Source organism: Coptis chinensis, chromosome 2 (genome assembly GCF_015680905.1).
Source record: "Coptis chinensis isolate HL-2020 chromosome 2, ASM1568090v1, whole genome shotgun sequence".
NCBI classification, from domain to species: Eukaryota; Viridiplantae; Streptophyta; class Magnoliopsida; order Ranunculales; family Ranunculaceae; genus Coptis; species Coptis chinensis.
The window spans coordinates 105,691,250-105,763,338 of NC_141457.1; the positions used below are offsets into that span (position 1 = coordinate 105,691,250).

General features: G+C 39.2%; 1 protein-coding gene, 1 long non-coding RNA gene, 1 other non-coding gene and 3 pseudogenes across 3 annotated transcripts in view; 4 read left to right on the forward strand and 2 right to left on the reverse strand.

Moving 5' to 3' along the window:
- The first annotated feature begins 11,227 nt into the window (after window positions 1–11,227).
- LOC147520066 (translocase of chloroplast 120, chloroplastic-like) lies at window positions 11,228–15,465 on the forward strand. The gene is given in 3 exon segments (XM_086591527.1): window positions 11,228–11,392; window positions 11,550–12,575; window positions 12,577–15,465. Coding segments are annotated over 2 exon segments (3,735 nt in total). The 5' UTR covers window positions 11,228–11,392; window positions 11,550–11,564; the 3' UTR covers window positions 15,301–15,465.
- A 1,342-nt stretch (window positions 15,466–16,807) lies between these two features.
- On the forward strand, window positions 16,808–16,910 carry LOC147520067 (small nucleolar RNA Z279/snoR105/snoR108). The gene has a single exon (XR_015214651.1). It is a non-coding gene; the product is annotated as a small nucleolar RNA Z279/snoR105/snoR108 (small nucleolar RNA).
- Window positions 16,911–29,033: 12,123 nt separating this feature from the next.
- On the reverse strand, window positions 29,034–31,820 carry LOC147520068 (dirigent protein 23 pseudogene; annotated as a pseudogene).
- A 15,409-nt stretch (window positions 31,821–47,229) lies between these two features.
- LOC147520069 (cell division cycle 5-like protein pseudogene) lies at window positions 47,230–48,671 on the forward strand (annotated as a pseudogene).
- Window positions 48,672–51,501: 2,830 nt separating this feature from the next.
- On the reverse strand, window positions 51,502–52,087 carry LOC147520070 (putative amidase At4g34880 pseudogene; annotated as a pseudogene).
- A 15,974-nt stretch (window positions 52,088–68,061) lies between these two features.
- Window positions 68,062–72,089, forward strand: part of LOC147520071 (uncharacterized) — a 4,762-nt gene continuing 734 nt past the window's right edge. The window contains exon 1 of the long non-coding RNA XR_015214368.1: window positions 68,062–68,274. This is a non-coding gene — a long non-coding RNA (uncharacterized LOC147520071). The remainder of the gene's footprint in view (window positions 68,275–72,089) is intronic.

A 72,089-nucleotide genomic window follows, 5' to 3' on the forward strand; every position in this document is an offset into this window, starting at 1 on the left:
GGACTTTGATGCATAAAAAACACGTAATCGCTCACTTTATTATTCACATAATTGGTCTAACAAAGATGATTATTAAGGGGTTAAAACTTTTGGGCTCTTATCTTAGCCTCACCCACTCTTATCAAGGGTCGATACAAGGCAAGACAATTACAAAGAAGATAAGGAATGTCACATTCAAAGCATCGTGAAACCAAGCAAAAAGAAGAAACATACATTTAGCAAAAACAAAGGAACGAACTAACGGCCAAGCTCAAGCCCCAGCTTTGTCTATTAACCGAAATGCCGAAGTCTACTCGTGAAATCCAACCTATATGAAGTGTATAAATACACACTATAGTATTAGTGTATAAATATACTATAGTATTAGTATTATTAATATCCAAAACAGTTATGAACAAATATTGTTCATACCACTAAACCGTTTATGAACAATCATTGTTCATACCCCAAATAGGAATGAACACCTAATGTTCATAGTCCAATAAGAGTATGAACATTGATTGTTCATGGTCCAAATTTCAAACACTAATTGTTGATGAACTTTATCGTAATTGTTAATGTCGGCGTATAACAGATGATGAAATAGCATTGCCGCGAAACATATCCAAGTGGCATTGTACCCTCCTCGATTAAGAAATGATTGTCCAGCCTATGACTGAAGAAGATGATGAGGCCATGTCAATAAGATCGAGAACCAAATTTTGAGGGAGAAGGTCAACGACTCGAACAAGACCTTCACATGTGCAAAGAAGAAAATGAACAATTGAAGAAAGAGTTCGAGGGAGAAGGTCAACACACTTGAACAAGAACTTCTTTTGTGCAAAGAAGAAAATGAAAAGTTGAAGGAAGAGTTGGAAAAGAAGGTCAACACACTCTAACAAGACCTTCATTGTTGCAAAAAAAGAAAATGAAAAGTTGAAGGAAGAGTTGAGGGAGAAGGTCAACACACTCGAACAAGACCTTCTGTTGTGCAAAGAAGAAAATGAAAAGTTCAAGGAAGAGTTGAGGGAGAAGGTCAACACACTCGAACAAGAACTTCTGTTGTGCAAAGAAGAAAATGAAAAGTTCAAGGAAGAGTTGAAAAAGAAGGACCAGCAAGAGTAGGAAAAGCAAACCATTGACATCAAGAATGTAAGTCCTCCTCACATTGCTCCTACTATATAAGTTTTAATTAATACATTTAATTATAGAGCCCTAATTATATAGCTTAATTATATACCTATCTTTTTCACCTAATATTAACAGGCCAACAAGCTGATATTGTAATGGTTAAGGGAATGGATGTGGATGAAAAGGGTGATGATGCTGACAAGCATGAGGCTGATTGTGGAATTACCGAGAGACAATTTCTCACCAAAAAGAAAGAGCTCGAATCGGAGAATATGGAAGGCTTGCTCATTGAAAGACCAATCGATCAAGAAAAACAAAGCTTAAAACTTCTCATTCTTGATGTCAATGGTTTGCTTCTTCACATAGGTAACAAGTTTGACCTTCCTTCAAATTGTATTGTCGACAAGTTCATTTCTCGAAAGGCAATATGTAAGAGGTCATTCCGTGTTGATTTCCTGAAGTTTTGTTTTCAAAGGTTCAATGTTGGTGTTTGGTCATCAAGGACAAAACAAAATTTGGACGGTGTGCTCAATATTGCCATGGGCTGATATGAAGTCCCAATTGTTGTTTTGTTGGGACCAATCCCATTGCTCTACTACATCGGGTTTTACATCGCTGAGAACAATGAGAAGCCTTTGATGTTGAAAGAACTTGTCAAACTTTGGGATAAGGATGACCCAAATCTTCCTTGGGAGAAGAGAGAGTACAATGAATCGAATGTCTCCTCGTCGATGATTCTCCTTATAAAGCATTGCTTAATCCCGACACATCGCCATCTTCCCTACTTCATACGACATCCGTGATAAGAACGACAATTGCTTAGGACATGGGGTGATATTAGGATGTATTTGGATGGAGTAGCGACATCGAAGAATGTTCAAAAGTATATTCAACAACACCCTTTTTTTGGGCAGCCTGCAATTACAAAGAGCCATCCATGTTGGCAACATTATTTGCGGTCATCAATTCTTGTTCATAGGCTCCTTCAAGACGGGATTGTGAAAATTGTTCTTGATTTTGAGGAATGCTTAAACTTTAGAATACTTCTATGAGCAGTTTGTTTTCTAGTTTGATTATGGAATGTTTTGTAGTTTGTGTTGTACTACATGAAACATACCCCACAAACATTGTACTTTTCTCAGATGTCTATGAATTAAAATGAATAATTTGGTACATAAGGTGGACGATATTGAATTGAAACCTAAACCAACATATTGACCAGAAATTGATTGGGTCAAGAGCATAAAAACGTACTTCATTGATTAGGCTATTTCATTTAGGATCTGCTAAAAACAAAGAAATTGATTATGTTCTCGCTTTCATTGCAAAGATAACGACACTACATTGTCGTGATGATCCGATTTAAAGAACATGCATAAGAAACCGAATCCATAATAAATCTGTTATTTGAAAAACCTTTTCTATCACTCAACTTTTACATTAACAAAGGATGCATAAGTTCTTAAGCTTCTCTACCAAATGCCCAACCATCTCACTCTTCCCACAGTTCACATTTAAGCATGGTGAGCCCTTTTCCAGCCAAGTTTGGCAACATCTCGGTAAATTCCTCTCCCTTGACAACCACTTGGGCGGGGATGTCTTTGTAAGGACATACTATCCGGTTGATCTGTTTCACCACAATAACAAACATCCAATTCACCGGGTAGTTGTTGGAATACATTGCAGCGAGGGTTGGAGCATACCAAAACTTGTGCACTCCACCATATTCATAAACTCCATAACGTGGTATCATAAAACAATTGCAATGTTGTTTGTGGGTAACGGGTATTAAGGCATTTGCAATCAAATGCAGTATGTTTCCTTGATTCACGATCCGACATGTGATCATGTTAATTAATGTAATCAATGGTTATTTGAAAATTAAAAGGGAGCAGAAAAATAAAATGTGCTCTAAAGAATATTGTATTTGGCCATCACAAGAAATAGAAGGTAATAGAGGAATTAAATGAGGTTTTAGACCCTCTTACCACACCAACGTAAGAATCGATTGGGGAATTGCATGATCTTGAGCTTCACCATCTTCGTAGCTTTGAACGCCCAAGAAGCCATCGTAAAATATATGATGTTGTTGCTAATCGAGTGAGCGGAGCTTAACGATTTTGGCGGGGGGGGGGGCTATGCGAGACAAAAACCAACTTGGTTGGTTTCTCGTCCATCATTCCTCATCTCTTCCCTTCTCTTTCTCTTCGCTCTCTCTCTTTTTTTCCGGACACTCTAAATACCACTTTCCTTCTCTCCACCCATCTTCCTCTCCCACCTCCACCCCCATCGCTTAGCCTAGTCCGTGAGCGGAGCTCATTTTGGGAGAAGGGGGTTATGCGGACAAAACCAACTTGTCGAGCGAGCGGAGCTGATTTTGGGTAATTGTTTTTTTCTCGACCAATGGCACTTATTTTTTTTGCCCAAATAATTGTTTTTCTCTCTCCCCTTCCCCTCTCTCTCTCTCTCTCTCATATGGGCCAAAGATGATAGTAATTGTTTTTTTAGGGACCAATGACACACTTGTAATAATTGTTTTTTGGGGTCAACCCACAATATGGGGTCAAACTCAAAATGCATTACAACTCTTCTCAAACTCGAATTCCCTCGCCGACTTAACTTTCCAAGAACTCCTCCCTCAACTACTCTATCCCTAAACTATTCCAAGGTAACCCACAATTCTTTCTCGTTCTCCTCAATAATGATCCGCACACACACGGTTGAAGTGCATTTTGACAAAGACAACTACCTTATCTCCACACTTCACTCACTCTCTTCTTCTTCACCTCTCACTAGATAAAGGCGATTCTCTGTTGAAGAAGAGCCCGAGGTTCCTCCTCAAATGGTTGAATACCCCAGGATTGAAACTCCCCAAGGTATATATGCAATTTTAAAGTGAAAGTTTTAGTTTTTAGAATTTTTTGGTGATTTGAGATGATGGGTACAGATAATTTTGATTGTTAGCATTTCGACGGGTCATTTGTCTAGGATCGAAATTAGTAATCCGTTGGTCATCAAATGTGAAAGGTAAAGAAAACTTGAATGGATTAATTTTCCGAGCATGTCTTCAGTGCGCAGGTCGTATGGTGCGCAGGTCATATGGGCCGTTGGATCAGTACTTTTGCCATTAAATACACACCCACCCCTTTGTATGAGTGGTCGAGATGTCGTATGCACTTACATCATCTCAAGACCATAGATTTAGCCTAATTTTCCAACATATGGAAACAAGCATGTTTTGAATTTACGGACAAAAACCAACTTGAGCGGAGCGAACGTTCTGGGCCGACAGGGGTTATGTGGCCCAAAAAGTAATTTGGTTTCTTTCTGTCTGTCCTCATTCACGAGCAATTTCTCCTCTCCCTCTCCCTCTTTCCTTTTTCTTTCCTCAACCAAACCCAACTCTCTCTCTCTCTCTCTCCACCTCCTCCACACGCCCCATCGCTTGCGTTATCTAGTCTTGATTTAGTTTTTCATATAGTGTTTTACCAATTTTGTTCTTGTCTAGCGTGAGAGTTCTACTTAAGAATACTCTTTATGAATTGTTCTCCTTACTACCAATTTTGTCGTATTTTTGTTTGCTAATGAGGTTTAACTGTATACATATGGTGGACTAAATCTCTGGTTTATTGTAGATTGCCTAAATTTTTTATTCGTTGTTTATATTTGCTCTCTTCTAGGATGAAGAAAAAAGAGGCGCAAAAGTACATTAGCCCTAAGAAGAAGGGCCAGCACAAGGAGGATAAAAATACAGGGGAAGACGCAGGGAAAACTGTATTATTATGGGCACGTTGCAGTTTGTCAAAGTTGCAAAGGGATTTCTTTGATACATTAGAACCGCAAGAAGCAGCTGAATTGAGTTCGTCTCCTTTTAGGTTTTTGGTGAATGCGTATCCATTTGCGTTCCCTTGTCGGGGTTGGTTCTCAGATGAGGAACCAAGGATGTCCGAACTTGTTACCCATGAGAGACTGATTTTGGAAGTGTTGAAGAAGAGGGTTTCGAAGCTGACTTATAGAATTAAGGATGAATATTTGACTTTTAAGAAGTCTAATGTTGCACTTTTTACGGGGTTGTTTACCGATCACCTGACACATATACTACGTGATGTGTAAGAAGAAACCGACGGTTTAGGGAAAAGTATTTTGATGTTGCTCCTAGAAGTAAGCAGAAAAGTGCGATTTCTCTGGTTGAAATTTTAGAAGCTAGGGCGATGGCAAAGAAAAATGCCATCAATGATGCAGAGTGTTGGAATGATGTCTATAGACTAAACAAGTCAGTATGTTCTAGGCTCTTTTCTCGATACCCATGAGCCACCATGGGGTCGGGCCGCTCAAAATGTGGATGTTGGCTGATGATTTGGTAGCCTTTGATAGGTTTCCTTGGGGCTATTTTGTATTTGAAGTTATTAAGATAGTTTGGAGGCTCTTAACAAGAAAATGGAACTTCCTGACCAGCCCAATTTTTAGTTCACCCTCCATGGTCGTTTAATAATTTTAGTCTTTGGATTTTCCTCCATGTCACTTCTTTGGGTCCACATCGTTTGATGAAAATGTTTTCCCTTGGTTGTTAGGGTGGGTGGATATTCCAGGGAAAACAACAAGGGGTAGTACACAGGAAGGGAAATTGAAGAATCATAAGACTCTAGTGGTGAGGGAAGAGCTACGCTTTCCGTGATTGTGTGAAAGAAAAGTCGGTTGTGAAAAATGCATTTGAGGTGGTCAATCCTCTCCTCCGTCCCCAAGTAGTTTGATTTTTATTTTGTTTATTTTGTCATATTTTGTAATAGCGTTAATTTTGTTGCAGCTTGAAAGGAGTGTTAATACGCACTATATTAATCTTGACATACTCGCGGAAAGTCGGGGGTAAGTTAATTATTGTTATTCCCCGACTATGTTGACTTTCCAAGTTGTTGTTGGTCAGAATATTAAATATTAAACAAGATTTCGAATATGTACTTGATCATTTTGCGTGTCGATGATAGGGTAATATGAATTCATCGCGAACCGAAAACAAGTAATACTTGAAGTCGAAAAATCAGCAAATTGACCAAACTCGTATGCGTAGACAGTTGAAACGCCTTGTGAATCTTAATGGTCCACATGTGGGCTTCGGTACCAAGACTTCGATTATCTTCACCGAAACCGGAGGGGGAAAAATGCAGCTTGTTATGAGAAGAATGGGTTATCACGGAAAATATTGTGGAATCACCGCAGTTTGCTTCACTTTCGAAGCTTTTATCATTTAAAAAAAATTGTGTTTCTCAAGAGTATGTTTGTGTTGATGTTATTGAACAAGGTGCTTTGACTACAGTTGAAGAAGTGGTAGGTACTTCGGGTTAATGTTCTTGAAAAAGGTTGGTTCGATCTTCGACAATGTATTTTTAGTGCATCTACCAAAAGTCTCATGTTACAACCCAAACAACATTAACAAAAGCGAAAAGCTTCAATTAATTACAACAATTCCTTTCTTCAAAAGTAGATCTACAATTTTTTCCATTCCATTAAAGCTTGTTCCAAGCTCTAATCGACAACCCCCACACTCCACGCTTACACTACCCTATCATCATTAAACTCAAACAACAACAATATCAACAAAAAACGTTCAAATCGTGTTCTTTGCATTGTTTGGTTTGGGTAAGCCGCCATTAATGGAGCTTCGAAGCTTCAACAAAGACACTCTAATCTCCATCTCGACGCCCTCACACACTCAAACATAAACCCAATCATCCACAATCAATACCACAAGAGAAATTTAAAACACCCAAAAAGTATAAACGGACAGATCGATTTCTAAGAGGTCGGGCCTCCATCGACGACCCTCCAAGCTTCTACGAACCCACAAACATCAATTCTCATACCCACACTTTTACAATCACAACCAAACCTTATTCAATCACACCACAACCATCAAAGTTCAACTACAACAGAATAGTTCAACCAAAACAAAAAACAGACGACTATTTATTATCGCGTCTAATAAGCTTCGACAGTTAAATTCCACTTTCCGAGTTTAACCAGAGTTTAACCAGTTTTAATAACGACAGTTTAACAAGTTTTCACATCAACAAGACGAATAATAATGACAGAAAGAGCAGAAACCATGAGTGGAATCTTTGAACAGTAAAGTTAGACGTGAATAGAAAACTAATCTACTCACCTGTAGCGCTCTCCGATTATCAACCAGCTACTAGGAAAAACCTTCCTTTCCTTCCTTCAGTAAAACTCCCATTTTTTTCTAAAACCCTCGTTGTGTTTTTTTCCCAAAAACTCTACGTAAGAAAACTCCCCGAAAAACAAGGACAACACTTATCCATTTACCCGGGCTTTTATCCGGTCGTAGAATCGCTTGGATATTCTATATCTGTTTTATCTATTATCTATTTTCATTATTATCTTTATTATTATTATTATTAGGAAAACAAAGAATAAAAACACGGGGTGTTATACTTTCTCTATTTGGTACTCTGTGGTTCCAATATTTGTGTTGTCATAGCTTTCTACTTAGACAATTTACACTGGTTTAGTTTATCCGCATTACACTTTATTACTAGATTTCTGCTGGAAAGAAGTTTGGTCTATATATACCAAAAACCATCAATAAACCAATTGTTGAAGTAATTAAGAAAAGGGTTCCTTTTTATATAGTTTGGAGGTTTTGATGTTGTATAATTGATTTCTAATAAACAGTTCTTTTTATTATAGGCACTTGAGTGACAAATTTTATGGAAGAAGACCTAATGCACACATCTTGCCAATTCTCCCAACGATGATAACCTGATTTTTGGGTCATATATTGAGACAATAACTATATTTTTGTTATAATAGATATTGTGAACCATAGAAGATGTTGTATGTGTCAAAGGTACAATGTTTATATTGTATATGGAAAAATAAATCTGTCAGATGTGGTGCTATGGTGCTCGTGTTTTAATCAAAATGCTAACTCTATTTTTCCATGTTTTGTCTAAATGTCAAAAAAAAAAAAAAAAAATGAAAACTCTTATGAATTTTACCTTTATATAATTAAAGTTACCCATAGTGACTCGAGTTACACCATGGATTAGTTAAGGACTCGAGGGTATTATAATGACACGAACAAGTTCAATTTAAATGTCAGAAAACATTGGTAACTCTGTTGTAAAAGTTAGTGTAGATTATAAAATACTAAATTTTCGTGTCTTCATTTCATAATGACTCGAGTGGCGTAGCCACGGGTTAAATTCTAGTATAATATAAGCAATGTATATTATAATATAACTAGGGTGTGCCCGTGCTGTACGACACTATAACCCAGCACCTCTGACCAAATAACCCATCAGTGTGTGACCAAATAACCCATCAGTGTGTTGTCTCATCAAAAAGTAAATTGAATGTTGAATGGGATAGCAAACTGAATGCACCACTCTTCAAATACCTAGATCATGTCATGTCATATTTTGCTGAAAATGAATAACAACCATTGGATAGGGCCTTGAAGGCCCCCACACCATTTTTATTAAATAGATATAATATATATAGGAATAGATTATCGTATACTGACTATGTAATGTATGCAATTCAATTTGAGATATCCCTAATGTATAAGCAACCATATAGTCTTCCATTGCTATACATTACGTACTCAACGTGTTCAGTTGTTTTTATTTATTTATTTATTATTTTTTTTAACGACTCGCCCGTAGTTTGAGAAGTAGCATATAAGAAAGAGAGAAGCGGAGAACATTGCGAATTTAGGGTTTAGGGTTTAATACTAACCTTTTCCTTTTCACTGTCTGTGCCTAAACGTCTCCACCAATTCGAAACTTGATTTCCTCGCCCTTGTATATCTTTCTCTACTTAGGTTTTTTTTTTTTTTTTTTTTTGCTTTCAAAAGATATGGGAGTTAGCCAACACTTTTATAATATTTCTTCGATCTAGTTTTGCATTGCTGGTTGGACTCTTATCTAATCTGAACTCTTATCTAATTCGAATTCTTATTTAATTCGAATTCTTATTTAATCCAAACTCTTATCTAATCCGAATTCTTATCGAATCTACTGGCATGAGTAGTCAAAATCAATTTTATTATTATTACGTAATTATTTCGGTACAGTTTTTGCCATCAATTTCTTTTGAATTTTTTTTGTACCACCCATTTCAATTCTCACTTCAGCCATCTTTCATTTAATTACATTGCATTCTATATAAGTTAGTTTGATATTATTTCGTTCACAATAATTCACGATTTTTTCACACAACACTTTGTTATACATTCTGCTTACTATTTTCTTATTCCATTTTTTTATTGATTTTTCTTCTCTTCTTTGCCATATGAACTTTGTTCACATGCCAAAGAGGGGGGCGGTGTTTCGACCCCACCTACGTGGCAAACGTCCATTGGTGAGGGTCTCCACTTTATTCGTTTAATCGATAGGGCTAAAGCCCAATTTGCAATATCATGAATAATGTACCGACCCATTAACTCATGTCTCTAAGGTCAACCCAAGCCACATGGTTTTCATACTAACGCAATTTAATTTATGCCCAGATTCGTTTATTATCAAAGAGATAATTATCAGTTGAGGAGATATATTCAATTACAATTACTTGAGCTACAAGAAGTTTATACTCTATCTATATAAATACCAAACTATTTTTTATACATAACTACGTTCTTGAGAATTGATCCAATCAATAATTTGGATACATAGGCAACCGAAAGGTACAGTCTCATCATTCTCCCGATCACCATCACTTTTCTAACTACTTTTCTACGTTCTTCATCTCTTTCGTCACCACTTAGTGTTTTGATCATATTTGGTCGAAATAGTCGCATGCACGATCTGTTTGTAGTCTGGACACGTGGTTTGCCACAAGTGATTGAGAGTGGAGGGTACTAACAATCACCAAATTGCCAGTAATAGTGTGTTTAATTTATGTTCCTTATGACTGTTTTATACCAGGAAGCAAGCTCTCTTCCATATCTAACTGACGATTTCTAATATACATCACTAAGTAAGAGAATGTGGTGGTCAGGCCTGTAAGGTCCTTGAACATGGATACCAATGAAGTCATTCTTTTTGAGGTGTAAGCTTGATGATACCAATGACTTAAGGGTGAAGTGTCGTCCTACTATGGTTGGTAGTTTCCAATGTTGAGTTTAAGTTTTGCAATTCGAGATGTTCGGCTTGAAGATATCTTCAATGGAGATTTCTGGTTGTTTGGGAAGAAGCACAGACGAAGAAGGAAATATTTGATTAGTTTTGTTTCCTTTTCTGATTGATTATTAGGAAAGAAAATCGTGGCAAGATTCGACATTTTTGCAGGACGGTTCTACTTCTAAACTTAAGATTGTGGCGCTGATGTGGAGCTGCCACCTCTTTCAACACATCAGTAGGTGGAAATAATAGGTTAAATAAGTAGGTCCTTGTAACACAACCTTTTGGATATCCTTGTGTAGTTTTTTTTTGGTGGTTTATCCTTGTGTAGTTGAATAGATTCGCTATGTCTAACACGGTAGATTTGCAAACAACACTAAAAAGTCAATTTACATTGCCAACGTAAATTCTTCAATCAATCCAGTTATTTAGCATCAAATTATGAAAAAAGCAACTCTTATGAAAAATTATGAAACTCTCTATAGCTGAAAAGAATATATCCGACACTCTAAGTCTAGTTTTAAGCAACGAGCAGAAAGCCAGTTACTTAACTAATCAAAATGGACAACATCTTAAAGTATGTCATGTTCATAGTGATGGTTTGAAGTTTGAGCACATACATGAATCATCAATAATAATTTATGTGGACCATTTGTGCACTGTAATGTCCTCTCCGTATCTAGCATTCTAGAGTCTAGACGTTACATCGTCGTCAATACAACGTAGTGAACGTACAACTATACAACTCATACCCACACGTGCTCAACCAAGTCAATCCATCTAAACCGTTCAATCAAAATCAATACACCAACTTATTGCACCAGTATCTATGACCTCGTTTTTCACCACAAGATCCACCTAAAGATCCGGAATCATCTCGATCTCAATAAAAAACTACAAAAGTCACGCATTTTTTTATCGATGAAAATGATGGTAACGTTATCCACGTGATCATACCCAAAGAATCAATCTCAACCCTCGATTTCAACCTATACATAAAATCTCCTCTCTTAGGTTTTCCTAGATTGAGCAAAGAAGATCAGATTTCAAAGAGGAAAAAATAAATAAACAGTAAACACCTCCTTTTTCAACTCTCTCATTCATTCATTTAACTCTCTCTCTCTCTCTCTCTCACACCACAGCGGGTTAGTGAACTTTGTCTCAATTTTAATATCCATTTCCATTAGTTAATTGTTTAGTTTTAATTGTGATTTATTTAGATCTATGTAATGTTTTATTGTTATTGAAATTAAGTGAAAGTTGTTAATTGACTATTGTTAATTGGGATAATTCTTATGTTAGGGGTTTTGAAGAGTGATGGAAAATGGGGTGGAGAATTTCGAAACGAAAACAGCAGATGGTGCGGTTGTTTCGGAGGTTCAATTAGGAGATAACGTTGTTCAAGTGTTTCATGATGTTAATGATGATAAGAAAGAGGAGGAAGCTGTTTCTTCTTCTTTAGAAGAAGATTTGAAGTTGAAATTGGTGGATGATGTTGGTAAAGTGTTTCATGAGAAGAAGGATTCGGAAGTAGATGAGGTTTTCGAGGAGGCTAGTGACGAAGTTAGTAATATTGGGAATGGGGAAGTTAGTGGTGAAGAGGTAGAGAAGTTTGAAGAAGCTGTTGAGACAGACCTTGAGGATCAGAATTTGCCTGTCGAGGGAGTTGTGGATGTGAAGGAGGAGGTGGTGGTGCCAGAGGAATTGCCGGATGAGGTGGTGGTTTCTAATGGGGAAGAAGAAGAACAAGATGATGGAAATGAAGTATTTGTTATGACGGTGGATGGGGAGACAAAGTCGGTTACTGATGATGAAATAGTGTCAAGCGGGATTGGTGATGTTCATGGGGAGTCTGGAAATGGGATGGAGGTTGGGCTTGTTGATAATGACGATAGAAATGAAGTCCAGCTTGATGAGGAGGAGTCACCGGATGGTGTGGTATGTAATTTGGAAGGAGAGGAGAATGAAGCTTCTGTTTTGATTGTCGATGGAGAAACATTTCCATTGGTTAGTGCTGAAATAGAGTCGAATGGGAGATGTGATGCTGTTGTTCATGAGAAGTCTGATAATGGGGGTTTGAAAAAGTTGGAATTGGTAGAGAAAGTTGCTGTTATTGCTAAATCTTCTAATTTCAGCAAGACCCTTTCTGGTGAAGTTGCTTCTCCGGAAGAAGATGAATCTGGTGGACAGATCCTTTCTGAAGATGCCCTCAGTAGAAATGGTAGTTGTACGGCTGGTGTGCATGGAGAGACTGAAAATGGGGGTTCTAGGTTGGAATTAGAAGAGAAGCCAGCTATACTTGAATTCTTCAGATGCCGACAATGTTGGTTCTGATGATATTGTCTCTTTCGAAGGGATTGAGTCTAGAGAGAAGATCTCTGAAAGTGACCAGAGTTGTGAACTGAGACAGACTGCTGCTCATGTGGATACCTTTGTTAAGGAAGAGATTCAGACTCCAGAAACAGAAAATGTAACCAATGCTATCTCTTTTTCTGCTGATGAAGAGACAGAGAGAGAAATTAAGAATGGACAGCCTGATACTTCAGATGTAGCTGAATCGGAAGAAAAAGATTCTCGTAACTTACATGTTCCCGACGCCAGTGTGAACATTGATGAAGGCTCTAGTAGTCAGGATGTGGTCAAGGAGCCTGAAGTGCTGGAAATTCAGGATAAACAAAAGAAAGAAGAGTCTCCTTCAATTGGGGAATTGCGCGATTCTGGGTTAAATAGGGACCCTGAAATTCTACCTGTTGTAGAACCTGTTCAAGCTCCTCTTTCTCGTCGTCCGGCTGGCCTTGGTGGTGCTGCTCCATTGTTCGAACCTGCCACACGTGCTCCACAACAGCCTAGGGTGAATGGTGCTGCACCTGAGCGTCAAGCTCAGCTTGTGGAAGACCCAATTAATGGTGAGCCTGAGGAGACTGATGAGACCCGGGAAAAGCTCCAGATGATTCGGGTCAAATTCTTGCGTCTAGCTCATAGGCTTGGTCAGACTCCACATAATGTTGTAGTAGCTCAGGTCTTGTACAGGCTTGGTCTAGCTGAGCAGCTGCGTGGGAGGAATGCTAGTCGTGTAGGTGCCTTTAGTTTTGACCGAGCTAGTGCCATGGCTGAGCAGCTAGAGTCAGCTGGCCAGGAGCCCCTTGATTTTTCTTGCACAATCATGGTTCTTGGAAAATCGGGAGTTGGTAAAAGTGCTACTATTAATTCCATATTTGATGAAAACAAGTTCAGCACAGATGCATTTCAGATGGGTACAAAGAAGGTCCAGGATGTGGTGGGAACAGTTCAAGGGATTAAGGTACGGGTGATTGATACACCTGGCCTTTTACCATGCTGGTCGGATCAACGCCAAAATGAGAAGATTCTCCATTCTGTTAAGCGATTCATTAAGAAGACCCCTCCAGATATTGTTTTGTACCTTGATAGGTTGGATATGCAAAGCAGGGATTTGGGTGATTTGCCTTTGTTGCGTACAATTACTGAAATATTTGGACCATCTATTTGGTTCAATGCAATTGTGGTTTTGACACATGCAGCATCTGCTCCTCCGGAAGGTCCAAATGGTACGGCTACGAGTTATGAGATGTTTGTCACTCAACGATCTCACGTTGTCCAGCAAGCAATTCGCCAGGCAGCAGGAGATATGCGACTTATGAACCCTGTATCGTTAGTGGAAAACCACTCTGCATGTAGAACGAACAGGGCTGGGCAAAGGGTCTTGCCAAATGGGCAGGTTTGGAAACCTCATCTGTTATTACTTTCATTTGCGTCAAAGATTCTGGCTGAAGCGAACACACTTTTAAAGCTGCAAGATAATCCACCAGGAAAACCATTTGCAGCTCGTCCGAGGGTACCTCCATTACCTTTCTTGTTGTCCTCACTTCTGCAATCTAGACCCCAGCTGAAACTTCCGGAGGAGCAATTTGGAGATGAAGATGAGATGGATGAGGACTTGGATGAGTCGTCAGATTCTGATGAGGAGTCAGAGTATGATGAGTTACCACCATTTAAACGGTTGACTAAGGCCCAGCTAGCCAAATTGAGTAAAGCTCAGAAGAAAGCCTACTTTGATGAGCTAGAGTACAGGGAGAAGCTTTTCATGAAAAAACAGCTAAGAGAGGAAAAGCAACGGCGGCGGTTATTAAAGAAGATGGCAAGTTCTGCGAAAGAACTACCAAATGAATATACTGAGAGTGCTGAAGAAGAAAGTGGTGGGGCAGCATCTGTGCCAACTGCCATGCCAGATTTTGCGTTGCCTGCTTCATTTGATTCTGACAATCCTTCCCACCGCTATAGGTTTCTGGATAATTCCAACCAGTGGCTTGTGAGGCCAGTTCTTGAAATTCATGGTTGGGATCATGATGTTGGTTATGAGGGTATTAATGCTGAAAGACTGTTCGTGGTTAAAGACAAGATACCAGTGTCTTTCTCAGGTCAGGCGACAAAGGATAAGAAAGAGTCTAATCTGCAAATGGAATTAGCTAGTTCCATAAAGCACAGTGAAGGGAAATCAACTTCAGTGGGTTTTGACATGCAGACTGTTGGAAAGGACATGTCATATACTCTGCGCAGTGAGACAAGATTCAGCAACTTTAGAAACAATAAAACAGCTGCTGGTCTTTCAGTTACTCTTCTTGGTGATGCCTTAACAGCTGGAGTGAAGCTTGAAGACAAACTGATAGTTAACAAAAGGTTGCGGGTAGTCTTGACAGGTGGTGCCATGACTGGTCGTGGTGATGTTGCCTATGGTGGTAGTCTGGAGGCCACTTTGAGAGACAAGGATCATCCTCTTGGTCGCACGCTCTCAACTCTAGGGCTCTCTATCATGGATTGGCATGGGGATCTGGCTATTGGTTGCAATGTACAGTCCCAGATCCCTATTGGGCGGAGTACAAATCTGATTGCTCGAGCTAATTTGAACAATCGAGGAGCTGGACAAGTCAGTATTCGCTTGAATAGCTCAGAACAGCTTCAAATAGCTTTAATTGGTCTTTTACCCCTTGTCAGAAAAATACTTGGTCTATATCAACAAAAGCTGTATGGAGAATAAGAATGCTGTAGCTCATGAGACAACAAATATGCGGTATTAGGATATTGCTTCTACCAATGTGAGTGAGATAAGGTGCATTGGTAGTAGTCGTTGCATTGAATGTTTTCCCTTTATGTAATGTGGTAGTTTCATTTAATAGAAACTTTAATTTGATCTTTGCATCTACTTAAGCGTTCTTTTCAGACAATGTACTGAGCCATTTTTGATCAATTTTGTTGGATGGTTGATTGAAGCATAAAATATGTTTTTTTAGAAGTTTGCATTTGTTCTGACTATATTAATTCGTTTTCGCCATCTTTACCATTTTCTCTTCATGGTTTCGGTGCTACAAGTATCGCTACTCCTGTCAGTCTAGTACTCTAGTTGACAAGTGATAAAATTGTTGGTCAGTAGTAACTAAAAGGGAAGAGCGATCTGTTTGGCAATTTGTAGGATACACTCTACATCATTCGCTATATAGCTGTCGATCATCTGTTGTGAGGTTATATGCCTTAACTTTATAAAGCTGACAGTCTTGCACAGAGCTTCATATTCTTCTATTAGTTTTTACTCTATAAGCAGGGATTCCTCCCAACATCATTGAAGGCATAACCCACCTTTCTAACTGACAACACGTCTTGTTGGATCTGTCTGTGAAGAACTTTACTTCTTTTCTCTTATGTTTGGATGCACTCTTTCATATCTATTTTCTAGTGATAAAGCTCCATATATGATTAGTGTTTGGGGTCGTGGTGGCCGGTGGGTGGGTAAGTTTAATGGATGAATGGTACCAAGCTAAAGTGTTATCTGTTGACAAGTTTTGGACGCTGACAACCATATGAGGTCGAATTGATTTGTCTTTGGTGTAAACTTTGGTATTGCGACATGAAAAGCCCACGCACCATTGTAAATGCACCTGTGAACAAAACTGGTATAGACAGAGCAACAAAAGGCCTCGTCAACAAAACCCTATGCCACGATACGTGGTTACAAAAATGTATGTTGTCGTTAGATAACACATACAATCCAATGAAATAACATCAGGCATCATATATGAAGATTTTAAGAAACACTACAACAGATATAGCAGTTCATACATAGAGACTTGATGTTATTTAATTAGCTCGATTCATCTAAAGGTGCAAACAAGCTTCATGGCATATAAAAAAAAATTGTTCCAAACAAAACAAATTCTGAAAAATTGGAACAACATAGCCTGCTTTTGTGGCACAATGAACCTCGTTCAGTTACGCCTCTCAATCCAACTATGTAAAAATAACATTTTTCTAACAGTAAGATTGGCCATCGGTGTAAGGTACTGAAATCCTTGTTATGCTTTTAAGGAGGAATTGTCTGTAGTGAGGACTGAGGACTGGCGAGTGGTGACTAGGGGGAGAGTGTAAAAGAAAAAGAGAAGTTAATTCGTTTTAGTCCCACATTTGCTAATACATTGGGTTATGAGGAGACTTCCGAATACAAATACGTAGTGCTTGGGCCTAGGCTAAGCATGATCCTTTAGGCAGCTGACTGGATATGATGAGTGGTCAAAACTTTCAATTTTGTGAGATGGGCGACCGTTCCAAGCCTGGTTACGACAGTAGGGCCACTCCCGTGTTAACCAATCTGATCCTAAATTTTAAATCTTTTCTAAATTTTGTTTTCTTAAGAAATTGGTTCCCGTTAAAGTTTCAGAATTAAGATAATCAAATTTATATATTATAATATAAAATGTATTTTTATGTGTAAAAATTTAATAAATATATAGGGTTTGAACATACCCAACAATCTCCATCTCGTATTCCAATTTTAAAATAAATAAAATAAAATATCAATCTCGGAAAAAAAATGATTTTAGACACATTTAGTTTTCTAATTTTTTTTTTATTAGATGTACTCAAGATATCTACTATCTATATATCTACTATCTATATACTAAAGCAGAGACCTCTAATTGAGGATTTTCTCTTTCCTATGTGGCACTCTAATATGAGAGAGTTAGTTTTTTTCTCCCATGCCAACTATAATATGAAAGATAGTCTTTTCTAATAGCCTCTGTCAATCTCACATACATAACCTCTTAGGAAAGTTTGAGTGTATTTTAATTATTATATTTGGAGAGTTTGAGTGTATTTCCAATTCTTACATATTTGATCAAATAAAAAAATTGCTTAAAAAATAGGTGATTTGTAAAAGGTAATTTCCTATTATGAATCAAACACTTTTAGTGTTCCAATTCTTATATATTTAATCAAATAAAAAAATAGATAATTTGTAAAATTCCTTATTACAAATCATACAATTTTAGTATCTATGATAAAACACCTAACTTATTTCAAATATATTCTTAACACGGCCTCAAAACATAGTTAAAACAATTATACAAAAAAATAACATCACAAAATATATAATAGAAAATGAAAAAAAAAATAATAAAAGAAAGCAATAATGACAAATATTTTTTAAAATTGCTAAAAAAATAGGTGATTTGTAAAAGTAATTTTCTATTACTTAATCAAACACTTTTAGTGTTCCAATTCTTATATATTTGATCAAATAAAAAAATTGCTAAAAATATGTAATTTGTATAAACTAATTCCTTACTACAAATCATACAATTTTAGTGTCTATGATAAAACACCGACTTATTTTGAATATATCCTTAACATGGCCTCAAAACATAGTTAAAAACAATTATACAAAAAATAACATCACAAAAAATATATAATAGAAAAAAAAAAAAAAAAAAAAAAAAAAAATAATGACAAATATTTTTAAAATATATATATATCTTGAATATATAAACTAACTAACGTGAAAAAAAAAACAATTAATGGGGAACCGAAAACTGGATGCAAATGTATCGAACTAACCTCAAATAGTATTTAACGGAAAATCAGAAATTGGATGCAAATGCAAACATTAAACTAATCTTAAAAAGTAATTAATAGAAAATTGGAATATATATGGATACAACTGTATTAAACTAACCTCAAAGAATAATTAACGGAAAATCAAAACTTGGATGCAAATACATCAAACTAACATAAAAAAATAATTGTCGGCAAATCGGAAACTGGATGCAAATGCATTGAGCTAACCCTCAAAGATTAAATTAATAGAAAATCAGAAACTGGATGCAATTGCATTTAATTAACATCAAATTAAAGAAAAATTAATTATTAATTGGAAACATGATGCAAATGCGTGGAACTAATATTAAAAAATAATTAATGGGAAATCGGAAACCGGATGGAACTGCACTGAACTAATCTCAAAAAATAAACTGGATGCAAATGCATTGAACTAACCTCAAGAAATAATTAATGGTAAATAGGAAACTGGATGCAAATTCATTGAACTAATCTCAAACAATAATTAATGAGAAATCGGAAACTAGATGCAAATGTAACTTTATCAAATAATAAAACGAGAAATCGAAACTGGATGCAAATGCATTAAACTAATCTCTGAGAATAATTAATGGGAAATCGAAACCTGGATGCAAATGTATTGAACCCGACCTCAAAGAATAATTAATGAGGAATTGGAAATTAGATGCAAATGTATTGAACTAATCAAAAAGAATAATTAACGAGAAATCAGAAACTGGATGCAACTGCATTGAACTGATCTCAAAAAATAAATAACGGGAATTGGAAATTGGATGCAACTGTATTGAACTAACCTCAAAATATAAATAACTGAAAATCAGAAACCGGATGCAAATACATTAAACTAACCTCAAAACATAGTTGGGTTATATATTGTGGGAATGTCTCGGTAAGTATAGTTTTGCATTTAAAATGATGTTTATCTTATCTCTTCCCATATGATTGGGAACTCTTTGCTATTCAAGTAGCTATAATATATATGAACTTCACCTTATTAGGCAATCTCACAAAACTTCAATCAAACTTCTATTATTAAACAACAAAATGAAGTTGAAGGGTTTTATTAAAGGTACATGAGTTTTTTTTTTTTAATGGAGAATAAGGTTTTCACGTTATAAGAAATTTGGTTGAGTGATCAATATAATATTAATATATAAACGTTTTGTATATTTACAAATATTTTTCAAAATAATTAATATAACAACACCCGTTCGTAGATAATCTTTGAAGATTCTACATAGTAAGTCATGCATAGTTTAAAGAATAATTAATGGGAAATCAGGAACTGGTAATCTTCAATGATCACACATAGTAAATCAAACATAATTGACTTTTTATGTCATGTTTGCAAGGACACTCTGAGATGGATCGTAGAAGTTGGTATTATACACCACATTGGATAATTAAAAGGAAATCGAATTGGAAATTGGATTCAAATGCATAACCGAGCTCAAAGAGTAATTAACGAAAAATTGGAAACTTTATGCAAATGCAATAAACTAAACTAAAAAAGTAATTAACTAGAAATTGAAAAACTGAGTGCAATTGCATTAAACTAACGCCGATAATAACTAAAGGGAAATTAGAAATTGTATACAAATCCTTGAAAAATATTTAATGGGAAATCGGAAACGGTATGCAAATACATCAAACAAACCTCAGATAATAATTAATAAGCCGAGAAATCGGAAACTGAATGCAAATACATTGAACTAAACTCAAAAAATAATTAACATAAAATAAAAAACCGAATGCAACTGCATTAAACTAACCTCATAGAATAATTGGTGAGAAATCGGAAACTAAATGCAAATGCATTGAAATAATCTCAAAAAATTATTAACGGGAAATCAGAAACCAGATATAATTGCATCGGACTAACTTCAAAGCATAAATAATCAGAGACTAGATGCATATGTATTGAACTAACCTTAAAGAGTTATTAACGGGAAATCGAAAACTAGATCCAAATGCAATGAACTAATCTCAAAGACTAATTAACGAAACATTGAAAAATGGATGAAACTACACTGAACTAACCTAAATGAATAATTATTGGGAAATTATAAATGTGATGTAACTGCATTGAACTAACCTCAAAAAATAATTAACGGGAAATCGAAAACTTGATACAAATGTATTGAACTAACCTCAAAGAACAATTAACATAAATTCGGAAATTGGATGCAACTGCATTGAACTAACCTCAAAGAATAATTAACAAAAAACCAAAAACTAGATGCAATTGCATTAAACTAAAATAAGATATTAACTAATGGGAAATCAGAAATTGGATGCAAATGCATTGAAATATCCTCAAAAAATAGTTAACTGAAAAATCAAAAGTCGAATGTAACTCAAGATCTGCATCGACCTAAAAGCATAAATGTCGGTTTTTTTAGCCTTCTCATATGAGTAATTACGAGTAATTAGAAACCCAAAATGAAAGTGAGTTTAAAAAAACAAACTCTTACATGTATGCAAACTATATAGAAATTGTAAACTATCGAACTAACCTAGAAAAACAATTAACAGGAAATCAGAAATTGGATGCAGATGTATTGAACTAACCTCAAAGAGTAATTGCTTGAGATATTAGAACACGGATGCAAATTCAATAAACTAATCTCAAATACTAATTAACGAAACATAAAAACTGGATGCAATCATCTTGAATTAACCTTAATGAATAAGTAGCATTGATATCATAAAATGGATGCAATTGCACCTAACTAACCTTAAATAATAATTGATGGGAAATCGAAACTTGATGCAACTGCATTGAACTAACCTCAAAAGAATAATTAATGAGAATTTGGAAACTGGATGCAACGTGCTACATTAAACTAACCTCAAAGAATAATTAATGAAAAATCATAAACTTGATGCAAATGCATTCAACTAATAACCCTAAAATATATTTGTATTATATGTAGGGGAATAAATGTCTCGACAAATATAGTTTTGCATTTTAAGTAATGTTTATCATACTTCTTTTATTGTGATTGGGAATGCCTTGCTATTCAAGTAGCTTAAATATTATCTTCACCAAATTGGACATTCTCAAAAAACTTCAATCAAACTTCTATTGTTAAAACTAACAATGAAAAGAAGTCGATGAGTTTTATCAAAGTTTGATGCTTCCTTTTTATAGAGAATGGTGCAAGAAATTTAATTGAGTAATTAATATAATTTTCATATCTCATAGCTATGCATAGTTGCTAATATTTTTTAGAATAATTTAATATAACGGCACCCATTCGTAGGACACGTTCATGTGATAAATCTTTTCAAGTGAGAGTGGTGTATTCTTTGAGGATATGGAAACAATCAATCTATTTTAGTGATTTGTACACATTAGTACATAAGCTGAGCGGTGATGATTTACCATTAAATCACCATAAATCTAATAAAACTATTATACAAACTAGATCGAAGTTTAAGATAATTCTATTTGAAAATTACGGATTAATATCCTAAACCACAAAGTGAAGAGGCTATCTCAATTTGATCCCTTAGTTTCCAAGTACTTATACACCATAATCGCTGCTCGGCTATCTCAATTTGATCCCTTAGTTTCCAAGTACTTATGCACCATAATCGCTGCTCATTAACATATTTCGGTTTATTTTCAATAAAAATATATTTTGATTCGAAAATTTCTTTGCTAAATCACCATAAATCTAAAAACACTATTATACAAGCTAGATCGAGTTTAAGATAATTTTATTTGAAAATTATGGATTAATATCCTAAACCATAAAGTGAAGATGCTATCTCAATTTGATCTCTTAATTTCTAAGTACTTATGCACCATAATCGCTGCTCATTAACATATTTCGATTTATTTTCAATAAAAATATATTCTGATTCGAAAATTTGTGTGAGACATTTTATAAAGCCTTTTCAGCACACAAAATATTTAATAGATCCCGGGCGTATGCCCGGGTCCAAAATCTAGTACTAATACTAAAGCAGAGACTTCTAATAAAAAATTTTCTTTCTCTCTCCTATGTAGCATTCTAATATGAGAGTTAGTTTTTTCTATTTCTTATGTGACACTCTAATATGAAAAATAGTCTTTTCTAATAACCTATAATTTCATATACATGGAACCTCTTTGGAGAGTTTGAGTGTATTTATAATTCTTATATTTGGAGAGCTTGAGTGTATTTCCAATTCTTATATATTTTATCAAATAAAAAAAATGGCTAAAAAATAGGTGATTTGTAAAAAGTAATTTCTTCTTACGAATCAAGATAGAGAGCAATTCTTATATATATATATATATATATACACATTTTAGGTGATTTTAGTCGTATATATATATATATATATATATATATATATATATATATATATATATATATATACAGACTAAAATAAAGATACAGAGCAAAATCTTTTGTATATATACAGAGGGAATTAATGATAGAGAATAAAATCTGTTGACTTTAGCTTTATTTTTAAAGGGATAGGGAGCCATTAGACTCAGCCTAAAGGTACTCCAACACTCAATGTTAGATAATTAGTCAATTTATGATAATGAACTCGATATAAATTTATTAAGGAATGATAAGTCTTATTTACCTTTTAGCAATTTAATGGAACTTACCGTTCCTAATATAATAGTTCTTGCAAGCATGTGGATCAATGAGTTTCAAGAAACATGTTAGCATGCAATACAAATAAATAAATCGGAAAGATTCAAATCATAACTAAAACGTGCGAATATAAATTATTATAGTATGTACGTGTCAAAATATATCAAATAACTATTGATTCTCTTTTTGAAAAAGGAGTGGTCTTTCAATGGAAGTGGATGAGCCGACAGACTGCCTACGTACCCATTTAGAAATCAAACCAGTCGTAGTTCTCCTATTGGGGTGTAAGGTTCTATGGGAATGGATTAAGCCATTCCGATGAAGAAGGCGGCATAGGCTCCTTTCACTCTTGGATCTATCTACGTAACGTCTACTAACCAATTCCTTACCTTGAATTGGTATTTCACGTTGTACGTCACTTTAGGAATTATCTTTCGAGATAATTCTCGAGCAAATAAACACAAAATATTCTCAATACCAATAAAATATTATTGATCCATTACTAATAAGAATTAGTACATTAATTCATAATTAACACAAAGAATATTATTTCTTGCCAAACAGTTATATGGAGTATCAAGCTGTTGAACTAACCTCATTTATATTACTTGACCCAAAAACAGGAAGTGGCTCTCTAGGACAGATCGGGAGAAAAAGTAACTCTTAGAACTATTTTTTTTAATCACTCACAAAGACCGGGTAGATGAAAGGCCAAGTATACCCTTAACGTGAAATTAAAAACGACTCAGGTAGATGAAAAGTCAAGTATACCCCTAGTGATGAAAAGTCATTGTTCATACCCAATCCCGTTAGATTTTCTTTGTGATTTAGATTACATAACGTGAGATTAACACTAGTCTTATTCTGTACCAGAAATAGCTGACAAAATATTTTAATTTGGTAATAAAATATAAACAAATCAAAAGAGAGAACTTGTTAATTCAGCTGCTAACTCATCTTCTTCCCTCCTATTTTTTTTTTAATTTCTATTCCTCAATTTTAGTTTTAATATTTGATATTTCATAATCCTCACTAAAAATAAATATGGACAAAGAAATCCAAAGCGAAGTATTTGTTGATTGTACTAGTGCAAAATGAGATTAGGAGCAAGATCAGCATTTCGTTAGAGATACCAATAAATCTTAAGTAATTAGAATGGGATTCTGAAGAGACTCAAGGAACGCTGATGTGTTGTGTTCTTGTATACAACTTGTTTGGATTTGCTAGCTTAGAACGAGAGTTTTTGGTGGGAAATATATAGCAGAGTAGATGCACTAAACAATACATACCAAGAAGTCATATATATAGGAGCAACAACAGGTGTACCTTGAAGCTAAAAACAAGCATTACTCGAAAAACACCATTAACAAATACAACCTTAGAGAATATCGAACAGAAGTCGGAATTATTTAGAGTTTGTAGCTTGTGATCAAGAAGAAAAGTTTATTGAATCTGTACGTTAAACAAAGAATCAGTTCTGAATGTCTCGTTGGTAAAGCATCAGGTGCAAATACTAGTAGTACACTAGTACTAATGTTAGATTTTCACCTATTACTCCCATTAATGTTGTTCGGTTAGAACAAATGAGTAAAGTTGTTAGATAGTACAACAAGGTTCACGTGCTGGTTCTAATAATAATTATGCGTGGCACATTCTGGTTATGCTCCTTTTGAAGTTTTGATGACTCCTTTTGATGCTAGGTTTGCTGAAGATGCTGCACAATAATAGGCATGTTCGAGATGACGGGAGTTGCTCTTGAGGAGAAGCTCTAATAGAGGTATCCCAGAGAAGTAACACATCACTATATTCTTTAAACACGAGCCTTGATATATATGGTTCCTTAGAGTATATACTGGTGGGATACGAACAATTATCAACCCTGTGTATGGATCACCAAAGTTGTTTGAAATTAAATTGTGAAGACGATGTGAAGTGTTGTTACTTGTTATACTAGGTTTTAATGTTGAATCATTGGAAATGTTTTTACAAGAAAAGTTTTGATATAGAGAGTTCGTGCTCCAGAAAGATGAATTATCTCTCTTTTGGCATTTGCTTGAATTTGTTTGGATTTAGTTAGGCTTTTTTAGACATCGCTCATACTATTACTATGGTAATTAGACTTTGGTCCTGAAATGTTGAAATATTAGTTTTGGGTCTTATTTTTTTATTTTTGTTACTTTATTGTCAATTGGATGTGGTCATGCTGCTTGCTCTTTTGATATGGCCAAAATGCCCCTGAGCGGTGCCTCTCACACGTGGAGTGGTAGAATAATTCATTGTACATGTATCATTAAATGAATGAATATTATAATCTTAAACGTGTGGCCGTTATATTTTAGTTGATTTCACACATCTCAAGTTTGCCCCAATAACAATGGGTTGAAACAAACCTATTTAATCCCCCCTCTTCAACCCATTTCCCTCACAACTAAATGTCTAAATCATAGCAAAATAATCCAGAATGACCAAAAGAAACTCATACATCATCGCCAACTAAATCTGCCGGCCGCCTACTTCTAAACTTCATTTCTCTAGCTAAAAGTAAACAAAAAACAAGAGCCAACCTCAAAATTAATTTGGTTTTCACCTCTCCAAAATCCAAATAATGATTAGCACCCAATTCAAATCAATACCCAACCAAAATTCAATTTGTTGAAACTAAAGATTCTTTTTTTAAAACCGTCACAAATGATATGATTTGTTGTGACGGTTTTTGAGTAGTTGTTACCGTTTTTTATGGTAGAGATAGGCTGGTTTGGAACAAATATTTGTGACGGTTTTGGGGGAAAAAAAGACCCCCACTCCATCACAGTTTTGAAAAAAAAAAAAAAAAAAAATAGTGACAACAGACTTTTTGTCACTGTTTTTAACAATGATATAAAACTTTTTTTGTTGTAGTGAGCAAATAATGATGTAAATGCTTTTAAGCAATCAATTGAGCGTGATATTTTTGCTATTCTGCTTGGATTATGGTATGACTGTCAAAAGTGGTCGAAACAGATGGTTCTCGAGCATAGAACTCCTTTGATGGTTGCTGCTACTTATGGCAGTGTGATGTCTTGAAAATCATTCTTGGCTTTTTTGAAGCTGATGTTAATCTTTCATGTGGCCCTAATAAGAGCATCACTCTCCACTGTGGGGCTCTGTCATAGAAAGATGATGACAAGTTTTGCTGAATGTGGTTATTAAGTTTTTACACTTGGTTAGTGTTGCACAAAATTGAGCCCTTGAACGTGTTATTTCCACTCAAACCATCTTTTTAATTTGTATGGTTTATATCGATAAGGTGGATCTATGGGTGAAGATGAGTGTGTGGATCTATGGGTGAAGATGAGTGTTGGGGCCTTGGGGGTTTTATAGAGATTTGTTTTTGATGGGTTGGAGAGAGATATGGTGGGAATTTTCCCTCTTTATTTTACCAACATTATCAAGATGCACAAATCCAAACAAATCTAACGGTCAAATGTTTTAAAATCTAATAGCCATTTGTATAGTGACACATGTCCAATAAATTAATTAACCAGTAACCATGTGAGAGGCACGCTCAAGAGTATTATTGCCTTATCAAAAGAGCAACTAACATGATCACAATCAACTGAGTTGACTGACGGTCAAGTAGTAGAAATATGACCAAAAACTAATATTTCAGCATTTTTGTACTAAAGTCTAATTACCATAGTAATAGTAAGTAACATAATAAGATTTTGTCTAATTACAATGTCTAAAAAACCCATTTAGTTACCAAATTAAAAAAAATTGACAGATATTTTTGGTAATAGAATAAGACCTACGGTGTTAATCTCACATTGTGTAATCTCAATCACAAAGAAAATCTAACGAGATTGGATGTTCCCACACAAGTTGCCTTGTGCGGATACCATCTCTGAATCCGAACTCTTAATTCAAACATAAATAACATGGCCAAAGTAGGAACAACCCCAAATAATAGGGGGCCAATAATACAGCCCAATTAACCAAACAGACACAAAAGAATAGAATAGGCCCATTTAATATAATAAAATAAGCCCAATCATGGAATAAAACATGCCCAACTAATATATAAATGAAAATAGGCCAAACCAAATAAATTTTCTAATAAATCCCACAAATCAAGTACTCATATACACTAAGGTATTTGTTTCACTAACCAAATTAATTACGAGCCTACTAATATAATTAGGCTAAATCTTAATCGGCGCTAAGGCATTATGGTGTATTTGTGTAATCACAACCACTCATACCGTGGGTGGGGTGTATAGGACGTAAATCTTGAATCTATGGTCGTATGAGGCTTTATGCACCATACAGTCTAGCATCATCAAGAACTGCTCATATAATTATTGTTTTAACTAACATTGTAACAATTCAACAAACTAAATGACAAACCCACATTAATAGTAACTACCCACCAATTGTGCAAACTTTTAACGGATTTATTCGTGTCACATATAACTACACAAGCTCACGTCAAAATCAGTCTACACATAATTTTTATATGATATCTTTGAAATAGCATGTAAAATGATTATAATACCTTTCAGTGAAATTCTGAGTTATTACAATTTCTTTGTCACCAGGGGCGGTTCAAGACAATTAGGGGTCCTAGGCAAAGTTCAAATGCCAATGGATGCGAGGAATTTTTTTGGTCAGAGAACGCCAAATGCCAATGGATGGGAGGAATTTTTTGGTCGAGGAAGGCAGTAAAACGTTGGAGAAAGGCGAGGGAAACAAATGGTTATCTAACGTTATTTCATAGATTCCAATGTACTTTATCTAACCCTTAAATAAGGGCCAGAAAAACAATTGTAAGCTGAAAAGAAAGCATTGGGCTTAATTATATTGGGGCCCCTTGGGCTGCGGAGCCCTAAGCAGCTGCCTATTTTGCTAGGGGGTTGAGCCGGCCCTGTTTGTCACAAAGAAAGTACAATGTAGTAATCTTAATATTTCGAAAAGCATTGTATATCCCAATATTTTTTGTCTTAAATTGTTCTCCTGCATTGTCTGCAATATGTGACAAAGTATCATGCACGACTGCACAATGTATATTCACTGGAATCACTGGGAAGACCGCAGTATATTCGAAATTTCTTTGTGGCTATCACAATTCAATTGTTGTAAAAAAAAAATTAATTGTTGTATCCCTTGTAGGCACGGATATTTGGACGACCTCATAATCCCCTTAGAGCATCTCCAATGGTGATAATACAGTAACAATTGTGATAATACCACATTTGCCTCACCATCTATCTTGGAATTTGTAACAAATGGATTTACTAATGAGCCTAGAACTTGTAACCAAACTTCCAATCTAAAGCACTCTTCTTAATTCATTAAAATGAAAAACTACAAAGTATCATTATCATTAAGACAAACATGCAAGCCAACTTAATATTTTGGGCTCATTCCCTTATATTCTTTCTGATGAATCGGTTACTTTCTCTTATTTTCTCCAATTGTAGAAGATACGAAGAATCAATGTGTCAAAAGAAAGCTTGAACGGATGAATTTGTTTTGCCTTGTGACATTCGTTCCTTGTCTTATAGTTTAATTTTGGCTGTGCATCTTCTTGTGCTTAGAAGCTAGTAAAAATATATTAGACAAATAGGGAATGAATATGGCCAACCTGATCTTAGAGCCGGCAAAATATATTAAGCTAATTGGTGAGTCCAAATTTTAATGATTTGGTTGGCATGGACAAAAAAAATATATGCTTACAAGTTACAATGAGGCACTTTAAAATAGTGCATTATTATGATGTCAAAGCAATTAGAACAAGATATTATGATTGATGTTACCACCAACCACGACCATTGATCGGTTGGTAGTGTGGTTGACTATTAGCTAGTAACAATTAACTCATAAAATAGTGTTGTAGTCCTTTTCAAAGAAATATAAAAGTGACTTGCATGTGTCCAATTGATCTCGCTTCATCACGCGATCTACAGTAGATTCTTGTACTGTTCCACTATGCCATCTTCTTTCACATGCCATGATGCAAGAACGTAAATAGCTCCTATATACCAAATAATGTAGTATTAACGTGGTGCTTAGATCTAAAATATCTCACAAACAAGAACACAAAATAAAGAGCTCTCAACTCTCTAATCAATATTTTTAATAACCAAAACTATCCTCTAATTAATGAAGTTATTACAATTATTTATAGTCTAAGAAAACACAACTCATCAAGAAACCCTAGTTTCCTAAACCTAATAAATAACTTACTAAACATAATGTCACAATAGCTGTGACATTATACTTAACTACAGCTAGCGTCACCTGTCGTTGAATTGAAGCTATAGGTATTCACAACCGCTACACCACGAGCAAACCTAAAGAGACCGGTTCCACCTACAATCGGCAATTCACGGGGAAAGTGTAATGCACCATTCCAGCCTAGAATGCTAAGATTGCTCCCCTTGTATTTCCCTTCCGTGAAGTGAAGGGTCAATGCCATGACGAGACCAGGCTCTTGTTGGTCCGGTGAACCATAAAGCCTGTAAGTGTCTACATTTACACCAAGGTTAAGACTTACCTCTTAAGTTAGGATAATGAGAAGGGGATGGTTTTGTTTATTGTTAATGGCTGCTCTTCATGTGGATGAAAATGCCTATGTATCCAGTCTGTATATTGAGAAATAGTAGTGAGATGAGAGTTAGTAACTCAAGTTAGGATTCATTGACCAGACTGGAATCAAGCCACACGTAGTTCTTGAGGGTGGCTTTTATAGGCATTAGGAGTGTGTATCGGATGCGACACGTGTATTGATAAGTACAAATGTGCGGTTGAGATGAATGACATGTGTCTATGAAAGGCACGTGGGTAGTAGCTGTAGGCGTTTAGGTTTATCTGAGTTGGCATATGATATAATGATAATGTCTTCCGTAATGATGGTGGATGGTTGTAATGGTGCATGTATTATGGCAGGAAAGAGGCTTAAAGATAAAGTTAGTAATGATGACAGTAGCAAGTGATGACGTCACGAAGAGGGGTCGAAGTGGACGAGTCGTTAAGCGCCGAAAGTATGCGAAGTCCCGATATATCGAGCGTGAGGGGTACTCGTATGTTTGGGGACGCATTATACTGAAGGAGTCGTTGGATGTGAGTCTTGTATACATCACGTGACTGGTAGGATGTTTCTTGCAAAGCCCCTACGCTCGGCGCACTATCTTTGATGTCGATTCAGGCCCAACGGTTAATGAATTGTCGGCCATAAACAATACACCAAACAAGTATGGGGAGTTGTTTGGTTCATCTATTTTGATTGCACTTGGCTTCTTTCCACTTTGTATGTTAGGGAAGTAGAAGTGGAGTAACCCAGAAACCCATATTCGGTAATTATTACAAGCAAAATGAGTTTGTTGTGGGTTGGGTTAATTCAAGAGGTGCAAATAGCCCTGCTTGAAATAACTCCGAGTTGGGAGCCAGGGCTAGTGAAATGAACCCATGTTGGGAATGTTGAAAGTGGGCTCAGTGGGCTTCCATGGCCCCTAATAAGAGTTGAGTTGTACATAATCATCTATACCCCTAAGAGGCTTAGACATGCATAGTATAAAATATCAGGATATGGGTATTTATCGATATTCAATTTCTAGATATGTATCGTAGATATATCCCCCTCTTTGGGGATATTTGACATTGTTTCACATGCAAATATCGTAGATATATCCAAGATATCAACAAATATCGTAGATATTGTGGATAATTCTTGATATATCATGATACATTATTTATATTTATTTAAAATATAATGATAAATATTAAATAAAATTGTTATATACACAAAATATCGCAAAATATCTCCAAATATCGCAAAATATCCCCAAATATCACAAATATAGCAAATATCGTTGAAATATCACCGATATTTGCAGTCGTATATATCTCTGAACATATCGTGATATTTATATATCTTTCTCTGAAATCTGGATAGATATCCCCAAATATCGCGATATATCGGGATATTTTGTACTATGTAGACATGCACTTCTTAGATTTTATTCGTAAGAGAGCACATTGCTGGATGATAGTTCCCATTTAAATCTACTGTTTTTTCGTTTTAAACTTTACGAAAAACGACTAAAAAGGGTATCGAACTTTACAAGTTTTGACAATATGGGGACTAAACTTTTTTTTTTTTCGGTTAATTTGGGGCCCAAACCTTTTAATTTTTGCAATGTGGGGACTAGTTACACATGTAGTCTAAATTTCTCACACGGTGTTTCATAATTTGTAAGTTACATACATTGTTATACACCGTACTAACATTCTACAACCTCATGACCACAGAAATTAATTCAAATTGTGAAACACCATGTAAGAAATTTAGATGTCATGTTACACATGTCTCTACATTGCAAAAATTAAAAAGTTTGGTCCCCAAATTGACCGAAAAAAAAATTTAGTCCCCATATTGTCAAAACTTGTAAAGTTCGATACCCTTTTTAATCGTTTTTCGTAAACTTTATGATTGCTCCAACTTCCAACGTAGCTTTGCAATGTAACAACTTTAGTTAGGATTTTTAGATGAAAGGTCGAATGAGTAAAGCTGCGTGCAGGTTATTTCAATGTGGTAACCTCGTGAATTAATATCTTGACAACAGCAGTTTTGGGTAGTCTCACTCCATGTCGTGCTCTTTTAAGTTATTCAGTTCGGTGTGCATCCACAAGCATCTATGTGAGAAACTGAACGAGGTAGCTAGGGTAGTTAGCGTCTCAACGCCAGCCGTGCTTTTATACCAATTGTTTAGAATAAGCAAAAGCCAAGTATCCCTCGAAGGATCTCTCGAACGATCTTCACAAAATTGTGTTCCCGGTTCTCATTCTTAATTGCGCCTCAAACATGCTTTGGTTCGTTTTTAAAATTAAATTTGTATACATTAATACATATCCATCACTGTTGATGAATCTCTAATGCCATAAGTTTGTATTGTTGGGCTGTGGGACCGTCGAGCGAATGAAGCTCTGGTATCTCACCAGCAAGCTTTAGAGTTCTGAAATTTTTCAGAATTTCGATGATTTGTCGATATTTCGGCCCCACGCCCATATTTCTCACCTTTTTTTTTCTATGTACACCTATATAAAGGAAATAGATTAGGGTTTTGAGATAACCTTTTGAGAGATTCATTTCTTGGGTATTGTGGGAGCTCTATTGAGCTAGGGTTTGAGTGAGGCCTCTTGTTCTTGATTCTTGATATCTCTTGTAAACTCTCCAATCTTTGCTATAAAGGAAACTCGGCTCTTGTGTGGATGTAGGTAACATTTACCGAACCACCTAAATCTTTGTGTCTCTTTGCATATTTACTTCCTTATTTATTGTTTGCTTGTTATGGGTGATGATAAATTAGTGGTTTTGTTTGTTTGAGTTTGTTGTGATAACTACCAAAGTCTTGGGTGGGTGATTTCCTTGGTGTGAGCTCCAAGTTGAAATCATTTGGGATAGAAAGTAGCTAGATTGAGGTGTGACTTTCTAGTGAAATCTCCCAACAAGTGGTATCAGAGCTACAGGGTGTGTGAGAAAAGACTCCACCTTTAGCATTGGAGGCTAGGTGTTTGAGGAAATTCCTCTGAGAGGTTCTCCACCGTTGGTTTTGATTCAGTAAAGTCATGACGACCGACAAAGAAAGCTACAGAGGATAGAAGTTTGTGGAACAAACTTTGGCTATTGGAAGATGCAAATTGAGGACGTTCTCTATCAAAAGGATTTGATGGAAACGTTGATAAGTGAGAAGCCTGAGGAGATTCCGCAAGACAAATGGGATTTGCAAGATAGAAATGCCTTGGCCACAATCCGATTGAGTCTTTCGAAGTTGGTAGCCTTCAACATTAAGACTGAGAAGACGGCGAAGTCTCTCATGGATGCACTTACAACGATGTATGAACAACCCTCGGCCGCGAACAAAGTCTATTTGATCACCAAGCTATTTAGTATGAGAATGTCGGAGGGGACATCCTTCAAGGATCACCTAAATGAATTCAACCAAACTAAGGACCAATTGGAGTCGGTTAAGATTACATTTAGTGATGAGGTGCTAGCTTTGGCGATACTTGGACAAATGCCTCCAAGTTGGAAGGCTACGATTGCGGCTATTAGTGGCTCTGCGGGAATGACCAAGTTAAAGTTTGAGCACGCGTTGTTAGTATGGTACTAACCGAGGAAACCGGAGACGTGATTGTCCTTCATCTTCGGGTCAACTTCGTGGTCGGCATTGAGTAATCGAAAGTAGGGAGAAATTCAAACATGAATCGTGGTAAGAAGAAGTGGAGGGAGAGATCGAAATCTCAAGCCCCCCGATTGCAAAGCGTTGAACACAAACCTCGAGACATAAGTGAAGTTGTGTGCTATAATTGTGGTAGGCCTGGCCACTATAGCCCCAATTTCCCGGGACCAAGAAACAACAACAACATTAATAAGAACAAGAAAAAGAATTAAGAAGCTAATGTTGTTGAGATGGTAGATGACGCTTTGATATGTTCGATGGAGCACAAGAAGGAGTCTTGGGTACTTGATTCCGGCGCATCTTTCCATGCTACCTCACATCGAGAGTTCCTTGAGAACTACACCGAAGGTGACCTTGGAATGGTCTTTCTCGGTGATGACCAACCTTGTGACATTGTCGGCAAGGGTGATGTGCATGTCAAGATGAATGGCTCGTCATGGTTATTGAGGGACGTCAGACACGTTCCGGATTTGACGAAGAATTTGATTTCTGTGGGGCAATTGGCAAGTGAAGGATTTGTTACAGTCTTCACCGGTGATACTTGGAAGGTCTCGAAGGGTTCAATGTTGTTGCAAATGGTAAGAAAGATGGTACTATCTATATGACTGCACATGGTTGTGAGTCGATTGTCGTGGCACATGGCAAAGAGGATCCGAATGTTTGGAACCGCAGACTTGGTCACATGAGTGAGAAAGGAATGAAAATCCTTCACTCTTCTGGTAAACTCCCAAAGTTACAATCGACTGAAATTGACTTCTGTGAGAACTGTGTATTTGGAAAGCAGAAGCGGGTGAGTTTTCAGAGAATGGGTTAGACTCCGAAAGCTAGAAGGCTTGAGTTGATTCATATAGATGTCTGGCGGCCAGCTAATGTCTCTTCACTTGGCGGAAAGTCATATTTTGTGACTTTCATTGATGACTGTAGTGGCAGGATACAGCACCGGGATATCAATGGTGAGATGTGCCGGGTCAGCCTAACACATAAGTCCGCGATCCACCGGATCGGGGTGACAGCGTGTGGTCGCGGTACGGAAACCCTACACGTGGAGATAAGAGGACCGCGAGATGGAGGAACAGGTGGAGGGCCGGGATGGATGAAAAGAAAGATATAAAGAGAAATAGTGAGGAGAGAGAAAAAGGGGGGGCGGATTCATTATTCCAAAGGGAGAAGACCTAAAGAGCGGAGAGCGAAGAAGAGGGAGAGAGAGTGGAGTGAGTAGGGCCGAGAAGGAGAATATTGCCTAAAAGCTAGGGAATAGTGCTTGTAATAGCATTAGGGTTGTAACATTTGGCGCCGTCTGTGGGGACAAACGAAGTAGAAATGGCACCAAAGAAGGCGGCGGGTAGGCCCTGAAAGGTAAGGATCCCAGAACAGATGCCGGAAGCTGTGGTAGAAGAAGGGGAAGGACGAGAGGAGGGAAGAGTAGAAGAAGAAGCGCGGCTTATGCGGGAAGAGATTGGAAGTCTGAGGGAGGAAAATGAGGAGCTGAGACGAGAGAGGGAGAGGATGGAGGAGGAGACCGGGGAAGAAACAGGGGAGGAAACGGAGAATGAAAAGGCGGAGGGCGAAGAGGAACGAGGACCGACCACAGTGGACAATCCGGTGACGGGTTAACGGTTGAACGAGTCCAACAAATGATTAATAAATGACCGAAGCCGGCGAATCTACAACAAACAAGGATCCAAACGGCGCGGCCGATCCAAGTGGTGGCGAAATTTGAACGCGAACCCGCTTGCAGATGCGATATGGACTTCGAGGTACCAAAACGCTTTAATCGCCCGAGATTCGAGAGATATGATGGAACGGGTGACCCGGCAGATCACATCCATCACTTTAGGCAGCAGATGCCCTCCGGCAAGAGGCGCAGGTATGATGGGTGCGGTGCATGATGTTCCCGGCCGCCTCAAGGGTGGGGCTTCCGACCGGTACTATCGGTTGCCTTGAAGAGCATAACCAATTTCCAAGAGTTAGAGCGGCGTTTGTTGACCACTTTATACATGAAGAGGAGAGGGTTGTGGACATCAGCGGCCTTATTTAACGTTTAGGCAGAGATCCGCTGAATCGGGTCGAGAGTACCTATGTCGCTTCAAGGCAGAGACCCTAAAGGTAGAGAATTTGGATGAGAGGACAGCGGTAATAGCATTCGAAAGGGGGCTGCGACCTGGAACGGCGGTCCATCAGTCCGTGGCGAAGAACGAGATCGCAACATTGCATGAGTTATATCCGCGGGTAGAGAAGTATATAAGATATGAAGACACCATGCAGAAGGAGTCGAAGAGGGGAGCTAAGACAGTATCGGCGGTAGAGAAGGGGGGTGAACGTAGAAAGACAGAGGGAAGTGACCGAGGCAGGGAGAGGTATCGCAGACAATCCTCGAGGCCGGAAAGAGGAAGGGAGATAGCGCGGAGAGAGCAAAGGGAGCGGAAGCCATACCGCGAGGTGGAACATGTCCCGTTGGCGAGACCGTTGAGTGAGATACTGCCGCTGATTAAAAATGTGCAAGGATATGAAGGGCCGCGAACCATTCCGGCCAAAATGCCCAACAAGCCGTTCTGTGTGTATCACCAGGTGCGCAATCACGAAACCAATGATTGTTACGCCTTGAAATGGTTAGTCCAAAGATTAATAGAGAAGGGGATGCTGAGGAAATTCATAGGGGAAACTCCAGACCGGGAGCCTGGGCCTGCCGCGGGACGAATATTGGGAACCATAAATGTTATTTTCAGCGGGGAAGCGTTGAGTCACAATGCCCACCGGGATAAGGTCAGGAGGACGGCGAGTATTCAATAGGTCAACGAGTCCCACAGAGGGCAGAGATCTGAGCAGAAGTTAATGGCGGGGAGGAGAAAATTACATTCTCCAAAGGCAGACCTCCGAGGTGTGGATCGCCACACGAGGATCGTTGGTTATTCTGAAGAGCGATGGGCAATTATGTGGTCAAAAAGGGTCCGATAGACTGCGGTAGCGCCGTGGATTTGCTATTCGAGAGGAGCTCTTGAGGAGATGGGGATCAACCGGGGCAACCGGAGACCTCCGGACAAGTTTGTATGGATTCAATGGGAGTGTTCTGAGCCTATGGGGAACCTGGCTGCCAGTGACAACGGGGCCCGTGACAGTGTTCTCAAGGTTCATGGTGGTCGACTCCAACTCCCAATACAACGCGATCTTGGGGAGGAGATGGATACATGAGATGAGGGCGGTGCCGTCGACTTACTATCAAGTTATCCGATTCCCTACCCCAACGGGAACATATGAGGTCCGCGGAGATCAGGTGGCCTCCAAGAACAGTCACTAGAATACAATCAAAAGGATGTCCCGCGGACCAGAAGAGGAGTCGATGAGCTCTAGGAAGAGGCCGGCATAGCAATTACAGTGCGGGGCCGTGGAGGAAGGGGAGGGGGTCGCGGAGGTTCCAAAGACTTTAGACGAGATAGAACTAGTAAGCTTGGGAAAGGGTGAAGAGGAGGAGTTCACATCGATAGGGTCGAGTCTTACAGAAGAATGGAAGGATAAGTTGGTCCAATGCTTGGTGAAGAACAAAGACGTCTTTGCGTGGGGGATAGAGGATGTCACGGGTTTAGATCCGGAGTTTGCATGTCATCGCCTGCACATGAGGGAGGACGCGAAGCCAGTGAGACAGAAGATGAGAGGCATGAGACCCAAATATGGAGAAGGAATCCGAGAAGAGGTTGCTAGGCTAAAGGGTGCGGGGATAATAAGAGAGGTGGAATTCACAGACTGGTTGTCCAACGTGGTCGCGGTCCCGAAGAAAAATGGAAAGGTCCGGATGTGTGTGGACTTCATGGACGTAAATCTAGAGTGTTCGAAGGACAGTTATCCGATGCCGCGAGTGGATGAGTTGGTAGACAGGACTGCGAGGTTCAGCTTGTTCTCATTTATGGATGCGTCTATGGGGTACAATCAGGTGGCAATGTATGGACGGATCGAGGGAAAAACGCGATTCAGTAGTGGAAGGGGGCACATACTGCTATACTAGAATGCCATTTGGATTAAAAAATGCAGGAGCCACATTCCAGCGCTTGGGAGAGAAGATGTTCGAGGGCAAAATCCGAAAAGGCATTGAGATATACATCGACGATATGGTGGAGAAGAGTATGTCAGAACAGGAGACTTGGAAGGGTTGGAGGAGACATTTCAGATATTGCGAACACACAATTTGAAACTCAATCCCGAGAAGTGCACATTTGGAGTCACCACAGGGAAATTTCTGGGGTATATTGTGACACAGCGAAGAATAGAGGCCAACCCAGAGCAGATAAGATCATTGGTGGAGATGTCATCACCCAAGACAGTGAAGAAGGTGCAGCGGTTGGCCGGAAGGGTCGCGGCTCTCAACAGGTTCATCTTGAAATCATCCGACAAATGTAGGCCGCTGTACAGACTATTGAGAAACACCACATATTTCACATGGACGACAAAATGTGAACAGGCATTCCAGGGGCTTAAAAGGTATTTAGAGGGTACGCCGTTGTTGTCGCGACCCGAAGAGGGAGAAAAGTTGTATTTGTACCTGGGGGTCACAGATTATGCAATCAGCTCGGTCCTCGTTCGAGTAGTGGATAAGATAGAAAGGCCAGTATACTTTTAGAGTAAGATGTTGTTGGATGCAGAGACCAGATACAGTCGGGTGGAGAAGTACGCCCTCGCCTTGATATTTTCGGCTCTGAAGCTGAAGCCCTATTTTGAAGCCCATGCAGTGATCGTGGTCACGAACTTACCTCTCAAGCAGGCTTTGAGAGCAGAGAAATCAGGAAGAATGTTGAAATGGGCTGTGATGCTAAGTTCGTATAACATCCAATATCAGGTTAGGACAGCGGAGAAGGCTCAGGCGGGGCGGAGTTCTTGGCGGAGTTCCCCGCAGAGGACCCTACATGGGGGGAGGAGATGATTTTGGAGCCGGAGAGGGAAGAGGAACTGGATAGCTTGAACCCATGGGACGAAAGAAACGGTTGGAGAGTGTTTTCTTTGATGGGTCAAGAACGGATCTTGGTGATGGGAATTGGTGTAGTATTGGTCACGCCAGACAACAACAGGCTAGAGCTGACAATGAAATTGGGTTTCGCAGCATCCAACAACGAAACGGAGTATGAGGCGGTAATCGCCGGCATGAGAATGGCAGAAGGCCTGGGGGTGAAGGAACTCACTGTATACTCCGACTCCAATTTGGTAGTGTGCCAGGCAAATGGAGGGTTCGCGGCAAGATGTCCCAGGATGGCAAGATATTTGGGAGTCCTGCGAAGCTGCGCGTCGAAGTTTGCGCAAATCCGTTTTATACATTTGAACCGAGGGGAGAATCGCCACGCAGATGCTCTGGCTTATCTAGCCGCTGCCATGCCAGGGTCCGAAGAAAGGACCCTCGAAGTGAGGAGGTTGGACAAGCCAAGTACCGAGGAAGCATTGGGAGTGATGAATACCGCGGAGGGTGACGAAGGATGGGTGGTGCCTATCAAGCAGTTTTTGACAGGGGGGGAGGGGATTTGTCCCAGAGAAAGATGAAGGTTGGAACAGACATCTCGAAGGTACACGTTGGTGGGAGGTGAATTATATCGGAGGAATTTCAATGGGCCTTTGCTAAGATGCTTGGGGCCTAAACTGGCTCAAGAGGTGCTCAGTGAGTTGCACAAAGAGGATTGTGGGAGCCACTCGGCGGGCAGGACAACAGTACACAGGTTGTTAACACAAGGCTACTTCTGGCCTCACATGAAAAGAGACGCCGTGGAATTTGCCAAAAAATGTGAGAAGTGCCAGCGGTTTTCTCAGTTGATATTGGCCCCAATGAGAGGCTATTACGGTGTGTCTAGCCCGTGGCCATTCGCGATGTGGGCCCTGGACATAGTGGGACCGCTGCCCATGGCCCGCGGTAAAAGGAGATTCTTATTGGCCGCGACGGACTATTTTACAAAGTGGATCGGGCGCGTACCATTGCAGCGAGGTAAAAAGAGGTGCAAGTGATCAAGTTCTTGTGGGGAAAACATTATATGCCGTTTCGGGTTGCCCTATTCTATCATTGCGGATAATGGAACCCGGTTCACGGGATCGGAAGGTTAGGAGTTTTCTCGCAAAGCGTATCACATCAAACAAGGATTCTCGGCCCCATACAACCCCGAGGGAAATGGACAGGCGGAGTCCTCTAACAAAACCATACTCAACAATCTCAAGAGGAAACTGGAGGGCAAGAAGGGGTCCTGGGCCGACGAACTAAATCGGGTGCTTTGGGCCTATCGGACAACCCCACGAACCTCGACCAAGGAGACCCCTTTTTCATTGGCGTATGGAGTAGAGGCCATGATACCGACAGAAATGGTGGCGGCAACCACTAGGACCTCGGCTGTCAAGGATGGGTCAAACTGGGGCATTCTGGCCAGAGACATGAACCTAGCAGAAGAAAGGAGAGACACAGCGTGCATCAAATTGGAAGAATATCATATCACCGCCGCGCAAAGACAACAAGAAATTTGAGAGTGAGGAGATTTAAGGTGGGAGAAAAGGTGCTTCGGCGGGTGACCCCCAGCACCAAGAAAGCAAGCGAGGGGAAGTTGGGTCCGACATGGGAGGGGCCTTACGTGGTGGTCAAGGTGGGGGGAACAGGCACCTACATGTTACAAACTGTGGAGGGCAGAGCGGTAGATAGGCCGTGGAATGTAAGGTTGCTGAAAAAATTTCATGAGTAAATGTAATGAGAGAAACTGAAAACGGCATGAGCTATTTGTAAATATATAAAACTGTAGCACTTTTGAGTTAAGTATTATTGCATGAGTTTTCATAGCCCCGAGTGAAGGGAAGGGAGGGGTGAGCCCTCAGGGCGAGAGGTCCAAACTTTAGTGGGGCAAAAAAGAGTTGCCACGAAGATGAGGTCTCACAGGGGCGGTGGAGAGGAGTTGCCCGGGACCTATGTGAGATAGGGGCAAACGGAAGGCGAAGAGGCTTCGCGGCGCAGCAGTGAGTGCTGCCCTGAGGTAGAAGGCGGAGGCCTGGTCTGGGCGTGGGGCAAGCAAATCAAATATTCTCAACCAAGGGGGGTGAATATACTAATAGGGGCCAGTTATTGCTGGATCCACATACGAGTAAGAGTGTCGACAGAAACAATCAGAGCAAACAGGCAAAACATAATATGAAAATCCCAACTGGTGGGGGTGAAAATATAACAAAATGTAACATAAAGAATATGACAAAGTAGCATCAAAAGAAGCCTAGCCAGGGCCTAAACAAGCTATTTTCAAGGCACAATGCTTTCGCGGATCACAGACTCGGCGGCTTCCTCTAGGATTTCATCCGCAGCCACGTCTATCGCCTCGGCTACCAACGCAGCAACCTCCTTCCCGTCAGCAGTGGAGTCCTGAAGTGGCACAACGACCTCAGATATTGGAGCAGCGGCAGGGGCTTCAGGAAGGAGACGGCCTTCTTTGGTGAGCCGGTCAAACTCCTCCTTGACCTTCTTGGCCACCCTCTTCTCGGCTTGGGCCCGAAAGCTGTTCCGGAGCTCGTCCATATCGGCCTCATGTTGGTTAAGGAGAGCCGATACCTCCTCCTGATGCTTCTGAGAGAGGGAGTCCAGAGCGGCGGCGTGCTTCTCTTGAAGGGTCTCGCGCTGATTACTCAGGCGGTCATTAACCTTGTCCATATAAGCAAGGTGGGCGGCCTCTGCAGTTTTAAGCTCGTCTTGGGCCCTGAGCTTGTCTAGGTCCGCGGCCGCATTCTTCTTCTCTAGATGGGCGACTTCCTTATCCAGCTCATCGATCCGTGCCCTTGCACCAAAGAGGCCGCAGATCATGAAGGAGATATCCAAACTCATCTAGAAGAAGGAGTAGGAGTTAGAATACTCAGAGAGATGGAAGAAAGATACTTGAATGCAAAGAAAAGGGTACCTTCTCCCATCCAGTGTAGAATGAAGTCCGGTGAGACTCAAAGGAGCCCCCCTCAGCGTACGCCATGTCCTTGGGGAGATGAGACCCGAAGAACAGGGAGGAAGCCACTGCTGGATTTTCCAAGGCAGAGTCGTTGGCATTTAGAATGCGGTTTCGAAGCTTGAAAGCGGGGCAAAACGGAGGAACGGGTCCAGCGGCCCCCTTATCAGTCCGTGGTGCTATCTCCTTCCGGGCCGCTGTTCCGCTTGAGGAGGTGCGGTAGGTTGGGATATGGTCCCAGCTGGGGGACCCTCTTCAGGAGCTGAGGGCCGTGGACGTTTGGAGGCCGAGGGGGGGGGGGGAGAGGAATGAGCAGCGGCGAGGGGGGCAGCAATGGGGACGACATCCTCATCCGAATCACTGTCGAAGAGTTTGCGTTTGTTAGCGCCCATGTCTGAAGTTTGAGAAGTGGTGGAAGGGGAATGAGAGGATGAGTATTGATCTCCCAAGTGGTCAGGGATCGGTATGAAGTAGGGGTTGCGGAGGGAGGAGTGGTCTTGCGATCAGGCTTGGGGCGGAGTGGGGGTTTCGCGGTATGGCGCTTTTTCTTAGGAGGTGGTGTGTCACATGGCTTTCTCTCTTTGGGGGGAGGAGGACGGAAAAATGGGGAGCAATATTTTCCTATGGACTTCAATTCAGGATCGGACAGTAGGGGAGTAGCGATTGCAGGGTCAATTCCGTGTATCACGGCTTGAGCAGGTCCCAGGTCGCGAATCTTCCGAAAAGTGGTGGAAGAAATGTGGTCGTAAGGTCGCGACTTTGAGTCGGGGCGCCAATCTGAAATAGAGAGCCATCAAGTCAGATGAGAAACCAAAAGATATACATCAATGGGGGTAGATAAAGAGGGAGACTCACCACTGGGAAGAAAAGCCAAGTGGTTAAGATTCAGTTCGGGTGGAAGATCCGCGGAGAGGAAATTGCCTGAGATATAAAAAGGGTAGTGATGCCACACTTTGTCTGAGGAAGTGACACAGAGAATAAAATGTTGTTTTCTAGGGCGGACACAAAAAGAGTGATAGCCGACACTGACACCCTTGGTGCTCTTTTTGATGAAGAAGTGAGCGGTCATGTCGCGAACCGTTATCTGGGGTATTTCAGAACGGTTGTAGTGGTTCGCGGCATACATGACCCTCCAGAAATTGCCAATGCCTTGGCAAGGGGGGATGTTAAAGTGATTACACACCTCGACATCAAGACGGGTGAGGGGCAAACGCAGGCCGGCAACAATTTGTCCTACCGTGGCTACGAGGCACCCCGGCCTGTAGGGAACCAAATGTGGGAAGTGAGTTAGGTCAGGCACATGTTCTAAGATGACATCAGCGGGTATCCCGTAAGCCACTTTAACAGCCTCAAGGTTAGGTCTACGGCTACGCGGTAGGGGCGGCGGGAGGGCAAAAGCTTGCCCAGAGATTGAAGGAGCCTCGGTCTGGTCGGGGAGAGGGGGGGAAGCATGGCTACGGGACGGGGAAGAGGAAGAGGTGGCGGATCTAGGAGCCGGCATCGTGGTCAGGGTGAAAGACACACAGCCACGACAAGGCGGAGAAAGAAGGGGAGATGAACAGATTCAAACACAAAGGACAAAGGAGAAATGCGCAATATAGCAATTAAATGGGGCTAGAGAGAAGAGGAGACCAACCTGAGGTAACAGGAAAGCAGCCGGAACAAGAATTTCCGCAGAAGAAACCGGAGAAGACGACCGTGCGAGCGACCGGTGCTGGAAAAGAAGAAGAAAGGTAGAGGGAGAGGTTGAGAGGAACTGAAAGGTAAAAGAAAAGCTAAGTGAGAGAGGAAAAATCGAGCGGGCTTTTTATAAGATGAGGGGGTAAAAGAGTAATTTGAGGGGAGCTGAAATCGAGGGGACACCAAAAGGAACCAGCCAATGAAGGACACGTGGATGCACAAGAAACGAGGGGGCGCCAGTTGTACTCACGTGGAAACTCGTGAATCCAGCGGTGAAAAGAAGACGGAAGGCTACGGTTGGAAAGTTTAATGTGGAGAGCTCTCGACTCCCCGATCGAGATACTATCGCGGACTCGAGAGGGGGCATCTGTAGTGGCAGGATACAGCACCGGGATATCAATGGTGAGATGTGCCGGGTCAGCCTAACATATAAGTCTGCGATCCACCGGATCGGGGTGACAGCGTGTGGTCGCGGTACGGAAACCCTACACGTGGAGATAAGAGGACCGCGAGATAGAGGAACAGGTGGAGGGCCAGGATGGATGAAAAGAAAGATATAAAGAGAAATAGTGAGGAGAGAGAAAAAGGGGGGGGGGGGCGGATTCATTATTCCAAAGGGAGAAGACCTAAAGAGCGGAGAGCGAAGAAGAGGGAGAGAGAGTGGAGTAAGTAGGGCCGAGAAGGAGAATAATGCCTAAGAGCTAGGGAATAGTGCTTGTAATAGCATTAGGGTTGTAACAATGACCATACTAGGAAGGTGTGGGTCTATTTCTTGAGACACAAGTCAGAAGTATTTAAAGTGTTCAAGACTTGGAAGGCCATGATTGAGAATGAGACAAGCTTGAAAGTAAAGAAGTTGAGATCCGACAATGGTGGAGAGTATGAGGATTCAGGTTTTAAGAAGTACTGTGCTGACAATGGCATCAAGATGGAAAAGACTTTGCCAGGGACACCTCAGCAGAATGGGGTTGCAGAGCGGATGAATAGAACACAGACAGAGAGAGCTAGGTGTATGCGTGCACTAGTAGGCTTGCCCAAGCAGTTCTAGGCAGAAAGTGTTAGCACAGCAGCTTACCTGATCAATAGAGGACCATCAGTACCTTTGAATTTTAAGATTCCAGAGGAAGTGTGGAGCGGGAATGATGTGAACCTTTCCCATTTGAAGGTGTTTGGTTGTGTGTCCTATGTTCACATTAGTGACCAAGCTAGAAGCAAGCTTGATGCTAAGTCACTAAAGTGCACCTTCATCGGCTATGGCGGTGATGATTTTGGGTATCGCTTTTGGGATGATCAAAATCGGAAAATCATTCGTAGTAGAGATGTTGTGTTTAATAAGAAGGTGATGTACAAGGACAGAGATGAAGCACAAACCAAGGAATCGGGTATAGAGAGCGGCACAAAGTATGTTGAGTTGGAAGACTTCGATGTAAGTCGTGGTATAGTGGGAGCCTCACAGTCAAAGGATGACAGTAGTAGTGACTCAGAGAATAATGAGAATACTACACCACCAAGTCCATCTCCACCTCGTGCCCCAAGGAAGACATCCAGGCCACATGTACCGAGTACGAGATATCCACCCTCCACCTATGTGAATTACTTGCTACTTACTGATGGTGGCAAGCCTCAATGCTATGATGAAGCATTGGAGGTGAGTGATGCAAGCAAGTGGGAGCTTGCTATGCAAGATGAGATGAAGTCCCTCATCTCTAATGGCACATGGGAGTTAGCCAAACTACCCATGGGTAAGAAGGCTCTACAGAACAAATGGGTGTTTAGAGTCAAAGAGGAACATGATGGTTCCCAGAGATACAAAGCGAGGCTAGTAGTCAAGGGTTTTCAGCAGAAAGCAGGCGTTGACTTCACAGAGATATTCTCCCAATGGTGAAACTGAATACCATTCGGTCAGTGTTGAGTATTGTTGCAGCGGAAGATTTGTATCTTGAGCAGTTGGATGTTAAAACTGCCTTTCTCCATGGTGACCTAGTTGAGGAAATTTACATGTAGCAACCAGAGGGTTTCATCAAGAAGGGTAAAGAGAATATGGTATGCGGTGCTCGAGAAAAGAGCTTGTATGGTTTGAAACAAGCCCCTAGGCAGTGGTACAGGAAGTTTGATAACTTCATGCAAGGAAATGGCTATTATAAGTGCAACGCTGACCATTGTTGCTACTTCAAGAGGTTCGACTCGCCTACATCATCCTGTTGCTATATGTTGATGATATGTTAGTAGCGAGTTCTGATATGTCAGAAATTGGGAGATTGAAAGAGAAGTTAGCAAGTGAGTTCTCTATGAAGGACTTGGGTGCAGCGAAATAGATTCTAGGGATGAGGATCAGAAGAGATAGGCAGAAAGGTATTCTGGAGTTGTCTCAGGCTGAGTATATTGAGAAGGTATTGAAGAGGTTCAACATGGGTAGTGCGAAACAAGTTTGCACACCTTTGGCACACTTCAAGTTGTCCAAGGAACACTCTCCCAAGACTGTTGAGGAAAGAAACTTCATGGCTAAGGTACCCATACCGCCATTGGAAGTCTTATGTATGCCATGGTTTGCACGCATCCGGATATAGCCCAAGCAGTGGGAGCTGTCAGTAGATTTATGTCTAATCCTGGCAAGCAACATTGGGAAGCCGTGAAGTGGATATTGAGATATCTGAGAGGTACTACAGAGAAATGCATATGTTATGGAAGGGGTGTTGTGAACCTGCAAGGGTATGTGGATGCCAATTTTGCGGGGAGAAGTAGATCGCAGAAGAAGCACTACCGGTTATGTCTTTACAAAGATGTGCTACCGCAGATGAGTTGGATTTTCGATTCTGTAAGATTGTTGTTTTGTCTACCACGAAGCAGAGTATGTGGTCATTCTGAGCAGGCAAGCAAAGAGATGATCCGTTACGAGTGGATTGATGGAAGAGCTTGGGATGAAGCAAGAGAGAAGTGTGTTACATAAAGGATACCGTCGAGTGCTATACATCTTGCTAAGAATTCCGCCTTTCATTCTAGGACCAAGCACATTGGTCTCCGGTATCATTTTATCTTATCTCTGTTGGAGGATGAGGTTTTGGCACTTGAGAAGATCCAAGGGAGTGAGAATCCGGTGGATATGTTGACCAAGACCATGTCTACTGAGAAGTTGAAGTTGTGTTCAACTTCGGTGGGTCTTCTTGCTTGAAGACCATGATGGATGAGCCGAGTGTTTCATTAGTAAATTGGATTTGGATTGAGTTGTTACAATTGAGATGTGATGTGCATGTAGAATCTTGAAGGTTCCAAGTGGGAGATTGTTGGGCTGTGGAACCGCTTTGTTTAATAAAACTCCCAGATCTCACCGCCAAGTTTTTAGAGTTCTGAAACTTTTCGGAATTTCGATGATTTGTCGATATTTCGGCCCCAAGCCCATATTTCTCACCTTTTTTTTTTTTCTATGTACACCTATATAAAGGAAATAGATTAGGGTTTTGAGATAACCTTTTGAGAGATTCATTTCTTGGGTATTGTGGGAGCTCTATTGAGCTAGGGTTTGAGTGAGGCCTCTTGTTCTTGATTCTTGATATCTCTTGTAAACTTTCAAATCTTTGCTATAAAGGAAACTCGGCTCTTGTATGGATGTAGGTAACATTTACCGAACCACCTAAATCTTTGTGTCTCTTTGTATATTTACTTCCTTATTTATTGTTTGCTTGTTATGGGTGATGATAAATTAGTGATTTTGTTTGTTTGAGTTTGTTGTGATAACTACCAAAGTCTTGGGTGGGTGATTTCTTTGGTGTGAGCTCCAAGTTGAAATCATTTGGGATAGAAAGTAGCTAGATTGAGGTGTGACTTTCTAATAAAATTTCCCAACATGTATTTATATTCCTAACATGTGTCAACTTTTAACAACCTTTAGGGTCTTATATGCTGCTTATCGTAATCCCTTCAGGAAGCTTATAAGATTGTTTTTTGGTGAATCCACGTGTCTAGACCGTAAAACAGATAAACAATTGGTTCATAAATCAGCGGAAGCGCCATTGGAAACCTTATGAGAACACACTTTAAAATAGTGCATTATTATGATGTCAAAGCAATTAGAACAAGATATTATGATTGATGTTACCAACAATCAACTCATAAAATAGTGCTGTAGTCCCTTTCAAAGAAATATAAAAGTGACTTGTGTTCAAATCGTAATGATTTTATTACCAATTATGTGATACCATATATCTATATAAAGGGGAATTTTGACTTAACCCCCCACAGATGGGTAGCGGTTTGACTAAACCCCCCATTTTTAAAATCATTTGAGTTTGCCCCCCACTCCGTCAATTTTGTGTGTAACAGACGTTGGTATTTTAGCTATTGACCATTTTACCCTTATGAAATAGATGTTGCATTGCCCCCCACATTAACACGTTAAACCTAGCTTTGCGAAAACCCCCCAAACGTTGCCATTATTTAATTTTTACACTCTCTCTCTCTCGTATTTTACCTATTGACCATTTTGCCCTTTCTGACAAATTAAGTGTTTTTTTTTCTTTAAAACAAATTAAGAGGTTTACTATTAGTTAGTGTAAACCCCCCAAACGTCAATATGCTATTTGAAACCCTAGATAAAAAACCCCATCGATTACAGATTTGAAGATAAAAAAAAAAAAAAAAAAAAAAAAAAATTAGGGGAAAATGAGGATAATGATAAAGGGAGGTGTTTGGAAAAACACGGAAGATGAGATATTAAAAGCAAAGCTGTTATGAAATATGGGAAAAATCAATGGGCTAGAATTTCATCTCTACTTGTTCGTAAATCTGCTAAGCAATGTAAAGCTCGTTGGTATGAATGGCTTGATCCTTCTATTAAAAAAGTAAGTTTCTTTTTCATTTGTTTTAATAATTTTCAAATCTAGGGTTTACCAATTAGTTATGTTTATTGTTTGTTTAGACTGAGTGGACAAGAGAAGAAGATGAGAAACTGCTCCATCTTGCTAAACTCATGCCCACACAATGGCGGACGATTGCTCTATCGTTGGCGGACTCCTTCCATGCCTTGAGCGGTATGAGAAACTTGTCGATGCCTTGCGTGTGTCAAGGAAGAAAACTATGAGCCAAATGATAACCCAAGGAAGTTGCGGCCCGGAGAGATTGATCCCAACCCCAAATCTAAACCCGCACGTCCGGATCCCGGCTGACATGGATGAGGATGAGAAAGAAATGCTTTCTCAAGCTCGGGCTCGGTTGGCTAACACCGTGGGGAAAGAAAGTTTAAAAGAAAAGCCGAGGGAGAAACAGCCTTGAAGAAGCAAGGAGGCACGCGTCTCGCAGAAGTGGAGAGAACTTAAGGCATTTGGAATTGATAACAGCAGAGAAAGAGAAAAAGAAAGGGATAAACTATAATTCCGAGATCCCTTTTGAGAAAAAGCCTCCACCGGGTTTCTTCGATGTTGCTTGATGAGGAGAGAGTAGTGGAACGACCAAAGTTTCGGCAACCATTGAAGAGCTTCGGCGGAAAAGAAGCGGTTTATGTTGAAGCTCGGCTAAGAAGGCAAGATGTTGCCAAGAACAAAATTGCTCAAAGGCGGGATGCCCCATCATCCATCTTGCAAAAGGTTAACAAGTTAAATGATCCGGAAACATTAGGAAGAGATCTAAACCGATGCTTCCAAAGACCGCAGAGATCTCGGATCATGAATTGGAAGAAATCGCAAAGATGGGTTATGCTAGCGATCTTGTTTCGTGAAGCGAGGAAATGTCGGAAGGAAGTGGTGCTACACGTGCTCTTCTTGCCAACTATGCACAAACTCCAAGACAGGGGGATGACACCATTTCGAACTCCACAACGCACACACGGTGGTAAAGGCCGATGCAATTATGATGGAAGCGGAAAACCTTGCAAGATTGAGAGAATCACAAACACCATTGTTAGGCGGTGACAATCCAGAGTTGCATCCTTCAGATTTTTCCGGTGTCACTCCTAGGAAAAGAGAAATACAGACACCTAACCCAATGGCTACTCCTTTATTGACTCCTCGAGCCACGGGTCTTACTCCTAGAAGTGGCATGACACCTTCATCTGGTCTTACTCCTAGAATTGTTTACTGTTAACTAAAAAATTGGGGGGTTTATGCAAATATCATATTGACATTTGGTGGGTTTACACTAACTAATAGTAAATCTAATTTGTTTTAATTTGTTTTAAAAAAAAAAAAAAAAAAAAAAAAAAAAAAAAAACTTAATTTGTCAGAAAGGGCAAAATGGTCAATAGGTAAAATACAAGAGAGAGAGTGCAAGAATTAAATAATGGCAACGTTTGGGGGGTTTTCGCAAAGCTAGGTTTAACGTGTTAATGTAGGGGGCAATGCAACATCTATTTCATAAGGGTAAAATGGTCAATAGCTAAAATATTAACGTCTGTTACACACAAAATTGACGGAGTGGGGGGCAAACTCAAATGATTTTAAAAATGGGGGGTTTAGTCAAACCGCTACCCATCTGTGGGGGGTTAAGTCAAAATTACCCATATATAAATAACCGTATTGACTCAACTATTAAATCCTTCTGACAAAATAAAGTCACAATAACTTTCGATCTTCACCAAATGCAATAATAATCAACTAATAGTGGATAGCTGAGACATTATACTCAACTACAGCGTCATGTGTGGTTGCATTATAGCTATAGGTATTATGAACCGCTACACCACGAAAGCAAACTGAAGACACCGGTTCCACCTACAATTGGCAATTCACGGGCGAATGAATGCACTATTCGCCTAGAATGCTAAGATCGCTCCCATTGTATTTCCCCTCGAAGTGAAGTGAAGGGTCAATGCCATGACGAGACCAAGCTCTTGTTGGTCCGCTGAACCAAAAGCCCTGGGCGCTTGGCCCACTATCTTTGATGTCGATTCAGGCCCAACATTCACGCGATCGTCGGCCATAAGCGATTACACCAAACAAGTATGGGGAGTTGTTTGTGTTATTTGCTTCAACTATTTTAATTGCACTTGGCTTCTTTCCACTTGGTATGTCATGGAAGTAGAAATGGAGTCAGGTCACTTTCTCCTTCCCAAGACCCGTGATTCACATGCAAATCTTCCTCATGTTCGGTCGTGGACCCGGTTCGATCATCGCCTTCAACACAAATCGCAACTTCAATCAAGAAAGACACTAACAGAACCAATATTATTACCTTCATCATATTTTTCTTTCTCTCTCTCTATTAGACGAGTTTACAAGAAAGAAGTCAAAGAACTAAAGTTTTGAAGAGGTTCCAAAGGTACTTATATAGGTAGAGTATCAAATAAAGAAATTATTATAGAAAATATAGATAGAATGTGCTACCAAGCAATCTCTTTAAAACTTAAAAGGGTTATGACAACTCTTCAAAGGAAGATTCAAAACCAATAAAACTTTATGAAAGAATTTTGGTAGACAAAAAGGAAAAAGTGAAGCTATAATGCATAGAAGTATTGTCTATATATATAATTTCTGATTGTGTTTATTACTCCATCCTATTTCTAACCTTGTACTAGCGGATAGACGTGCGGGTGGAAGTGGAGTAAGGGAAGGTTGACCTCTAATTTAACGTAAGAATTTAAATTAGATATCGAGCCACTTCAATCAAGAAATTGATTCTAAGGCCCAATTTCGATTCAAAACAACTCTAGAAGACATAGTTTTTTTTATAAGCACCCACAAAGACAAATTTCAAGTGAAAATAACCCAGAAAACCAATTTTCGAGTGAAAATAACCCTCGTGGACAAATGGCCCGAATTTGAAATAAATATTTTCCAATTTTCCTATTTATGTCGTTTTGTTATGAACAATGAGTGTTCATACCTTATACTGATGTATTTGTTCATACCCAAATAGGTGAACGTACCTTATATAATATATTGAAGCATGAACAATGATTGTTCATAACTCATGTTGATGTATAAACAATGATTCTTTATACTCCAATAGGTGTTCTTACTGATCATACATTATGTTAAGGTATGAACATTGACTGTTCATACCCCAAATAGGTATCAACAATAAAAACAATTATTGGTCATACCTAAAATAGGTATGAACAATGATTATTCATACTCCAATAAGTATTAGTTCTTATTGATCATACATTATATTGAGGTATGAACATTGATTGTTCATATCCCAAATAAGTATGAACAATAATTATTTTTCATATATGAACAATTATTGTTCATATGGACATTGATTGTTCATACCCCCCAAATAGATATGAACAATGATTGTTCATACCCCAAATATGTATAAACAATGATTATTCATACTCCAATAAGTGTTCTTATTGATCATACAATATGTCGAGGTGTGAACAATGATTGTTCATAGCTCATGTTAATGTATGGACAGTGATTGTTCATACCCCAAATAAGTATGGACAATAATTATTCAAACTCCAATAAGTGTTCTTATTGATCATACATTATGTTGAGGTATGCACAATGATTGTTCATAGCTCATGTTGAGGTGTAAACAATGATTGTTCATACTCCAATAAATGTTTTTACTGATCATACATTATGTTGATGTATAAACAGTGATTGTTCATTCACCAAATAGGTATAAACAATCAACAATGATTGTTTATATGAACAATGAGTGTTCATAGCTCATGTTAATGTATGAACAGTGATTGTTCATATCTCAAATAGATATGAGCAATGAGATGAACAATCATTGTTCATACTATTTACACCGGGTCGTTTCGATTGGGCTGGGCCTTTTATTATTTCGTATCAGGGGTATACTTGACATTTCATCTACCCAAGCCGTTATAGGAAAACAAATTCTATGAAGATAATTAAAGAGATTTTACACTATAGAAAAGTCAGAAAGGCACTTGAGCTAGCTTTGAATTGTAAGTTTGTAATCGTAAGCTTGAAGGAAGGAGGTTTCCTGATCTTTAATTTGTTGCCTGCTCAAAAGAATAATCAATCTCTATCAACTTAGGTTCTGAACCTTTTAGTCCTCCAAAATTGCTACCAAATGGCACCCCTTTTGTATTGTATCCGGCTGGAACGTTAATTCCTGGAAATCCTCCAATGGCAAGAATAGGGGCAATATCAGCACCTAGAGTCACTAATGCATCCAACTTATTCTCCTTCATCAACTTCACCACTCCATCTTCTGACAGTTTCTTCAAATTCGTCACAACCTGCTTTTCCACGTCCCCAAACCCATTTGTTGTCTAAGATATTAAAAATATCTCCTGCCAAATTCATCAATCATTTCCTGAATACAAGTGATATGTTGTCAGTCTAGTGATCTTATAGTTGCTTGAATCTGAGCCTACAAGTTAAAGCATGTGTTGGTCTTACCAAGTCCGAGAATTTGTCGTTGAAGGCTATTATATTTGCCAATGATCTCACTGGAGAAGTTACCCTCTCCTCTAAATAAGCATTTATGTATAGCTTGAACTCTGTCACCAAAGCTAAAGCTTCACCACTCACAGTTGAATTCAGGATAATGTCTACATTGCTTATATTCATATTGTCTACCAGAATTGCACCGCTTGCCTTTGGGTACCTAGCCACCACGTGGGCTTTGGATCTGAGGGTCCGCAGTTCCCACCCCACTTAAGATGCTGAACAACATGAGACATGACCAAAGACTAATCAGCCTGCCCCCACGTGTTGTCACAGTGTAGTACATGTAGAAAGCTTTATATTAGTTTTCATGTATAGAGCGCGACCTGCGCTCAGATGAAGTACAAATGGAGCGCGACCTGCGCCTCAGGTGTGAGCGAGTTCCAGTAACTTGAGCGCAACCCGCGCTCGTCTCCAGTACAAACAGAGCGCGACCCGCGCCCCGTGTTTCTCAATCCACCGACTATTTTGTTTCTATTTGTTGCAACCTCTATATAAACCAAATTATAATCTCTTAGAATTCAATCAATTAAATATACACTGAATTAAATTGAATCCTCTGGTTCTACATGGTATCAAAGCCAAACCATTGAAATCCACTGCGTATTACAACCATTAATCAAACCATCCTTGAATCTTTGAATCTCAAACCCAAATTTTTTCCAAACCCTAAACCTAAAACCTAAATTTTTTGTTTTTTTCTGCAATGGCTAGATCTGACAACAATTCTTCCAACGTTATTCATCACCACTACACCCCACAAGACAACTCCGCGTTCCTAAAATCTATTTCATTAGATGAGTCCAACTATACCATATGGGCTCCTCTCATGCGGATGCGTATTGGAGCAAGGGGAAAGATTGGTTTTTTTACTGACGCAAAGGTTGAACCGAATATGAAGGTTGGGCAACAGATAATGAAAAGGTGAAAAGTTGGCTTATTGATTCTATGGAGATTTCTCTTATGAATCGATATATTTGTCTTCCTACTGCAAAAGACATTTGGGAGGCTGTGGAGAAGACCTTCTATGATGACTCTGATGAAACTCGAATTTTTGAATTGAATACGAAGTGCTTTGAAGCGAAGTAGAATGGGAGACCTATTCCTTTCTATTACAACGAATTGGTGGCCGTGTTCCATGAGATTGATCAAAGGGTGACCTCCCAGAATAACAATGTTGCAGCTGTAGTCCAGGACACGTCAACAATGTCCAGATTGTGGGTTCATATGTTTTTGCGTGGACTCGATTAGGAGTATGATAAGGTGCATGGAGAGATTCTTCGCAAGGACCCTAAATTTTCCTTGGAGCAAAGCTATGCTTACATTCGCAAGGTGCAATCGGAGAAACAGGCTATGGGGCGCTCTGTATCAACTGAATCATCTGTCTTGGTTGTTCATATTAAGACGATTACTCCACTCGGTTTCTCTGGTTCTTCACGCAACCCTAAAGGTAAATCCAATCCTTATGCAGATAAAAAGTGCAGTGTTTGTGGAGAATTAAGTCATAGCAAGGAGAGATGTTATAAAGTGATTGACTATTCTGATTGGTGGGACTTCGCAAAGAGGCCACGAAAGAATATAAGCAAGATTGCTATTGCTAATGCCGTGCATGGACATCCACATGCTTCGTCTAATGTAACTCAATCAGGTATGAATGGTAAGGTTATTTCGAATAGTACATGGATAATTGATTCGGGTGCATCTGACCATATGACAAATGACCCTAGCCTTGTGGAAAGTCTTAGAGCTTCATCTCAAACCGTTGTTTCTACTGCAGATGGCACTCCAACTCCGGTTAGCGGAGAAGGTTCTATTATGTTATCTAAAACCCTCACTCTTGAATCTGTCTTAGTTGTTCCATTTCTTGCTTATAACCTATTGTCTGTTTGTCAAATCATTCTAGCACTTACATGTACTGTGACATTCTATCCATCTTTCTGTGTTTTTCAGGACATTCTAACTCGACAAGTCCTTGGTTATGGTGTTAGAAGGGGGAAACTGTACTATCTAGATTTGACAGAAACTGGAGAGAAACAGAAGAATTCTCTGGGGCAAGCTAATCAGGTCAATAGGGTCGAGAATGCAAAAGAAGTTGTGTGGTTATGGCATCGTAGGTTAGGTCATCTTTCATTTAGTTATCTTAAGAGGTTGCAATCTCAGTTATTTTCAGTTGTTAGTGATTCTGAGTTTCATTGTGACATTTGTGAACTGGCCAAGAGCCACCGTATTTCATATTCACCAAGTCTTAATAGATGTCCTGTTCCTTTTATGAAAATTCACTCTGATGTTTGGGGTCCTGCCAAAGTTTCTTCTTTTTCTGGAGTTTGCTATTATGTGACTTTTATTGATGATTGCACTCGCATGACTTAGGTGTCAATACTGAAAAACAAAAGTAATATGTATGAGATGTTTACTAGGTTTTATAAAATGGTGGCGACACAGTATCAACAATCTATTAGGGTTTTTCCGTCTGATAATGGTGGCGAATTTGTGAATGGTCTCATGTCTGAATTTTGCCGATCAATTGGAATTCGTCATCAAACCTCCAATTCTGGTACCCCCCAACAAAATGGTTTAGCATAACAGAAGAACATGCAGTTGTTGGAAGTTGGAAGTTGTTCGTGCTTCTTTGTTTGGCATGAATGTACCTCGATTCTATTGGGGTGAAGCAGTGAAATCAACAGCCTATGTTATAAACCGTACTCCCTCACGGGTAATTGAGTTCCAGAATCCTTATCAGAAACTCCATACACTTTTGTCCATCCCATCGATGCCTAACTTGGAGCCTCGGGTGTTTGGATGTACAACTTATGCCCATATTCCACAACCAGATCGAAGTAAACTTGATCCTCGTGTGAAGAAGTGTATTTTTGTGGGTTATGCCGAGTTTCAGAAAGGGTATAGGTGTTATGATCCAATTACTGACAAGATGCATATATCTATTGATGTCTCATTCCATGAATCCGACCCGTATTACTCAGGGGGAGTTTTACAGTCTTCCCTTCAAGGGAGAGTGCGGTGAAGGAATCGATGTCTTTGGGGAATTGGAACACTTGGAGGAACGATTTGAAGTTCCTGAAGCAGAAATTGATCCTGTAGCAGCAGTAGAGACAGAAGTACATGATCCGGATGTATCTGAAACTGTAGTACAAGACATTTCCCCTTCTACATCAATAACTGAAGATCTTGATCAGAATGATCCGCCTCAGGTACCTCCTATAACCGTTAATGAATCTGTTGGGTTAGAAAGTCTTGAACCTAGACAATCACAAAGAACTAGTAGGGGAGTTCCTAAGAAACAATATAAACCAGACATCAAAGCCATTGCCAAATACCCTATAGCTAACTCTATGTTTAATCATAGCCTTTCTAAGTCACATGTACTTGTCATAAATCAATTATCTACTGTATCTATTCCTAGTAACATGCAGGATGCTTTGAAAGATCCAAAATGGAAGAAAGCAATGAATGAAGAATTGGAAACCCTTCAAAAGAATATAACATGGGAGGTAGTTGATATGCCTGTTGGAATAAAGATTGTTAGATGTCGTTGGGTGTTTACTATGAAGCTTAATGCAGATAGAACTATTAATAGATATAAAGCGAGATTGGTTGCCAAGGGATACACACAGCGTTATAGAATTGATTATGATGAGACTTTCGCACCTGTGGCGAAAATCAATACGATCAAAATTTTAATTTTGCTTGCAGCAAATAAAGATTGGCCCTTGCACCAACTTGATGTAAAGAATGCATTCCTAAATGGGAATTTGGATGAAAAAGTATACATGGATATGCCTCCAGGTGTGAAGAACCATCCCAAAAATGTTGGGAAGATGTGTAAACTGAAGAAGGTTTTGTATGGCCTGAAACAGTCTCCAAGAGCTTGCTTTGGAAGACTTACACAATCAATGAGAGTTTTTGGGTACAAACAGAGCAATTCTGACCATACCTTGTTTATCAAACACAAGGATGGTAAGATTATAGCTCTAATTGTGTATGTTGATGACATAATCGTTACAGGGGATGATCCGAAGGAAATAAATGAATTGCAGAAGTATTTGTCGGAAGAATTTGAAATGAAGGATCTAGGACAACTGAAGTATTTTCTGGGTATTGAAGTTGCAAGGTCTAAAAAGGGGATTTCACTCTCACAGAGGAATTATGTCCTAGATTTGCTTGCTGAAACAGGAATGTTGGATTGCAAACCAATGGAGACACCCATTGAGATGAATCATGGACTCGTCATTCATCCTGATCAAGTTCCTACTGATAAAAGAAGGTATTAGCGTCTTGTAAGAAGGTTAATTTATCTCTCTCATACTAGACCTGATATTGCTTATACTGTGAGTGTGGTTAGTCAGTTTATGCATTGTCCTAGTGATAAACATATGGATGCAGTCTCTCGTATCTTGAAGTATTTGAAAAAGGCACCTGACAAATGTTTACTGTTTGGAAAGTCTGATGTATTGGATATTGTCGGATACACATATGCAGATTGGGCTAGTGATAAAACTGATAGACGTTCTACATCAGGATATTTCACTTTTGTCGGTGGAAATCTTGTAACTTGGCATAGTAAGAAGCAGAAAGTTGTTGCCAGGTCGAGTGCGCCTACTACATAAATGCTCATTAGCCACGGTAGGTCAAAGCGTATATACCACTGTTTCCCTAATAACAGTGGCTAATAGTCATATGCCACGGTAAGAATACCTTTTCTAATTTCGGTAAAAGCAAATGCCACTAATCTCGTAAAACAGTGGTATATAGTATCTCATATACCACGGAACAACCCAATATCGCCTAATTTGTATTTTGATGTTCATATACCCTACCGTATCAACTAAAAAATGGCTAATGTTGTGCAAAAATATAACCATACCGTGGACAAAGTCGGTCTACCAAAAACCCCACGCCCAAAGAAAAATTAATATTTAGAAAGTAGGGTCAAAAACCTTATGTTGCTAAAACTTACTCTTTTCAACTTCCCAGACTCTCAAAACTTCTAACTTCCAAAACTCTCTCTAAAATTCTATCGGTCTCTTTTTTTTTTTTTTTTTTCTTAACTTCCATTATCCACTAGGGTTCTTCTTCAACTTCTATCGGTCTCTCATCGCCACCCGGTAAAAGCATGAGAATAGTAGTGATTTTATTCCTGACTCTCACCAATTCGCCATCGGTAATTGTTTTTGCTCTATTTAATTTCAATTTTGGCTATAAAGCAATTGTTTTTGCTTTATATCATTGGTAGCTGTTGATAGGGTTCACAAAAAAAATTCTTTCCAATTTGTCTTTGCAAAATTTGGACTCTAAAATTTGGAGATTTTAGTGTAAAAATTGCAGACTTTGTTATGGGACTTGAAAAAAATCAAAGAGTAGATAGATTATGTTCTGTTGTGGTTTAGGTTTAACTTTGCTTAATCTTTTCTTTTGATGTTTAAAAAAAAAGATTTCCCTCGCTATTGTTCTTCACCAATGTGTAGCCCAAACCGAAATAACAAGCCACCATTAAATTAGTTTGGTCTTGATGTAAATCTGATGTGCTTGGTCAGTACAATGTTTGTTACTTGAATCATATATTTCTTTAAATATGTTAGGAAGCTCAAGAAGATTTGGTGGAGAAACTAATTGCATAAAGAAAAATTATATAAACAAAAAGTAATCGAGTAAAATAGTAAATGTTAAAAGTCATATATGTCTTTGGTATCATTTGCTTTTACCCAATACTCTAATAGTAACACGATGTTCTATTCAATTATTATTTAAGAAGATTCTTTGAAGATTTGAAACATGTGGAACCATTATATGATTATTGAACCGTCTAGAGCCTCTTAAATTGCCATCGATGTGTTCTAATCTCTGTCAGTTATTATCATTCTTCTTCTATTGGTAATAGGTACTCATGGTTATGCCTATTGTTATTTGATGTTACCTACCTTTCTATATTTATGAATGGTTGCTATGATATGCAGGGACCAAGAAAGAAGATTCTCCTTTCATTGCGGGGGCGTTCCAAAGCGGTAACATTGATGAATCTTGACTATTGATAGTTATCGTGGTAACGGCTCCTTCCAGTAGTTGTACACCCTCGTTTGTAAGTGTCACTATTTTATTTAACTAACAATTGGTAATCTGATCCTGTAATTTAATGGTAGCGTTCATATGCCAGATTATTCGGTATTTCTTTTTTATTTTTTGCTTACCTACTTACCTGGATCTAACTAAGTAGATGTGTAATGTGTCGTCTCTATACGCACTGAAAAGTGAAACATAAACCCAGTGGTTTTGAGGTTATATGCAGGATGCAGTATGCTACACCAATTTTCTAGTTGAAAAGATGAAGGCTTCAAAGCATTTGTAGAATGTAGGTAACTTGGTATGCAAAGAAGATGATAAACTGGCAATTCTTTTGATAGTCAATGACAATGTACAAGAATCGACCACCTATATACTCACCAAATTACTCAGGCCAGTTCCACGGGTGTGCCTACCAACATCGATGAGGGTCAAGTACTCAAAATACAATCAAAGACCTAAGTCACGGAAGGAGTAACTTGGCTTGAAATGGACGTATAGTCTTGTGAATATAATGTAGATGAACTGATGGCCTAGTCCATTTTTTCTGTCTATTTTCCACCTTTGTGCTCATTTGGTTCTACCAAAATCATTATCGGTCTACAATGCATCAGCCCATGTACTGTCTTGAGCAGATAGATGAAAGCGGACATTGTTTTCCTTCTTACCGAGCCCGATAAAACTTGTACAATTAGGGGATCTTGCTAACCAAAAATCCTTTGGTTGATACTAAACTTGTAAAAAAGAGGTGGGGTGGGGGAATGTAAATATACTCAGCTATTAGAATCACTAAGTTATTCCTAGTAGGCTAGTACTTTCAATTGAATCACCTTAAGAAAATCGTTATTGTTTGTCAGAACTCCAGAAGGATTTGAGCGAATCATTCGAATAGATTTTGTATCACACTGCTTGCTGTGTGTTTAGTGCTTTTCTACCCCCAATATAGTAGGTGCATTGATCAGGTGTTTGCATTCCTCAAATTATAATTCACTGAACTGCTTGGGGATATTTTTCATTGAATTTCATGTGAGGTGCCAAAATTATATGAAATCCCATAGCAGTGTCTCGATGCGTCAAAATGTGGTCCAATGAAAGGTTTAGCAAGGTTTTAGCTCTCACCAAATACTTGCCTTTTAGTAGCCTAGTAAAACTTGTAATGGCCTGGTGATGGCATGTAGTTGCCTATATAATGGCCTGACAGTTACAATTTTTCTTAGTGGCTTAAGGTGTTTGACTAAAAGAATAAGATATGGAGACTGTTCTCATACATAAACTGGTTTTAGAAACTTATGCCTGTTGTTTTATTTTTAGTTTGTAAGTTTGCTTATTGTTAATTGATATATTGGCCTAGTGATGGCATGTAGTTGCTTGTATAGTGGCTTGGCAGTTCATGTTTATAGTTTTTGTTAGTGGCTTAAGGTGTTTGACTGAATGAGTAAGAGATGGAGACTGTTCTCGTACATAAACTGATTTTAGAAGCTCTTATGCCTGTTGTTTTACTATTAGTTTGCAAGTTTCCTTATTGTTGATTGATATATTGGGCAGGAACGCCTGGCTGATCGTGATTTGAACTGACAAATAGATAAACACGTACTCAACGGTAAAAAAATTACTAGCTTTCAATTTGTTGATTGTGTGTGTGTGTTTCTTTTGCAAAGTTAGGGTCTTGAATATTATGATTGCTAGGAATTTCTAGTATCAAGACTCTAATCTTAATGCGACACTTAACTATTTCATTTTAGTCTACCAAGTATCTAGGTGGATGGCTGGGCACATGTAAGGAAAGTAGGAATTTCCCCATTCATACGCCTAAATCCATTCCCACTTTACACTTTTGGCACCTTAGGTTGATTAGTACAAGGTTATATTGTGTGTGTTTGTATTTGCTTCAACCACCGATTGAGCCAAAATCTATGAATTGCATGATTTTATCTTGCTTAATCCTTTTTTTTTTTTCATGTGTATGTAGTACTTGTGTTTTGAATTTCGACATTGAGTATGGATAAGCCTTGGATGACTATGGATAGACTTTTCGATGAATCTGAGGGAAGGGGTCAAGTATTTTATAAAATGTGCTGGAGAGCATGCAGGCCCAGACAATCTTAATTTCATAAGATGCCCATGCTTTAATTGTGGGAACCACTTGCATCAGAGTTTGGACGATATCAGGGATCATCTGTTTCATGTTGGTTTTGAAAAAAGTTACAGAACGTGGATATGGCATGGGGAAAAGCCTCACAGTGGAAAGTCCCGAAGTGTTGACACGCATGAACCTCCATGTCAAGACTTTGATATGGAAACCCCATGTGATTTTGGGGACACGGTTAGAATGGTTAATGATGCATATGAGAGTTTCACGGGGAATCCTGAAAAGCTTTGTAAATTGCTTGAAGATGCTGAGAAACCTTTGTACAAAGGTTGCAAAAGCTTATCATCCCTTGTGGAATTGTTCAACTTGAAAGCCAGTAGTGGGTGGTCAAACACGAGTTTTACCAAGCTATTGAAGGTGTTGGAAAAAATGTTGCCGGATAATAACGAAATGCCACAATCCATGACCAAAGCTAGAAATATTTTGTCTACGTTTGGAATGGAAGTTCAAAAAATACATGCATGTCCCAATGATTGCATACTTTACAGAGGAGATGAGTACAAGGATTTAACTAGTTGTCCAACTTGTAGAACGTCGAGATATCAGGAAAAGAAGGGTAAAGCGCCTGCGAAAGTTTTGTGGTACTTTCCGCCTCTCCCAAGGTTTGCAAAGATGTTTCAATCTGCTCAGACATCAAAGGATTTGGTATGGCATGCAGATAGAAGAGTAGAAGTTGATGGTCAAATCGTCATCCGGCCAAATTCTCCAAAGATGGAAAGAGGTTGATAAAAGGTGGCCAGAATTCGCTAAAGATCCAAGAAATCTGCGACTTGCTCTTTCGACAGATGGGATCAATCCACATAGTAATCTCAACTCTAGGCATAGTTCTTTGGCGGTTATGTTGATCACTTACAATCTTCCGCCATGGTTATGTATGAAGAGAAAATTTACGATCGACAATGTTGATATCGAGTCCCCGGCAACCTGGTAATGATATTGATGTTTACCTTAGACCTTTAATTGAAGATTTACAGGCTCTTTGGAATCCTGGTGTGGAGGTTTATGATGCCTACAAGCAAGAATCTTTTACATTAAGGGCTGTTCTACTGTGGACGATCAATGATTTTCCTGCTCTTGGAAATTTAGCTGGGTGTAGTGTCAAGGGATATCTTGCTTGTCCAATATGTGGTGAGAAAACTGATTCTACAAGATTGAAACACTCGAATAAAAACATATATCAGTCCCATAGAAAGTTCCTTCCAAAAAATCATCGTTATCGAAGGCAAAGGAAGGCATTTAATGGTCAGCAAGAGTTAAGATCACATCCAGACCCGTTAACTGGAGAGGTGATTTCAGAGAAGCTCAAAGGGATGAAAGTTAGATGGGGGAAACCAAAGCTGGTGATTCCAAAGCCAAAAACATCAAGAAAGAAGTCAAAGGCATCCAATGAAGAGTCACAAACACGAGAGAAGCAGCCTAGCACTTCTGATGAGAATGAAAGTGGTAAATATTGGAAGAAGGGATCCATATTTTTTGAGCTTGAATATTGGGAATTCTTAATTGTGCGACACAACTTGGATGTCATGCATATTGAGAAAAATATTTGTGATAGCATCATCGGCACACTACTTAACATTAAGTACAAGACAAAAGATGACCTCAAAAGTCGCTTAGACCTCTTAGAAATGGACATGAGGAAGGAACTAGCACCAGAGAAAAGGGGAAATAAGACTTATCTTCCACCAAAGATGTCATCGTTATCTAGAGATGAGAAAGTAGCGGTTTGCAACACTTTGCGTGAACTCAAAGTGCGGATGGATATTCTTCACATTTTAGACACCGGCGTGTCGATGCAAGATCTAAAAGTGTATGGTCTCAAGTCTCATGATCACATATTGATGCAAAGAACTTCTTCCTGTGGCAATAAGATCGGTGTTGCCAAAGCACGGAGGTATACCATCACTCGGTTGTGTTTCTTTTTCAACTCTCTTTGCACCAAAGTAGTGGATGTGTCCAAATTAAAGGAAATTCAAGACAATTTGGGCCTCACTTTATGTCTACTGGAAATGTACTTTCCACCATCGTTCTTTGACGTCATGGTGCATCTATCTGTTCATCTTATAAGGGAGGTTGAGCTTTGTGGGCCAGTATTCTTTCGTTGGATGTATCCATTTGAGAGGCAAGTACATAAAGAATTGAATTAACTACTTTCAATAATTCAGTAAAGCTTCATCAATTTGATTGTTTGTTTGTTTGTTTGTATTTTCTCTTTTTTTGTTACTTTTTGAATATTAGGTTCATGAAAATACTAAAGGGCTACGTGCGGAATTGAAATCGTCCAGAAGGATGCATTGCTGAAAATTATATCCTTGAAGAAGTTGTTGAGTTTCTTAGCGAGTACTTATCTGGAGTGAATGCAGTGGGAGTCCCATCAGTTAGAAACATGGATACTAATGATACAGAGAAAGAAAATACAATTTCTAAGGGAAAGCCTTTTGGTGGTATGAATGTTGTTGAAGTCGACGAGAAGACTTGGGAGCAAGCTCATCAATGTGTTTTGGCAAACACTAATGATGTTCAACCTTATATCGAGTACGTTAGTATAGGATTTTGTTTTTCCTTATTTCACCTAGACAGATAATGGTGACCAAGCTTTTTTCTTAACTTGATAGGAAGCATATGGAACACCTAAAGCTTACTTATCTTCGTAAGTCAGCCAAATGGTATCAAGATGATCACACTCGCACATTCATTTATTGGATTCGTCAAAGGGTAAGATTATCTGAAATTATTTTACATCTAATACAACTTTGCTAAATTCGACTAAGATTCTTGGAGAACTTGGATAATCAAAGGTTAAGGAGGAGGCAAAGCAGTTACGGTAACAAACTTTCAAACACCACGAAAGTTATAGCTCAAGGACCTCGTCGAGGCGTTCTAAAGTGTTTAGGCTATGTTATTGGTGGATACCGTTTTCATCTGAAGGATCATGAAGCTTCACTAGTAAACCAAAATAGTGGTGTGGGTTTAATGGAGACAACAAATTGCAAATTTCTAGTGCCAAGGATAAGAACCCCGTTGTTTCATAAATGGGTTACTCTGATTGTTATAAGCGAGATATGGTGCTTTCGACTATATCGGTACTCAAAGTCCCAGTATTTAAGTGTGACTGGGTTGACAACAGAAATGGCATCAAAGTAGACGATTTGGGTTTCACTTCTATTAACCTTGGTAGAATTGGACATAAGGAAGACCCTTTTGTGATGACCTCTCAGGCCAAGCAAGTCTTTTATGTACCTGACCAACTCGATCCAAAATGGTCAATAGCTTTGAGGACTCCTGAAAGAGACTACCTTGAGGAAGGGAATGAGGATGAGCTAGATCATACAAGTAGTAAAGTCTTTCCAGATGTCGACTTCCTTAGTTCAGGTGCATCAGTATCATCTTATGCGCGTGTAGATTGTGAGGGGACTTATGTCGACCCTACCTCTAACGATTAAGTTAGAGCATGTTATGATTTTTTTTCTTTCTATGGGGATGTTTGAACAAGTTTGTTCCTTTATTATTTGACTATTGAATATTGTTATTAAATGTGAATTCATACCTACTTTGATATTTATATTTGCCTTAATACTTTAATTCATGTTATGGATGATCATTTGTCTTATTATTGTTTAATTAATATTGTCCAAGTTATTGATACCTAGCTTATTTCATATGTTGTTATTGGTTAAAGTCTTCATGTCTATACTCGGTATATAGGAAATCAGCATGGATCCAGGAGAGAATTCTGATTCTGATTCAGATATGGGAGTTGACGAGACTTCCGATACACCAATGGAAATTAACAATACACAAGATTCAAGTGTAGAAAGGACAAGAAGAGGAGCAGTTCAATGCAAAAGGGTAACAAAAATGAGAGAGGGTGAACTATTAAATGTTCAATACAATGAAGATGGTCAACGTATAGGGGAAGGTGGAAAGGATTTGGCAAGCTACTCAAGTTTGTTAGTGGAGTCCCGAATCTCTATTGTTGATTATGAAAATTGGCATGCTGTCGGAGATGAAGTGAGAGACTTGTTATGGGATACTATAAAGGTAAATAGCTCCAGTTGTACTATTAATTGTCTAATTAGTCTTAGGTTATTGTAACTTTATAGCTTATTCTTTTTTATAGGCCAAATTCAACTTGATGTAAAGGCGAAAAGAAGGGTGTTGTCTCAGATATTGGTGAGAAATGGAAAGAATTCAAAAGTCGGTTGACTAGGTACTATATCACTCCCTACAAAGACCAACCTGAAAAGCTTTTGAAGCTGCCTAAAAAACACGAGAAAAATATTAGACAGGAAGATTGGGAAAGATTTGTGAAGTCAAGACTGACACCAAAATTTCAGGTTAGGATAACTTATTTTTGTTAGTTTGATTGGTTTTGGATAACTGTATTCATTTATGGTTAACAAGAATTCTATATTCTGATACTTCCTACTGCCTTCTTCTCTAAAACCTCAGCCCATGTGCTCTTACTTTCTGCTGGATTTTCTACCGGGTGCGGGTGTGGGTAGTAATTTGGTAGTCTCTTTAGTCATAGTCTGGGGGCGAGTCTCACGAGTCTAGACGCTTGCTAGATATTCATAGTAATTTGGTAGTCTCTTTAGTAATTTGGTATTCATTTTTGCTTTTTTCATTCTCATTTTCATACTAATGATTAGTAGTTTTTATTTTCTGTCTCTTCGTTCCAAATATAATAGATTCCGTATCCGACCTACTATTTGAGTCGCTCAAGAAAGAATACTCACGGGGGCTAAATATTCGAAATCGTTCAAGAAAGAAAAAGAATACCGTTTCTCATAAGTCTTGAGCGACTTGTAAGCGGCAAGCTAGTAACGAAGTTTTTCTCTTCGTGAAGCTACCCCTAAAAGCAAGTAACTCATAAGCAACCACTCCCTTCCCCACCTATGAGTAAGCTAAAGGTCTTCTTAGTAGAGGAAGTGAAGGTGGCTAGCCTCTAAGGAAGCTAGAGCTAAGAGCTCGTTAGTTAGTGTATGGTATCTCAGTATCTATGAGTTAGTCGCTATCCGTCCGGTCGAATGCAAGAGTCAACTCCGGGAAGCCAAGTGTCTTAGAAGAGTCCATAAAGGTATCCTAATACCTAGTGGCTAGGGCAAGTAGTCCCCATTTGTTATCTACGGGTGAAGCCACTTCAGTTTCGAAGTTTCTCTAGCAAGTTCCAAGTCCCTAGTTTGTAGCCTTAAATGCGAAGTCCGGGTCGAGAAGGAGCTGAAGTCAGGGCATTAAGGAGTTGGTAGCAAGTAAGGAGTTGTTTGTAGCTGCAGCTAAAGGGAAGTCCGTTCAAAGGTGTCAAGATCGATACACGAGAACTTGTTCCGATCAAATGCGTATCTCACACATTCAGGCCATAAAATCGATAGATCGCTGCTCTCCTCTTGAGTGAATGAACTCAAGGGACGAACGAATAGGAGACGCGAAAGATATATTCACTACAAAAAACCTCCGGGTTCGGCTATGTTTTGAGGGACTCGCCAACCCTGCTCTTGTCCAAGAACCATTCCGAGTGGAGCCCGAGGATTCAGGGAAAGTTATCAATATGAGTTATCTTGAAACGACTCGGTACAAGAAGCACCACCGCAGTAGTAATGCGTTGGTTGTCTCACCCTACGGGTGGGACTTACGATATCGCTATCGCCGCCTCATCCGACTCTTTGCGCGAAAGCGGTGCAGAGTTGGAGTTGGCAAGCTAGAAGGTACCTGACTGCGACGGTTAAGCTAAACGGGGGGAATGGGTTCTTGGCGGGGAGAGATGCTTCTTACTAAGTTGCCTTCTCTTTCTCTAAGAACCAATAACCTGGGGTTCTGGGAGGGGTGCAAGGGGGAATTCATAGCTTATAAGCCAGCCAAAGCAAAGAAGAAATTGAATTCTACTATAAAGTGTGGGTAGATGTGGAGGGTAAACATTTCTATAGGATGAAACAAAGGATTTGCAAAGAAAAGTGCTACAACCAGTCCATAAATCGTTAAAGCCTCCATAAAAGCCAAGAAAGAGCACCCGCGTTCGTTCTTTCAGAAGGAGGGATGGAAGGGGGCAGAGCGGAAGGAAGATCTAGATATAGTTCATAAAGTTCCCCACTCCTGCTCGGTTGGAGCGAGCTGCTATGACACCTACCCAATCTTGATGCTTAAAATGAAACCTTCAACAACATTAGAAGAGCCGGTCGTTCTAGCAATGCAAGCGATCAATAAAACCAATCGGCGAGGAATGACCCAGGAGAAACAAGATTCGGCCGGCCTGACTATTCAAGATTCAATTTACTTAGTGAGACAATTGAGGAGCTCAATGATATCTATTATCGACCGACTTTAGGAGGAGGTAACACACGGGCCCTTTGCACTCTACATTTGCTTCTTGTCCATGGCCTACCTTGGGGACAAGCGACGAACCGGTACCTATTAGAATCTCAATAGGAGGAAGTAGAGAGGAACCCTCGATTAGAGACAGAGAATATAGGGAGATCAGGAAGGGAGCACCATATATCACTATGAGTAGGCCATACCCTGTTATAAGTCATCTTCTTTTCCCATTGGTCGGTCCGATCAAGCCAAACAGCCATGCCTAACAAAAAAGTATGCTTTCGGCACAATCGGATTGAGCAACAAGATAGGCAAAAGCAGGAGGAAGACTTTCACTTGTTTATCAAGGAGCAGCTCGACAAAAAGATAGGAAAAGCAATTCCACCAACCCGGTCTAAGCTACAAAGTGGCAACCCGACTAAGTGTAGGTAACCTAGCTAAGCCGTAAGCGGTCGATGCTTCATTGAGTAAGTTCAACTATAAGTTGCTTTCGACTTAGGCATTGTCGTGAAATTCTCCACAGATGCTAGTCTTTGTAACCACCTATTGATTGATTGAACAATTAGTCCCAACAAGCAAGGGATGAGCACTAACGACCAAGAAAAGCGATGCAGCAAAGAAAACTAAAGCTAACGCTATCACGGCTTTCACAAGTAGCCCGCTCATCCCTTGCTTGTTCGTTAGCTATAGGAGAAAGAAAACAGCCCGACATCTATAAGAGTTCGTTGCAGGAACCTATGTCTATTAAGGAGAAACCGATGTAACGAGGTCGAGTCGACCGTATACGACATATTTGGAATATTTTCTGGTACTAGAACAGGGGTAGTTGAGGGACTTGGTAGGTGGTTCTACAACAGAAATTCCTATTGAAGATGCAAATAAACTTAGCTTTTCAGGTTTTAGAATAGCTGTTGTACGAATGTGGACGTCATGAATGAAGGATAAACTCCAATTCTTCTACTATGACATCAGCTAAAAGTTGGATTGATTACAACTTCTTGGGTCAGGGTCTAGAGCTACTTATCGTTCGAAGAACAATTAAGCCTCGTGAGTTGGGGCTGATGATGTTAGCCTTCAGGACAAGCGGACGCTGATCCCTTCGGAGCTGTTCGTAATGGCCTTCACTCTTTCAGGCCAAATGGACCAAAGAGAAAGAGAGTCTTTGTAAAGGTAGTAGAGGCTCTTGTTGATGTGGAAGGGATGGTACTACTTAAGTGACAATGATTTGCCCATAATTTTATGGACAATCAAAATGGAGAACAGAATAGGGGCAAAGTTATAGAAAAGCCGAGTAAATAACTTCCAGTCCTGTATGTTCCTAGTTGCTTGCATCTATCTAGCTCTTAGTGTCCATGGAATGGCATTCCCATTAAAAGCTTTGACTGCTGCATGTGAATCCGCCTCTATTATTATTCTGCTCTTCTTTCTCTATCTTCTTGTTGTAAACATATTACTTCTCTTACAATCTCTTGTTCTTTACCTCTTTCTTTCTCTTGGCTTATTTACTTCCCTTCTCTTAAAATACTTTGTTTTACTAAGTTTCAAAATAGAGTTGAAACAGGGGAATTTGACTTTGATGGAGAAGAGGAATTTTGATTGGAATTTGATGAAGAATATGAAGTGGGGGTGTCTAGTGTTTCACATAAATCATCGGAGTTGCCTTTAGAGTGTCTTAGTGTATCAGGTGTTGGGGTCGGGGATTGCGGTTTGGGCTGGTTGTGGAGAAGTTGCACTAAGCTCAAAAGGTTGGAATTGAGAAGCTGTGAAGGTATTGGAGATGGTAATTCATTTACATCCTTTATAAAGTGTTTAAAAGCTCTACAAGAATTGGAAATTAGAACTTTAGGACTATTGTTGATAGAATTTTATTACTATTAGCTGAACATTGCAGTTCTCTTAATTCACTATTACTCTATGATGGTGGTAGTAGAGAGGGTCTTCATCAGTTTATTAGTTGAAGCAGATCGAATATTCAAAAACTCGGCCTTCGATTGCCTTTAGACCTTGAAAACAATCACCTATTAGCTGTTGTAGAGAATATCAGGGGACTTATAAGTCTTAGACTTGTAAGAATTTGACTGATATTACCCAGTGAAGTCTTCTTAGTATCAAGTCTGTTCTGAACATCAAGTCTTCTTAGTATCCTTAAAGTCCATTCAGAACATCAAGTCTTCTTAGTCTGCTCTACATTACGAACATCAAGTCTTCTTAGTATCCTTAAGTCCGCCGTAGGGCGGTGTGCATCCTACCCTTGGATAGCCAACTGGAAACTTTATTGCCCTTTAAGACCTCTCTTTTCATCTTTGCCTAGTGGAATTTAGTAATTCATGGTCCGATTGGAGTAGTGGACCTATAGACCTTGATAATTTGAATCACACGCATTCTCTCGGCTGTGGAAAATGGAGATGGTGCACGAAAACTTTACATTTCAAACACCGCTTCCACCTTGCGATGAAATAAACAATATAGAAAGCAATCGATTTCTTTCCGAGCACAATCCTCAAGAGATTATGTCTTTGGAAAAACTATTATACACTTAGACCTCTATGTAAACTGTTATACACCAGTCATAATTCCCGGTTGAAAATCCTCAAGAGATTATGTCTTGGAAAGCATTATACACTTTAGACCTCTATGGAAATGAACTGGGAGAAGCCTAATGCTTGATGATTGTTTTTAACATAGGCGCTATTGTATGAAAATGTACCGACTGTAGTTGATTAGCAAGTCCTGGGTCTTGACAAGCTGGCATACACTTGGTTCACAAGTATGAACTCCAAAAAATAGACTTTCTTTTCTCATCTACATGCAAAGGTTAGAGATTTGGGTTATTGGATTACACCCCATTTTTGTGTGTGGTCCTCTTTATCACTTAACCATTAATCTTCCGAGGACTGTTTCTCAAAAAAGAAATAGAAAATTCTCCCCAGTAATTCATGCCCAGTGGAATTCAGTAATTCATGGTCTTGTTGTTAAATATAAGTTGTACAAAATATTTTCCAGAAAATTAGAACTTTAGTAGGTCTCATCCGTTTTGTTTGCTTCAATAATGTTTTTCCCTGAAGTCGCTCTTCCATTATATTCTAAGCTTTAATTAGCTACATGGCCCCAAGCGTAAGCTCACTAAAATTTTGTTTACAACAGAGAACGAAACAAAACTATTATGACGAGTGAGAGTTGGAGCTAGGCAGAGGAGAGTTAGGAGCTATAGTTGCGTCAGTGAAGAGTGAGGAGCTATGGCTTATAGGGAATGGGTAGTGACGTTATGCGGAAAGCTTTGGCTTACCTTTGATTCTCCTTCCAGTTCCGATGAAATCCAGGGCATTGCCAGTTTCAGAGGAAAGGACTTGATAAGAGCCCAAAACTGTAGTTTTAACCCTGTAACAGTCATACTTTTAGACCAATTATGTGAGTAACAATTAAGAGTTAATACTGATTACGTGTTTTTATGCATTTCAGGCTTCAAAGTCCATTATGTGCAGAAATGTGCCACTTTAGCGAGATAAAGGAGCAAAGGTCGGTTGCTAAGGAGTTCCGTGATTAAAGGCCAAGATTCAAGAAGATAAAGCCTTTGTAAAGCCCGGTCAAAAGCTGAAAAGTCGACGCCGGGCGTAAAACAAAGACACAAAGTCGGCAAAACTTCCGAAAGCCGTATCTTTGGACTCAGACCTCAGAATTGGGCCTACCTTATGTCAAAACGACCAGCTCGGAAAGAGATTTCCAATGGTCTAAGTCTTGACCCAATCAGAGGAGTGGAAGTAGACAAAAGGTCTGTTGAAGCCAACTGCAGCTGAAGAGGCCTTTTTGGACTGAAAGAATTGGGTTTTGGGCCTGATTCTCTGGCCCAAAACATGGCTCCAAGCCCATGCACGATTTTTGGATCTGAAAGTATAAAAACAAAAGTTTGACTCTTTGTTAATGGTAGATAGTTAGACCTAGATTAGTTAGCCTCCATTAATTAGTTTTTCATATCTTGTTTTAGATCTAGTTTCATGTTTAATTAATTACTTTAGAACAAAATAGATTATTAATTTAGTATTTGAATCATTGTTTTATTATTCATTAAATTAATAAAATCGTGTTCTTGATAATCTAGTTTCATTTCCATTAATTGTTTAGTTTCAATTCTTAGATTCAATTACTTGTCATTATTAGTTTCAATTAATTCTTGCATGATTAGTTTCCAATTGAGTTTAAATAAGCAAAGTTCAAATCTTTATATCATGTCTTGTTCGAATTTGATTGGGAATGATAGCGTGATGATTCTCGGCTAAACCTCCATTAGAGGGGGTTGAGAAGCCTTTATGAAAGCTTGATTCCGATTATCGTAGAAATTAAATTAAGTAATTTCTTTTCCACTCTAGAAATGATTAGTTCACCATGAGAATGGGTGTAATCGTTCACATGCTAGTTATGAATTGGTAGAAATGCCATGTGTAATTAGGGATTAGGAGTAACCAGATTGTTCTGCGAAGTAGTTCAATTCGGATTACGACGATTCGTCGTTAGTAGATTGAGTTGAGCTAAGGTGGAATCAATCCCCCTCTAACTCCTTATCATAGAATCAACGTAGTATTCTCATAGTTGTTTAAATAGTCGACTAGTTGCATCTTGTGGGTAGTGCATCGTAGTCTAGTTATCATTTCGTAAATTTCTCATTAGACTTTAGTTAAGAGTAATTAGACTAGAAAACACAGCATGCGGAAGGACTAAGAGTGGAACGAATCATCTACTCCACTATATCTCAATAGGATTGAGAGTAGAAATATTTGATAAATATAGGTACGTAATAAAGTTTTAGTTTACTTACGTTTTGAGTTTTATCGTTCATTTCGTAGGTAAACTTTATCATTTTTATGTTTTATCAGGACTTCACCTGCCTTCCCCCTCTGATTTATAACTTTTTGTCGACTTTCAGGAAATGTTCGGAACAAGGATATATAATAGAGCTAAATCTGAGGTCTTGTCAGAGCTTCAGTGACGAGCTAGAGTTGGAGATATGGATAGTGACTGCTATCTTTATATATGCATTCCTTGTAGGGTAGCTACTACTGCTGTGTAAATAGAACCTTCTGCTGCTAGTGCTAAGTAGTGACTTCCTGCCAACATTAAGTCATGAAAATCATTATGACGAGTGAGAGTTGGAGCTAGGCAGAGGAGAGTTAGGAGCTAAGTAGTGACTTCCTGCCAACATTAAGTCATGAAAATGCATATGCCGCCAACATTAAGTCATGAAAATCATGTGACTAAGCATCGAAATGTCTCATTAACTCTTTTGTTCTCCAGTCAACACAATGAATGTTGTCAATATAGGCCCTAACAACATGGCAATCACTGTACGCACAAACCCACCACAGTAAGCACCTTTAAATAGTTGGTCCTCTAAAAATTCTTTACTTGTCTGTTAATAGGAATGTGACCTCCCCAAAATTGTTGCTGTCATAGGATGTCATCTACAAGCGGTATTTTTGCACATCTGAACTCAGCCCCCTTTGATAGTCTAGGATTGTGTGCCAACCTAGGTTGTTAATAGGAATGTGACCTCCCCAAATTGCCTTTGACGTGTGCTGTGATAATTAATTCCTTGACTATTAA